The sequence below is a fragment of the Solanum verrucosum genome, unplaced genomic scaffold, assembly GCF_900185275.1.
Source record: "Solanum verrucosum unplaced genomic scaffold, falcon-dt-bn FXZP01000194.1, whole genome shotgun sequence".
NCBI classification, from domain to species: Eukaryota; Viridiplantae; Streptophyta; class Magnoliopsida; order Solanales; family Solanaceae; genus Solanum; species Solanum verrucosum.
In genome coordinates this window covers 2,711,352-2,783,440 of record NW_026020416.1, presented here as the reverse complement: position 1 = coordinate 2,783,440, position 72,089 = coordinate 2,711,352, and the positions used below count along the sequence as shown (strand labels likewise).

The window sequence follows — 72,089 nt, the reverse complement described above, 5'->3', positions numbered from 1 at the left end:
CACTAAGCTAATACCTACGGGGGCACGTAGTTATGGAACAAGGAGATTGCTACTAGAAAACCTTGACTTACCAAGCGTGGAGGTTTCTATCTCATGAGTCAACATCTATGTTGGGAACCCGGACTTGCTAAACGTGAAGGTTCTCTTGTGGGAAGCCGAACTTGCTAAACGTGAAGCCCCCACTCTCATTTTTCATATTCACTCGGTGCTACGCTCCAACTCCCTTTTTAAACATCTTTAGGCCTTTATTTAACATTAGTTCATAAAGTAGGCTTTAGGGACTTAATCCCTCATATCATATAGCTCAAAGGTTTCTAAGATGAGAATGACCTTTCATCATAGAACCTACATTATGTGAGAATGACCTTTCACATAATCATACCATATTATAACATAGTCTAGTTCAGAGTACAATTGAGGAAACCTTTCAAGAGACTCACTTTCACTAGATTATCATAAACCTTATTCATTCATTAATGTGTGTGTACATATATGAGAAAGCCTTTCATATAAAAACCTTTATACAACACATATTCGTACTTTGCTAATCATACATTTTGCATGCATAATAAGATGTAAGGGTGCATATAAGAGTTCACCTTTCAATAGACACCATAACACATCATATTCATAGCTATACATGTAGAGTGTATGTGTGCGCATATTGGTCCTCATAGTGACATATTAGCAACAACATTGATAATGAGTGTTCTTCCCTTAAAGCGATCACAACACATTCACAATGTCCTCAATTCATGAGCAATTCACATATAAAGCCCTTAGGGATTCTAGACCACACACCCACACTTCATCATAGGAGACAAGGACACATTCAACATTGAATAGGTACTCCTAACATGTATATGATCAAACATTCATATAAAGGTCAAATAAGTAGGGGTCATTCCACAATAGTACCTAACATAATCAATAATGTAGACCACACTTATCCCTAACATTATCATTCACATTATACTCCTCATCATCAACACACTTTAAACATCATGCTAGCATTGAGGATTTCATACATAACCTTCATAGCACAACTTCATAAACATATGCATCATAATCATCAATTCACTTCACATCTATTGCCTTACAGGCCATGATCTCAACATGTATAGATAGACAAGAAGTGAACACCTCCACCATAAGTGGATCAAACCACACAACATAAATTCTCATACTATAGACTCGAAGTTAGGTCAACTTACCAATTCTCCAAGCCATGATCACCATGGATCAATCCTCAACAATTCATAATCAATTGACATAGGTAGCAATAGGAATCAACAATGTAATTCAATATCATAAACATAGTCTATGTACAATTCCATAAACAAAGGGATCAACCCATAACTTTGCCCATAAGGCCATAATCCTCAACTCATCAATATACCAACAATTCAACATGAATAAGTATAGATAATCATAAGAAACATCAATACAACCTAATCTAAACATAATTTCACCAATAAAGATCATATTCACAAAGACCCACATCATAGGCCAATTTTTGAGAATTTGGGGATCATGGGTTCTTCAAAAATTCCTTTGAAAATTGTCTTAAAGACATTAATTCCACATTAATTCATCAATAGAATGATTTAGAATATCGTTTGACAAGAAACCCATGTTTAGATTGAAAATTGGGAATTTTGGTGTTTGAATCACTTTTGAAAATCTTTGATAGAATCCTTGAATGAGAGGTTATTCAAGAATCAAGAGTCACCATACCTTAATTATTGAAGACCCGTGAAATTGAAGAAGAAATCAGTTGAAAATCCATCTTCTAGCTTGAGCTTCATCAAGGTCTTCAATGGGGTTTTTGAGAGAATCTATTTTGAGAGGGAAGGGTCAATTTGAAAAATGGGGTCTAATTTTAGGTTTTGGGGTTTTAACCAACTTAAAATACCCTAAAATAGGTAGAATAACCGTTTATAATAATTCCCCTAAGTACCCAAACTACCCCTCACTTAGTTGAACCTTTTAAATAAGTCAAACTTGAGTTTTATTTTAGCAGATTTCGTCGGGAAACAAGTTCGCGACGCGGAGGTGTTTCCACAAGTTTTCTGGAAATTGAATTCTAGACAGAAGAGTCCGCGACGTGGACCAAACTTTTGGCCCTTGGTGGAGCTAGTCCGCGATGCGGACATGCTCCCTCCAAGCACAACTTCAAGCTGCCTTGGCAGCTGCTTGGCCTAGGTTGGGGTCCTCCTCAGAGACCCTTAGGGTGGCCCCCGGGGAGTCGTATCCAAATGTTTTGACCTTAAAAACATTTATTAATACACTGGGGTCACCTCCACTGATTTTAGACTCCAAAGAACACATAAAAACATGGACAACATACTAGAACACACCAACACATAAAAGACTAGTTTGCGAACGTCTTGGTCGTCCCTTGACGTTTGACTTCCAAACTCTTTAAAACTGACTAAAAAGGCTATTCTTCATTATTTTAACAAGTTATTAATGCATAAAACACATGTGAGGCTCTACTTTATCCTACTTTATTTTGAGGGTAGTTACAATAGCCCCCACTTAGGAACATTCATCCTCGATTGACACTTAAAACACTTCTGAGGAGTCAATGACCCAACTAACAGCTCACAATACACAACATACAACATCAACATAAGAACACACATCAAGGAGGAACATCAACTCCACATAAAAGGCTCAAAACAACTTTGTGCAATTCAAGAAAGTAGCAACACCTCTACCAACTCCTTATGCATCAACTTTATTATTTCCCAATTCATTGGAGGAACTTCCTTCTCCAAATCATCACTATGCTTAAAACTCTTTACTTCTCATAAGTATAGGAGGAACTACCTTCTCCATATTCAATGAGCATCAACATATATATTAAGCAATCAACAAGACATTTCTTTAACAAGACAACATCAAGCATGCTCATTAAAACTCTCATGAAGTCAACATCACACAACATCTATGGGTGCAATTTCAACCATGAGAAATAAAATTTGTGAAAACTCAAAATACAACTTAAGCATGAATTTTCACAAAAATATGCACATACAAGGAAATCATGTCATAATCATCATTCTCATTTCAAACACCAAAGAAACACGACATGCAACTATGTCATTAAATCACATTATGCAACTTTATCATAAGAAATCATTTAAGCATGCACTTCAAATCAACTCATGCAACACAAGCAAGTAGAAACTTTATTCACCGACTCATAATGCATCAACCACATAGGCCTTTCTCATGTTCATAGGAGGAACTACCTTCTCCTAAGCATGACATGATATTTACCCTTTTATATCATCATAGGGTCCATTATGCAATGGCTTTAAAGTGCACACTTAGACATGATCAACATTTCCACTCATGAGGCAATTAAGCAATTCATACTAGTTGCACCCTAACATGAGGATTATAGATCATCTACTAGTCTTATCATTTAATCATCATACTATCAAGAACATACATGTCATTACCATGTTTAGTTATGTTCAAGGAGGGACTACCTTCTCCTAGTCACAACATACACACATGGCATCATAAAACTCATAAGCAAGCATTACACAAAGGTGAATTCTTTTAAGGAGAATTCCAACTACTAACCTAAGCATGCTCATACTCTCTTCCTCATGAAGTCAAGAGTGCATTCACCATATAAAGATGCATATTGACATGAGAAACATGAATTTTTATTACTAAGATTCCATTTGTATGTAATAAGAATCCTTCAAAACATGCATAACATAGTGTCTTCTAAGACATGCATAATATATGGAGATCATGCAACTCATAATCATATGCAAGACTCCAAAACATGAACAAGCTACAAGGAACTCTTTGGTCTCAAGCTTGACTAAGAATAGAAGGAAAAGATAAGGATATCAATAACCTTACTACTCACTCATCATCCCCCACTTAGGGTAAACCCATCTAAGAGCACATTAAAGTAACCAAGAGAACTATCGCTTACCAATTAAGGATAATGTCCCTCTCTTGGGATCAAGTTATGCAAACTCCTTTAATCATTACCTCCTTCATCTCTAAGGTAGGAACCATTCTCCACTAAATATTCACTATACTCCCTTAGGTGATGATTTCAAGAATCCAAACAAAATGAGTATCTATACCACTCCGCTTCATATCTGTCACCCAAAGTGGTTCTCAACATCGAGAACTCAAGAAGATCAATCTAGAAATATTAAGGGCACCCAAAACCTTACCATCTAGGCACATTATCCCCCACTTGGGGTGAGCTTAATCAACTCTTTATCACACCATACCCTTATCATCACCTTTGGTGTAACTTTCCGCTCAACCATGCCTAGGTATTATCTAAACACCCTCTTTGAATGACCATACTTAAGATCACCCTTACAAGACAACTATCCTCTTTAGAGTTGGTCAACATCTATTCTCTTGTCCTCCTATGAACTAAGGGGTACATGCAACTCTCCAAGTTAACCTTAGAGCAAAACACTATCCCAACTCATGGAACAAAGCCCCTTTTTCCACTCTTAGGGAAAGCGTACACAAGAACTCTGATTCAGACAAGGACAACCATGAAGCATCACTCACAAGAAAAAGGCAACTTTCAACTCACACTAGTTACCACATTCCTTCAAAACTCCTCAAATCTTCACCATGACTTTCTACTATCATTAACCATCACCATAAAGCAACTCATCATGCTAAAAAGGATTTCATTCTTACCATAACGACTCTTACCATACGAGAAGTACACCACTATATAACATTTTCAATGTAATGCTCTTAACCTCATAGGTCACACATAGCCATGATTGGCATCAAAATACGATTTTCAAATCTACCTTCATATATATACTCATATAGTCACCACATCATAATAAGCATTAAAACTCACATTTTCTTCCCTCAATCCTTGCAACATCACCCCTTCCAAGTAATCACATCTAGAAGACCACCGGACAAGGGAAAATAAAAGAGAGAGATCATAGGAAGTTAAGCTCTACGGCACGACACAAGAGTAATGAAGAAAGTGAAACTTCTACCGTCCTATAACCTCTCGCTCACAGATGTGTCGCAACTCACACCGATGAACAAGACTCGACTAGACGTGGCTCATGAGATGTTGAATCCTAAGACCATTTTCATAACCTTATGCTCTGATACCAAATTTGTAACGACCCGAGAGCACCCCTTGTCGTTACCGACGTATTCGACCTCTCGGAGATCTGATACAAGCCCTTAGCATTCGTCATAACATTGATCATAGAAAAATAGCGGAAAATTTAAAAAAAATTCATAATATGACACAAGACATAAAAGTCACCTCATTAAACCTTTAATACAAAAATTGGAGTACTACATCTAAAGGTAGCCATCTTAAAACATGACTACAACACAAGAGGGACACAGCCCTTACAATACAAAAGAAACTACTATCTAGTACATAGAACTTAAGGAAACTCTTTAACATAAAGGTCCTTGAATCTTTAAGGACACACCCAAACTTGGGAATAGTAAGTCAAGCTCATCACTTCTAGGAAAGACCCTTTAGTCACCATCACCTACACTTGGTGTAAAAAGATGAAGAAGAATGGTGTTAGTACAAGAATGCACTAAGTATGATAACCATGCAAAACATGCTTTTAAAAGGACATTTAGTTAGAAACTATGCATCATGCCTTTTTAGTGAAACTTCAAAAACATTTAGTACATAGGCACAATATAAACCACATACATCATCATACACACGGAAACCATTCATAATAGCACATAGAGCCACTTATAACAATTTAGGCAAATTCAATGCATACAATACATTACCTTCCTCTTTATCTTAACTCCTTTCCTCAAGTAACCCTTAGGGAATACTTGGTGTAATGCATTTCCTTAAGGTTACCAAGGGTGAACTTACATATAGCCTTCATCAATCCAGCCACATATATTCATAGAGTCATAAGCACACCATAAGACATAGTCTTCACATAGGAACCATCACCTAAGGCAACCCCCAAGTCACATTAGTGCAATGTGCAAGTAGCATCCCATAATACTACTCACACCAAATGTTCATAGGAAGCCACCATAGACTAGGCACATCATATTCAACAAGTCATAACTTTTTCATTTAACATTAGACATAAGATCAACATACTTCATAACATCATATAAGGACTCATTCCTTTACTACATCATTAGTCATAACCCATTTAGTTCATATCATAGGTAAACCACCCTCACAACCCCTTCACAAGCTCACTTCTGCAATGTACACAAGGAGTCCCATACCCCCACATATACTAAGCAAACCCATTAAGAAGTCATAAGTTTAATTCACATGCATAAACATACTTCATGTCTTGACATAAGTAAACTAAACCTTAACATGCTTTCATATTAATATACATAGACCATAGTCTTCATTACATAAAGAGCCTAATCATAACCTCCCTTAGAGTCCACTTGTAATATGCATAAGTAAGGTCCATAGTCCTACCTACACTAAGTAACTCTTCCAGAAATCATGACTAGAGTTCATATTCTTATCTTAGTTCATTTCTTAACTTTCGGGAGACATTGCCATAACCAACATAGACCATGTGAGCTACATGGAATTCAGTGTTTTACTCCCACACCGAAAAGAGAGGGTACCATTTGCCAAAGTAGGACCTACATACATAATAGCTATCTAGTGGATCCACTAAGCTAATAACTACGGGGGCACATAGTTATGGAACAAGGAGATTGCTACTAGAAAACCTTGACCTATTAAGCGTGGAGGTTTCTATCTCATGAGACAACATCTATGCTGGGAACCAGGACTTATTAAACATAAAGGTTCTTTTGTGGGAAGCCGGACTTGCTAAACGTGAAGCCACCACTCTCATTTTTCATGTTCACTCGATGCTAAGCTCCAACTCCCTTTTTAAACATCTTTAAGCCTTTACTTAACATTAGTTCATAAAGTAGGCTTTAGGGACTTAATCTCTCATATCATATAGCTCAAAGGTTTCAAAGATGAGAATGACCTTTAATCATAGAACCTACATTATGTGAGAATGACCTTTCACATAATCATACCATATTCATAACATAGTCTAGTTTAGAGAACAATTGAGGAAACCTTTCAAGAGACTCATTTTCACTAGATTATCATAAGCCTTATTCATTCATTAATGTGTGTGAACATATGTGAGTAAGCCTTTCATATAAACACTTTTATACAACACATATTCGTACCTTGTTAATCATACATTTTGCATGCATAATAAGATGTAAGGGTGCATATAAGAGTTCACCTTTCAATAGACACCATAACACATCATATTCATAGCTATACATGTAGAATGTATGTGCGCGCATATTGGTCCTCATAGTGACATATTAGCAACAACGTTGATATTGAGTGTTCTTCCCTTAAAGCGATCACAACACATTCACAATGTCCACAATTCATGAGCAATTCACATATAAAGCCCTTAGGGATTCTAGATCACACACCCATGCTTCATGATAGGAGACAAGGACACATTCAACATTGAATAGGTACTCCTAACATGTATATGATCAAACATTCATATAAGGGTCATATAGGTAGGGGTCATTCCACAATAGTACCTAACATAATCAATCATGTAGACCACACCTTATCCCTAACATTATCATTCACATTATACTCCTCATCATCAACAAACTTTAAACATCTTGCTTGCATTGAGGATTTCATACATAACCTTCATAGCACAACTTCATAAACATATGCATCATAATCATCAATTCACTTCACATCTATTGCCTTACAGGCCATGATCTCAACATGTATAGATAGACAAGAAGTGAACACCTCCCCCATAAGTGGATCAAACCACACAACATAAATTCTCATACTATAGACTCGAAGTTAGGTCAACTTACCAATTCTCCAAGCCATGATCACCATGGATCAATCCTCAACAATTCATAATCAATTGACATAGGTAGCAATAGGAATCAACAATGTAATCCAATATCATAAACATAGTCTAAGTACAATTCCATAAACAAAGGGATCAACCCATAACTTTGCTCATAAGGCCATAATCCTCAACTCATCAATATACCAACAATTCAACATGAATAAGTAAATATAATCATAATAAACATCAATACAATCTAATCTAAACCTAATTTCACCAATAGAGATCATATTCACAAAGACCCACATCATAGACCAATTTTCGAGAATTTGGGGATCATGGGTTCTTCAAGAATTCCTTTGAAAATTGTCTTAAAAACGTTAATTCCACATTAATTCATCAATAGAATGATTTAGAATATCGTTTGACTAGGAACCCATCTTTAGATTGAAAATTGGGAATTTTGGTCTTTGAATCACTTTTGAAAATCTTTGATAGAATTCCTTGAATGAGAGGTTATTCAAGAATCCAGAGTCACCATACCTATATTTTTGAAGACCCATGAAATTGAAGAAGAAATCAGTTGAAAACCCATCTTCTAGCTTGAGCTTCATCAAGGTCTTCAATGGGGTTTTTGAGAGAATCTATTTTGAGATGGAAGGGTCAATTTGAAGAATGGGGTCTAATTTTAGGTTTTTGGGTTTTAACCAACTTCCTAAAATAGGTAGAATAACCATTTATAATAATTCCCCAAAGTACCCAAACTACCCCTCACTTAGTTGGACTTTTTTAAACAAGTCAAACTTGAGTTTTATTTTTGCAAATTTCGTCTGGAAACAAGTTCGCGACGCGGAGGTGTTCCAACAAGTTTTCTGGGTATTAAATTCGAGACAGTAGAGTCAGCGACATGTCCGCGACGCGGACCAAACTTTTGGCCCTTGCTTGCTTGGCTAAGGTTGGGGTCCTCCTCGGGGACCCTTAGGGTGGCCCCCGGGGAGTCGTATCCGAACGTTTTGATCCTAAAAACATTTATTAAGACACTAGGGTCACCTCCACTGATTTTAGACTCCAAACATCACATAAAAACATGAACAACATACTAGAACACAGCAACACATAAAAGACTAGTTTACGAACGTCTTGGTCGTCCCTTGACGTTTGACTTCCAAACTCTTTAAAATTGACTAAAAAGGTTATTCTTCATTATTTTAAAAAGTTATTAATGCATAAAACCCTTGTGAGGCTCTACTTCATCCTACTTTATTTTGAGGGTCGTTACACCGGTTATGCCAAACTAAACAACAGGCAAGCACAATCACACAAAAATTAATCATTTCGACTCAAAAGCATACAGGATTTAAAAAAAAAAACAAGACAAATGGGTAAGATTCTTGAATTAAGATAGGCGTTTGGATAATCTAATCCTATCAGAGAGGCCCAGCACACGACAATACGATAATATCATTTGCATAAGGGAACAAATTACTGACAATAAGTTCGGGGTTCTGAAGACCAATCTTTGATGCCGATTAAATTACTTTGAAATGCTAGGCGGCAATGAAATCCAACTCCGAGCATAGATCAACACTAATAATACTCTAAAAATGCAAGAAATAAAGACACTAGAGTGCGGGTGTGAGTTTGGGCAAATAGAAAGTGAGGAAAAGTGAAAGGTTTTAACTCATTGGTTGTCTTTAAGACCGTCCAGTTTTCGCCCACTCGGCGATATTATTCGTGTTCGCCGAGCTACTCGGTGACACGTCGAGTGATCATTTATATCGTTGAGTTTTACAGGACCTCCAATTAATTGTAGGGATCCAAACGGCGGGCTTTGTCGAGCTCGCCGACCAGGTTGGCGACTCGCCAAGTTGCTCCTGAGCTCACCGAGTTTTATAGGCTCCAAGTAAAAATTGCTTTTGAGTCAAACGGTGTACCAAGTTGAGCACACCAACCTCATTGGTGATTCGCTATTGGATTATTTGTTCGCCAATTCTGCATTTTTCAAATATTTTTTCTACTTTAACCTGCACAATCAATACACCATTATTTCTAAAATAACAATTTAAAGCATTAAAAAGTTTTGGGTTGCCTCCCAAACAGTGCCTTAGTTAAAGTCGTGGCATGACGCAAGTCACCACTCAAACCTCATTATTGGGATTGAACCTAGTGCAACTAGGTGACCCCAATTGTTCATTTGGGCGGAGCTGAGGCGATACATGACCCAAGAGAGTTTCAATTAGCTGGATAGATTTAGAGTGAGAACCGCTCATCTGATTTAGCACTTTTACATTTTCCTTCATCTCCTCTAACATTCTATCCTGCTCATTGAGCTTTTGGAGAATGATTAATAGTGTATCATTGATACGCCTACTCTCATTTTCCGTAGACTTTCTTTTCTCTTGAGGGGGTATGTATATGACCTCTTTTTTTACAGCACTTGTAGTTCCTCGACTTTTTGGGACAAGGTATCCATCTGACTCAGCAAAGTGACCAAGTGTTGATTCTTCTCAGCCTCCTTGATGGTGTTGGCCACAAGATCAAAGAGTTTGGTTGCAGTCTCATAAGAGTATCTTCTGAAATCACTAGGGACAAATTGATTGATTAATCCTTTGTTTCTGGAATTAAGGCTCCTATAGAAGCATTCCAGTAGAACTATATCGGGGATCTCATGAGTTGGGCATTGTATCAATAGTGTTTTAAACCTTAGCCACGACTCATGAAAAAGTTCTCCTTCTATATGCTTGAAGGTCAGGATGCTATCCCTGAACCTCATCGCCTCTATCGGGAGGTGCTCCATTGGTTCACCATCTCTACCATTTATACTCATTATTCTGTCTCAACACATGAAATCAACCGAAACAAAACTGAAAATTAAGTAAGTAGAACTGCAACTAACAAGAACAAAATTTTACTAAACTAAAAATTCTCAAATAACACTACTCCCTGGCAGCGGTGCCATTTTGACTTCACGTATCAGGACACTACTTCGGTTCAAGTGCCAACGATCACGTGTAGTGATATAACCCAACCAAGAGTTAGGATCGTTCCCACAAGGAATGGTTTCAAGAATTAATAGAAAAGTAAAAGCAAGTTCTAATCAGTCATAGCTATAAATATTAACGAATAAAAATATATTAAGTCTAAGGGGTGACGCAAGCGCCAATTCTCAATGGGGGTTTGTATTAATTAACAACTAAAAAGAGCAAAAATATACGGAAACGAGATAGGGAGATGGGATTCTTGGGATGTGATAGGAATACAGGTTAAACTAGACTATTGAGTGCATGCTTTTGATAGTAAATTGTTGAGTATTTGTGACTAGGCTAGATTAAGTGGGGGTAAGCTTTCTCTCGAGCAACTTACCCCGAATCAAATCGGTTTCTCTCGAACACCGATTTGCCGCATTAAGCACAGCCTCCGCCTTAGCCCATTCACTCTCTCGAGCTGAATGTGTGGGAGTGGGACTAAGGTTCACTCTCTCGAGTTGAACCCATGTCAACCCACTACCACTGGCCATCAATTTAGTAGTCTTAGTTTTATGGCCTCTCTCTCGAGCAAACCAAAAACACTAAGATGAAATCGTATTTGCAACTATAATTCCATTAAGTTCATACACAACTACTAAACGAAATCACACTCAAACAACAAATAAACCATCAACAAGCAAGATCCAACAGTTAATTTAACCCATATTCACATAATCACATCCCAAGAATTGGGGTTTTAGCTAGGCATGTAAAAGAGATAAAAATTTATACCAATATGAGTTTCCATCAAATGGGTATGAAGAATTAAGTCTTAAAACACGTCAAGAGTGAAGAATCTTCAAGACCCATGTCTAATTTCTTGGAGTTGAAACCCTTTGAATCTTCAAGGTCTTAGAACAAAGTCTCCAAAGTCCTCTAAAACTTAAACTCTGTCAAAAACTGTAAAAAGTTCGAATAATAGAAGTGATACTAAGCTAGAAATTTAAACAAGTATTTATAGTGTTTGAAAATTTGTGTTGAGGAGGACCATTCAACATAGTTATTCGGGATCGGCGATCCGCCTTTTGCTCGATTTCATCGCCTTCCTGCTTTAGCCTTCAGCCTCTTCACGTTTTGAGTCGTTGGGTGATATGGTATTGCTTCGCAGAACTGCTCGGCGATGCACCGACTGCTCCTTTTCATCACAAACTTGACCTTGTCCTTCAGGGCTCAACACACTAGAACATTCTGTGGGATTTAGGACCTTTCGGTACTCGCCAATGGATTAGGCGATCCTCATGAAGTATTTTCTCTGTTCTTTCAGTCGCTTTGTTCCTTTTTGCTTGATAGCGTCCAGCTGTCTCTAAATCCAAATACCTGAAACTTAAGGGTTTACATCAGTTATTGAGATAAAATATGCATTTGAGGACACTAATTCTATTAAAATATTGCCCTCAATGAGTCCAAATTGTGGACTCATCAGTAACCCTATTCAATTGCCGGTAATCTATACACATTCTCATACTACCATTCTTTTTCTCAACAAAAAAAACTGGAGCACCCCCACGGGAAAGCACTAGGACAAATAAATCATTTATCAAGGAGTTCTTAGATTTGAGCCTTAAGCTCTCTTAATTCTACCGGAGCCATGCGATATGGAGGGATAGAAATGGGATGAGTACTAGGCTCTAAATTGATGCAGAAGTTTATATCTCTATCAGAAGGCATACCAGGCAAATCATTAGGAAACATTTCTCTAAATTCTGACACCACAGGGATAGACTCAATAGATGGGGACTCAACCTCAACATCCCGAATATGAGACAAATAAGCCAAACAACCTTTCCCTACCAGTTTCATTGCCCGAATGGAGGATATGATCTTAGCTTGCTTAGTCTTGTACACCCCTTCCAACTCTAATTTTTCCCTTCCCGGAATTTTCAGAGTTACAGACTTAGTATTACAATTAAGCACGGCATAATAGGGGGACAACCAAGTTATGCCTAAGATTATATCAAAGTCAGTCATATCCAATATCACCAAATCAGCCCAAGTCTGAAAACCCATAAATAAAATAGGACAAGCACGATAGACATGGGTGACTATGACCGACTTTCCAACTGGGGTAGAAACATGGATGGGGGCATTAAGTATATCACAAATGATAGCAAATGTTGCGGCAAATCGCACGGACACATAAGAATAAGTAGAACCCGGATCAAATAACACATTAGCCATCCAGTCACAGACAAGAATAGTACATGTGATCACTCCGTCAGACACCTCTGCTTCATTTTTGTCCGGAAAGGTGTAACAATGAGCCCTATCATCATGATGGGCAACTTCCCTGCCTGGTTGCACTGTACCTCTACCTGCATTACCATTTCCCCTATCTTTGCGGCCTCACTGATTTCCTCCTCGCCCACCTTGTGGACGCCCTCGACCATTATTACCATTTCCCACGAGTACCACTACTCTAGTCTACTATTGCACGGAATCCATCATACGTAAGTGGGGAAAATCTCTCCTCATATGCCCAAGCTCTCCATAATTATAGCAAGTACGTTCAAAAGATGGCCCGCTGCCCGTCGAAGGTGCGACTCCCTAGATATACTGACTCAAATTATGAGGTGGAGTTCCCGAGTAATTGCCTGTAGAGGAGAGCATAGCGGACTGAATTGTCCTGGCTGCAAGTGTTGGCCTCCCTAAACCTCTAGAATAAGATCCCTGAACGTTACCTGAATTTTTGGCTTTCTTAGCCAATGCCTTGGCCTGACCGTCTCGCCTCACTCCCTCCACTTTCTTAACTAAGTTTGTTACCTCATTACAGCTCCTCCCTGCAGAGGTCATATGAACAGATAATACCTGTAACTCAGAATTTAGTCCCTTAATAAATAAACGGATCCTCTTTTCCTCAGTAGTCACCAATTGAGTAGCATATCTACACAAGGCATGGAACTTGGCCTCATAAGCAACCACATACATACCACCTGGTTCCAAAGCCATGAACTCATCCTTTTTGCGATCCCTCAAAGTCCTAGGCACATATTTCTCTAAAAGCAAGACATGAAATTGGGTCCAAGTAAGTGGAGGTAAAACTGAAGATCTGCATTCCACATTAGCTCTCCACCACTGCTTAGCATCACCTTGAAGTCGAAACGTCACAAACTCAACCCCATGTTGATGGACAATTCCCAACTTATCCAGCCTCTCATACCAATCTAGGATTAACTCATACGCATCCTCACTCTCGGAACCATGGAACACAGGCGGTTTCAACTTCAAAAACTTGGTCAACATCTAATGTTCATTACTAGTCAAAATAGGACCCAATAAAGGACGGAAGAAAGCATCATTACCTACATTCCCTCCCACCTTGGGGACAGTGATAGCAATATGAGGATTGGCGGGAGCTTGAGTTGCTTGAACAGAGGGAAGCACTCCAGGACCAACCAACCCTTTTAAGAATGACATGATATGTTGTGCTAACACTGGGTCTATGGGAGGAATACATGTTGTCTCAGCCTGCACCTCTTCCTCTTGTCCAACATTCTCTTCATTCTCAACCTCTATGTTCTCTTCTACCTCTTCATGATGCGAAAGAGGGGCCTCATTTCTGAGAGCATTATCAATGGGTGTTTCATCCCTAGTAGGCGCCACTCTTCCTCAGCCTCTACTCATAGCTCTTCTTCTACCCCTGCCTCGACCGCGACCTCTCGCTGCAAATTAATCAGTTGGAGCATTAACGGGAGCTACGGGCCTGACGCCGTTGAATCTAGTGTTAACCATCTGCGGACAGAAGAGTGGAGGAGGTTAGATACCAATTCGAATCGTCATATACCAATTGTAATCAAGTTATAGCACGAAAGGAGACAAGAGAAAAATAGAGAGATTTCCTAAAGTCCTATAGCCTCTCGAAGAAAAATACAGACGTCTCTGTACCATTCCGCAAAACTCTACTAGACTCGTTTTGGTACATCGAGATCAACGAACCTAGTCTCTGATACCAACTTTGTCATGAACCAAACCATCGTGATTAGCACCCACACTAACCCTCCGGTGGGAGAACCATTAATACTAACTAGTTAATACTAAACCAGGCATTTAAAGATACGGAAGCAAGTTTAAATGACTAAAGACTGAAGTTCCCATAAACTTCCAAAAGATCTAACAACGAATTGCGGAATTAAATACCTAGAACCTGAAAGTCAATGTACCAAAACATCTAAAGTTCAACCATAAGTCTAAACAAGAAGGGGTACAACCCCAAACTAATGTACTAACATTAGAAAATCTAAGTCCGAAATATGGACATAAACAAAAAGAGAATCATGGCAGCCCGGAAAAACTGGCGCACCCTTGAATTCGAAGCGATCACTGATCTTCTAAGCGAGGTCTATCAAAAGTCGCCTGAAGATTCCCTGTACTCAACAAAGAAAGAGCAAGTGCAGTATCAGTACACAACCACAATATACTGGTAGGATCACGCGGCTATCCCACTAAGTGCAACATATATAAGTCGTACAACATAATAATAACATGCATACACCGAACATATACAATATCATCATTATTTTCTAACAACATACAATTTCACATTTCTCAAGATACACAATTATGTCAACTCATTGGTCCTCTCATGGAGCCCAAACCCAAACAGTTAGCATACCGAAACGTGGTACCCAATCCAATGTTTATGCCGGAACGTGGCAACCGATCCCATATTTATGCCGGAACGTGGAAACCGACCCAAGTTAGTGTGTCGAAACGCAACACCTGATCCATTCAACAAGCCAAAATCACAATCACAATCACAAGTACATTCTCATAAACATACAATCAAGTCATGATTCATGGCATTCATCATTCATCTATCTCATTTACAACTAGTGTGATCAATAATGCAACATTCACATACATACGCGTATTATAATGAAGCAAGAACAAACACATATCACACAATCATGAAATCACAACCATCACCTACCTCAAAACAAGCTTGAATCCCCTAAGAAATTTGATTCTTCCCTTTCCAGATTTGTTCCGCTTGTTCTTGGTCTATAAACAATTAATTTCACACGGGAATCAATAAACAATAACTAATTACCCAAATTACTAACAATTCTATCAACCCTAGATCATACCCATGATCCCCATACCCAAATTAGGGCTTTCTCCACCATAATTTCTGGATCAAAACCCTTCCCTATCAATAATTACACATTAGATTACGTTCTACGGATTGAAAAATGGATTTGAGGAGTTAAAATCATACCTTTAGACTCAAGAATAGGGGAAAACTGTCAAGAAAACCCCTGGGTTCGTTCCTTAGCTCTCAAGTTCAAAAAATGCATAATAAAACATTTTTTTAGTTTATTTTCGACTTTTAGTCGCGTCTGCCCCGCCATGGTGGCACCCACCCCGCTACAGCAGCCCCGCCCTAGCAGCAGAAATCCCGCCTCAGCGGCTTGCATGGAAACAATAAGCAAAATTAATAATTCCAAGACCCCATTTCATAACACACCTTCAACCAACAACACTCAAAAACTACCCGTTCACGCTAAGATCAATTTCGGGAGTTCTACTGGCCCAAATTCAATTCCGTAAAGTAGTACGGGTTCCTTAACGTCTTATCTACTACTCATGTGATAAAATTCATGATTAGATCACCCAATTGCTACCAGATTTCCCTAGACCTCACAGACTCTGATTTCCTCCAAATCTGGACTAGGTTGGAAAATCTCAAGTTACTACGAAAAAGTTTTTCGGCCTAAAAAATTTTCCCATTGGCTTTTCTATAACGACGGGAACAGGTCGTAACATTTGCACTTCCTTATATTAATTCCTAATTAAAATATCTAATTTAATAATATTTATCATCTATATGCTATATGTATATTTAATTTAATCATCATCATAATATCATATTACCCCTACACTAAATTATTATTTTTTATAAAAAAAAAACTAATTCATTAAATATGAAATGTTTCTAAGAAAATTTAATGACTATTTTTCATTCACTAAATTAACGTTGTTTCTCTAATAACTTATGCTTGTAAACTAAATTATTACACAATCATTAATGTTTCAATGGAAAAAAAAATAACAACAGCTCTTTTTTTAGGAATTTTAAAGGTTATTTTGAAATTTACAAGCAATTTAATATAATTCATGTATTAGCAAAAAGTCACATTATCCAAGAAAAATGTTAACACTCTCATGCATTTATATCATGATTAATTTGCACTTATCTAATTCTTGACTATACACATTCTCTTATAATTTTTGGATTATCCCTACATTTTTCATCTATAAATATAAAAAATATTGGAGTAACAACATCATGTGGTATACGAGTAATGGGCAAGCTAAGATTTGGGGATCAACTTCTTTAGGGATGAACAAAGCATTTTTGTTTTTACTCTTTTTTTAGAAGAACAAAGGTGAATGATCTTTAGGAAGGATATGTTTTTTTTTAGTTCATAATTTCCTTCTTTGAATGTAAAATAAAGGGTCATGCATCAAAATATAAGATCATGACTCTTTACTAAAATACTTGTGTGATGTAATTTGTAAAAAAAAATTAGTTATAATTTACTTGATCTTTTTAACGATTAAATTATTGTACTATATTAATTGATTATAAAAGTTATTTATTTTTTTCTTAAGATTTAATTAGGAAAAGGGTCTGAAAAATATACTTCAACTTTTGCCGAAATTGTTGTTACGATACCAAACTTTATGGAGGACCTTTTACCCCCTGCACTATTTAATAGTGTATTTTAAAGGTATATATGTGCCCACGTGGACACATTACTATTTATAATTAATGATGAAATATTTATGATGTCCACGTGGGCATATATATACCTTTAAAATACACTATTAAAAAGTACTGGGGGTAAAAGGTCCTTTCCAAAGTTCGGTATTGTTACAGCAATTTCAGTCAAAGTTCGGATATATTTCAAACCTTTTTCCCATTTTATTAATTACTTATATATGTTTATTTTTTGTAAGGAGTACATAAGATAGAATATATAAAACTACATTCTTTATCATTTTTTTTCTGAAGGAGTTTACAAGATTGAAACACGATGAATAATTTGAAATGGAGAATTCACAGAAGAAATAATGATATAAATGTTTATCCTTATTAATTTATTTATCATTTTGTCTCATTTTGAGAAAGGCAAATTCAACGTTTTAACTTTTGATACCGTTTCATATTTTAAGTTGTCATTTTGTGGATGCTATATTTTTGTATTCTAAGCTCATTTTTGAAAAAATTAATTTGGTAGGATTCAATACGTGATATGATCCCTTAATAATAATAATAATTAATATTGATTATTAATTGTAGCCTTCATTTTATTTTAATTAACTCTAAGAAGTGGCTATCAAATTCTTTTCGTTTTTCATCTTTTTTCTTTTCCCTGAATTTGTCTTGCATGTAATTAACATATGAGATAAGAATACACATATATTAATTTGTTTTTACAATTATAGTATTTTAAAGTACTAAATATTATTATCTTTTATTTCATTTGGAGAAGCGATACTTTGCTGTCATATTTTAATTTGTTATTGGTATCCAAGAGTAGATTCTAAATATTTGAACTATTTTTTGTTTGAAAATGAATGATATTTATGTAATTTAATTATAAAACTATTTTTAATATAATGATAATTTGAAACAGTTTATGTCAATTTAGATGGATACACATGCAACGCACGTGTCCAAAAACTAGTTAATATATAAGTATATTCATATAACTTAAAAAAAATAGATTGTAGCTATATACATTAAATATAAATTGATGTTTGCTATATTCTGTCTTTTTCCATGTATTCATTGTAGTACCACCTTGTTGTCGATTACCTTCTAATTCTTGTGGGACTTCATCCCATCTCGTGGGGGGTCTTTGATGCGGGGCATTACCGGTGTCGGATAGGAAAAAAGGAGGTACAAACTCTTTGTCAAAATTGATAATATGCAAACTAATCGTAACCTTGAAATTTAGATTGTTTTTCTTTTTTAATCTATGGAGCTAAATGTATTTCTTTCAATTAATATGGATACAAAATAGTAACAGTTCATCTTGATTAATAATTAAACAATTCAGTTAACCAATTTTTCTATTATTGTTGTAGAAGTTCAGCACATTATAAACTACAAGTTCAAATTTCTTAAACTATTAGTCTACAGGGTGCCTAATGGATGTTACATTTGACATAAGGTTATTGTGTTATATTTAATTTGTTAATCATATTTATGTAATTAAAATAATATTATTTTCTCTAAATGTACAGACAAAAGGATCATGTGCACACAATTATGATATCAATAAAACTCTTTGATGTCACGAACTATATTATCTTTATCACAATTACTACTTATTTGTAGCTATACACCATGAAATTGACAATAGATGATACACTACTCATCCTAAAAAAGATATGTTAATCGAATTTATGTACAACTTTTACAAAAATGTTCATCTCATTGACAACAACCTAATATATATATATATATATATATATATATATAAAGACAATGCACAAACTTCTAGAAGTGAAGTATTCAGAGTCATAGCAAATATTACTCATATACACATGTAAACTATATGCCGTTGAAATAAATTAAATAAGCAATAAACCTGTCAATTTGAATATTTGATATGACAGTTGTATTGACATTATTAGATTTAATCGTTCAAAAAAATATCTATTTTTCTTAAATTCAACAATTAAGTCGATAGAATTCTCTCATCCTTCACCATTTTAAGACATACTATAATATAATGCAACACACGTTTCAAAACTAGTAGTAATAAAAAGATACTCAACATTTCCTTCATTGACGATCTCAACATGGTAGCTGTTTTGACAAATAGATTTGAAACTCATCAAGTTTCTTTGAGACATACTATAATATAATGCATATTAACAAACGATTTTGCTCCTCCATTTATTAATAAGGTTGCTATGTCCTAATAAACTAATTTTGTACTACCATTTATTGTATTAACACAAGCCTCTTTCCTAACCAAATAAGAGAAATATTTTTTTCTTAATTAAGTGTAAGTTGTAGCACTCTATAAAAGGCATATATCGTCTCCATTAGTCATTTCGGTTCCAACTGATGATTGAGGACATTTATTTATCTGAAGAAGGTGAAACTTGATATTTGTTCATAAAATTGGAGTTTTGACGTTGATAACATGTTAAGAAAATAAGGTTAAAATAACAATATTAAAGATGAAAACAAGATAGACAAAATACGTTGATGTATGTATCACCTCTCATGATCGTAGTTATATTATTACTTAAGAGGGTGGTTACAAAATTGTCTTAAACATGATATTAACCATTGAGATCCTGGAGAAGGTTACGTGTTTCATGGATAATGTTATGGAGGTGCGGGAGTTACTCTACAATTAATGTCCAGATCGATGTGGAACTCTAAAAGTTCAATTCCCTTGTTAAAAGCTAACACAGAATGTTGGATGAGCATAAATATTCCACTATATCTATTTGAATCAAAAACTACTTATTTGTTGAGTCAAGCCAGCCAGAGAAGAAACCTACAAAACTTGACTCTCTTGGTTGTGAACTCTCTTGCTCTCTTCTTTGCAGCACTCTTAGGAACTCATCTGAACTTAAAGTCCCATCACAATCTAAATCAAACATGAAAAATATCAAATCCACCACGTTATCACTAAGTGATATGCTGCAAACCTGGTAGGAGACATCATTAGCAAATTCATAGTGAGGAAGGGAAGAGAAGAGGTTGTATAGACAGCAGCTTCAACATACTTGATTAGCAGCTCTTTTCAACTCTTGTTTCGACAAAAGTCCATTTTTTGCATAGCTTAAGATGGACTGTGAAAATGATGGTAGTTCTTTGCGTAGCTCAGCAAGGTTCATGAATTCCTTGAATGTAATGCGTACGTCTCTAAGCTGCTTTTCATCATCCAGATCTTCTACTCGGTCAAGAAACTTGTCGATGTGACTTATATCAGCAGATGCAACCATTGATAAAGCAAAATCTTTGGCAGAAATGCTTCCTTGTGACTTGTAGTCATAATGGGCAAATTCCAATCGCGATATCTGAAATCCATAAAGGGAATTTGAATCAAATCGAACATTTTTAGAAGAAACTATATTGTATTTCTTGGAGATTGAAAACACATACTTCATTATGTAAATCTCTTAAAAACTGAACAAATTTTTCTTGCTCAAGTCTCCCTTTGCCATCTTTACCAAAGAAGTACTCCAATAGACCTCCTTCATCTACTGAACCTGTGACTTTTAATCCAAATCGCATTCCATTTCTATGTCGTGCACCTTGTCTATTAGCAGTTCGCATCAGTTCCATCATTCTCTTAAATTCTTCCTTGTCAACTCCCCTGTTAATGAAACTAATCAGAACACCTACAATACGAGTGAAGCTTGTTTTTTCTATAAAAAGATCGTTATCAAGTCTTGCAGCATACCCATCATTGTCAATGTCAAACATTTGAAATGCTTGTGAAAAGCTAGGTTCCGGGATGCTCAATAGTGTAACGAAAAATATGTACCTGATGCAAATGGAATTTGACTGCTTATTGATACGGAAGAGCATGATAGTAACTAAGAAAATAAATTTCAAAAATACTCACTCTGGAAATGATATAAGTCCATCATTATCGGTATCGAAGAGCATGAAAAATTGTGAAGGATCACAATGTAGCTCGCTTGAAGCGGATTCTCCTTTCAGATTACCTCCTCTAATACCAGTTGTTTGAGATGGTGGAAACACTGGAACAATTGCTCGCATTAAGTCCCCTGGAGTCATATACACTTCCCCACCTGGTGTTCGGTAAGATGCAAAGTACTCAAACACCTAGAATCAACATAAAAACAAATTATTAAAGTAATTTAACAATGCATTCATTATAATACATGTACAATTTTTATATCTTGCTTCATGGACAAGTTTCGAATCAGATTCCAAACTTGAAGATGTGGCTAATAATATTCCTTACCTTTTCAGGAGGACTTTGCAATCTCAACCGTTTCTCATACTTGAAGAAAACTTTTTTCCGGTACGAATCTGAAAATCGAGAAAAAAACAAATTAAGACCGTAAATGTTGAAGAAATATTTTAGGAAAATGAAAAAAAAAAATAGATATTACCTCCAAATAAAAAGGTGGACTTCTTGCCGAGGTCTTGTCCAGAATCGGCATATGAAATATGATGAGAAGAAGATGAAATATAATAGAGAGCTATGGTTGAGGCTGCAATGATGAGGCCAGAACCAAAAAGTGATGGATTTTCATTAGAAGCATTTGATTTGGTGCAGATGGAACGAAGAAATAATGGATTTTGAGGGGCGGCAAGGACACGAATTGCTGGCTTAAATGTTCTGAAAAATGCCGAAGAATGCATAGTAGTAATGTAATTTACAAGGAAGAAAGTTTTGAGAGAGTAAGTAAGAAAAAAGGGTGATCCGATCCTTGGAAAGGGGGAAATGAGAATAGTATGGGGGAATTGACCAAGAAAGAGAGAGTTATGTTTTTGGTTCTGCTTTTTTCATAACGGTCTCCAAGGTAGTTGCTCATCGGTTATGTGCATATCAAAATTATAACACAATCTCCAATTTTAACCATATGCTAATTAATCTTTGAGTTATAAAACAATTACGTACCAATACACACTAATATATATATATATATATATATACTAGATATATACTAGATATGGGACCCCGTGCCAGCACGGGGCCCAATATATGTTACTGTTTCTGTTTTAATTTATGTGGTACATATGAAATTTGAAGTTAATCAATTTTTTAGTATGTTTTTATATATTTTAAGTTGCTAATTATTTTTATTTAGAGTATGTTTACGTAAATATATTATAAATCACAATAATTAACAAGTTAATATAAAAAAAATTATAAAAAATTCATTGACTTTTGAAATTTCATTTGTATCACATAAATCAGGACAAAGCGAGTAATATATATGAAAATTACATAAAACGTACTATAACTCACAATAATTAGCAACTTAAAATATCTATTTATCTATATTTCTCTCAATTTATGCAGTATAGATGAAATTTTGAAAGTTAACAAAAACTTTTTATATGTTTTCAAATATTTTAAGCTATTAATTATTATGATTTATAATACTTTTTACATAAAAAATTTATTTATATAAAGTATAAAAGAAAAAATTTTAAAAAAGGAAACATAAATGTCAGCAGGAGTCCAATCTATGTTAATTTCTATGTTTTAATTATTGTAATACCGATTGAATTTGGAGAGCCAACTAAATTTTTTTAAAGGATTTTTTTTATAAATTTTAAGTTGTTAATTATTATAATTTATAATATTTTTATTAATTCTAAACCAATATATGTTTTTCTCTGTCTCAATTACATGAGAAATATGGAATTTGGAGAGTCAACTAAAATTTTAAAATATGTTAAGTTGTTAATTATTATACCTTATATTACTATTACGTGATTTTCAAATAAAATATGTAATTTTTTTATTTCAATTTATATGTCATTGATATAATTACATATATTAAGTAATGAAGAATTAATGTGTAAATTATGTGACACCTATGAATTTTGGAGTGTAAATCAAATTAGTTATATGATTTAAAAAAAATAAAGCGGTTAATTATTACAATTTATAATACTTTTTATATATTTTTTAAATGATATATATATATATATATATATATATATATTAGTATTATAATAAATTAAATTTTATTATTTTTAAATTTATGATCTCAATTGTCAGCCTAGGCCACATTATAAAATGTTCCAAAGTAGATATCAAATTTACAAAAATGTCGATGCCAGCTAAAGTAATAAAATAACATCTAAGGGCATGAACGTATATATGTATATATAAAGCTGAATATAGACAATTTGATGTGGCATCTCTCTATGACCAGTATTTCTATTCATCTTTTTTCTCCTTTTTTTGGCATTTTATCTTTGTTTTGTATTTTTTATTTGTATTTTTTTTAAAAAGTATTTATGTCATACCCGATTAATTAGCCCTTTATAACATCCATTACACTAATATAGATTTAAGAAAATGAAAATGGAAGATGAAAAGATAAAAACTATTCATTTTTTATAACTGTTTATAATTATTTAGCCTATAAAATAAAAAAATAGTTGAGCATTTGTAACAAATAAGAACAAATTTCTTCACTTTGGCTCTTCTTCTTCTGACGATGGTGATCAATATATGGTATCAACTTCTGTCGCTAAGATGTCCATCAAATTTCTAGGTCATGTGACTTTTTTAACAAATTTTTAACAAAAAAGAAAGAGAGAATATCTCATGATTCTTGTGAAGACATTGATGTAAAGAAAGAGATTATGTAACAAAAAATTCTTTTCAAAATAAAAGACTTTTTGAAAAAATGTTTATTCCTCCTACAAAGAGAGAAAATTCATTGTGGTTGAGAAATTTATAAGAAGGCTGATTAGTGTTTCAAAGGGTAAGAAAAATTATTTGGAGAAAAAATCATTCTATTTATGGAATTCGTATCAAATTAGGAGGAGAACAAGCAAAAATTTATTTTGTGATTTGAAAAGAGAGAAAATTAGATATTATTTCTTTCAACCTCATCATTCTTCTAATTTCTTTCTTCTTTTGTTTTGTCTTGATTTTTTGTATCTTTAATTAAAGTTTTTTTTTTATTTATCTTTAGTTAAAGTTTATATATATTTTCTTAAAAAAGAATTTGAAAAGATGATCATATTTAGTTCCTTTCCTCATCAATGCTATTAATCTCATAATTAGTGTTATTTATATTATTTTCTTAATTACTTTTTTTTCTTTCATTTAATTATTTATTTGAAGAAATTAGTTATTATAACTTATAAGAATTACACATGTATTTTTACATAATTGATTTGTTATTTTTAAAATTTTTGGATCATTCTTCATCTTAAAGTTTCTATCTATATGTAATAATAAAGCTAAAATAGAAAATGTGGGGTGATACCTTCTTAGCAATAGATACTTATTTATTCTTATCAATGTTTCTGACATTTTTTGTTATTATTTTCTTAAAATAATTGTTGATTCGATTTTTAGTTTTAGTTTTATTTTTTTTAGCATTTTCTAATTTTAAAAGACTGAAAAATTTATATTGAAAATTTACAAAATATAAAAAATGATTTATTTAACTCCTATCATCATCAATATTATTATTAATTTGTTTTACTTCTTTTCTTAATCTTCATTTCATCATTAATGTAATTTATATCATTTTCTTAGATATATATATATATATATATATATATATATATATATATATATTTGTGACATTTCTTAGAAGTTAGGATTACTATTTATTTAATTTTTTAAAATTTTGAATTCTTTTGTCATACTAAATACAACATGTTTTATTATAATTACATTTAATATATTAATTAATATGTTGTACGAATGAAAAGAAAATTATCATTTGACAAAAACAAAGGTTAAATTATAATTTATTATGATTAAGGAAAGATAAAATTATTATTCCAATATCCATAACCATATATAATTCATTAAAAATTAATTGAAAAGCTGTAAATGGGAAAGGAATCACCATTTAAGGAGTCATTATTTTTAAATTTTTGGATCATTTCTTCTTCTAAAAGTTTCTATCCATATGTAACAATAAAGTTAAAATAGAAAATGTAGTGACATCATTCTTAGTAATAAATACTTATTTATTTTTATCAATTTTTTCTAACAATTTTGGTTATATTTTTCTTTAAAATAATTATTGCCTCAATTTTTTTTTAACATTTATTTTTAATTTTAAAATATTGGAAATTTTATGTTAAAAATTTAAATAATAGAAAAAATAATTTATTTAACTTTTATCATCATCAATACTACTAATTTATTTGATGTTTTTTCTTAATCTTCATCTCATCATTAATGTTATTTATATAATTTTCTTAAATCACTTATTTATTTATTTTTAACTCTTTTATATATATAAAGTTGGATATGTAAATGATGATGTGACATTTCTTAGAAGCTAAGATTACTATTTATCTAATTTCTCCATTTTTTGAGTTTTTTTGTCATACTAAATACAATATGTTTTATTATAATTACATTCAATATAGTAAACAATATGTTCTAGGAATTAAAACAAAATTATCATTTCAGAAAAATAAATGTTAAATTATAATTTTAGTATGATTAAGGAAAAATAAAGATATTATTTCAATATCTCATAACCACATTCAATACATTAGAAATTAATTGGATATAACTGTAAATGGAAAATGAATCACCATTTAAGGAAAATAAATGTTTGCAATACCATAATAATTAAGGAGAGAGTAAGATATTATTTTAATATCCTAATTCGGAACTTTTAATCTACTACTCAATTAAAATGAAAATGCATTTAATAACATTAAAAAGTTATTAGTTTAATATTTTTTTCTCATTGTACTAATTCAATTCAATCAAACTTAATTTTAAAGATAAAATAACAGCTTCATTTTAATTGTTATCAATATATTTCAAAAAATTATCATGAAAAGGCTTTTCTTGCACCTTATTTTAATTTTCATATACTATTATTATTTTTTCTGTCATTTTTCAATGATTTTTTATTTTGATTTAAAATTTAATGTTTATTCTTAAAAACTCTGATGGTACAAATTAAGGTGGAGTAGAATATAATAAATGATGATTCTTCTACTAAATAAGAAGATATAACGAAAATGAAAGGGTGAAGGTTTTTTTTTTAAATGGATAGGAAATTCTATTAAGGTATCATTACGTCATTATTCAATATATTTTTAATATAAATTTCATTTGCTGATGCATTTGTTTAGCACTCCCTCTGTCCCTAATTACTTGTTCATTTTTCGTTTTATAGTTGTCTCTAATTACTTGTCCATTTTGACAAATCAAGAAAGAAATTATTTTTTTACCTACTATACCCTCAATTAAATGACTAATTACTTTGAAAATTGCAGAATTTTTCATCTACTTCATAATTAATAGGGGTAAAATGATAAACTCACTATGTCATAATTGATTTCTTAATAAATGTATCAATTTAAAAGTGGACAAGTAATTAGGGACAGAGGGAGTATTACAGTTTTATTTGACATTATGAGATATTTCTTAGACATTTAAGGAGAATGATACACCGGAATATATATTATATATTAAAGGATCAACTTCATGCAATGGAAGAATTTGTTATTAGCAAATATATTTTAACTTATTTGATAAAAAATATATTCTTCCTCATTTAATAGATGTAAAATTTGTGAAGGTTTATTTTTTTCACAATCTTCATATTATTAAAACAAATAATAATATTACGATTAAACAACAGAGTAAATATAAAATTAATCAAAAATATTTAATTTAAATGATCGCGCGAAGTGCGGCGGCCAAGTTCTCTAATTTAAAACAAAAAAGTAAAATTTAAATGGGTCTACTATAGAATTCCTAGAAATCCAACTTGAAAAATTATGTTAAAAATGGAAAATAAAAAGTGAAATAAATTTAATTGAGAGTTATCCTTCGTCTGTCCCATTTTATGTGACACTTTTTATTTCTCGAGAATTAAATAGTTTAAGTTTGACCATAAATTTGCGTATGATATCTTCAATTTTAAAAAAAAATTTGGAGAAATTAGATAAATAGTAATCTTAGCTTCTAAGAAATGTCACATCATCATTTACATATCTAACTTTTATATATATAAAAGACTTAAAAAAGAAAAAATAGGTGATTTAAGAAAATTATATAAATAACATTAATGATGAGATGAAGATTAAGAAAAAACGTCAAATAAATTAGTAGTATTGATGATGATAAAGTTAAATAAATTATTTTTTCTATTATTTAAATTTTTAACATAAAATTTCTAATCTTTTAAAATTAAAAATAAATGTTAAAAATAAAAATAAAAATCGAGGCAATAATTATTTTAAAGAAAAATATAACCAAAATTGTCAGAAAAACACGTGTACAGAAAGCAGTACACATTCCAATGTGTAGAAAAAGTGGAAGTAGATGAAGTTACTTTAGTTCATCTTTTTGGTGGGCCTCAATGTACAATTTCTATAGCTTTTAGTCCAACTCTTTAGTGCAATGTTGGTCCTCCCAAACTCCCATTTCTAAATAGAACTCAATTTTTAATATGTTTTTTTAAATATTTTAAATTATTAATTATTGCGATTTATAATATTAAAAAAAATTAAATAGAAAATGTACAAAACTTGTATCAGCCTAAAAAATGACCACGATAATTCGAAGCCTACAGAAAGCAATAAGGTTGTACGTAATTTTAAATACTTAATATATATTACTCCGTTTGTCTCAATGTATGTAGCATAGATAAAATTTCAAGAGTCAGTCAAATGTTGTTAATTGTTAAGATTTACAATACATTTTACGTAGTTTTCAATAATTTCACATTAAATAATACATATTACTACTTTTGTCTCATTTTATGTGACATTGATAGATTAATTTTAAGAATCAGTCAATTTCTTTTTTTGTGTTTTTTAATAAATATTTTAAGTTGTCAATTATCACGATTTATTATATTTTATACATAATTTATAACGGTAGATTAATTTCAAGAATCAATAGAATTCTTTTATATGTATTTATTTATGAAATATTTTATGTTGTCAATTATCATGATTTATAGTATTTATACGCAATTTTTAAATATAAAAAATACAAAAAAAAGACAAATAAATTAAAATGGACCGAATATATGTTATTTTTGTTGTCTCAATTTATGTGACACAAATAAAATTTGGAGAGTCATCCAAATTTTCATATTTTTTTAAAAAATGTTTTAAGTTATTAATTATTGTGATTAATGGTGTTAAATTGTCCAATAATATAAATTTTAAAGGTACAATCATAAAAGAAGAATGTACAACACTATCTAAGCACATGTAACACTTGTCATGTGCTAAGTAGTGGATATTCCCACTTATTATATATAGTAAAAATAATACATATTACTACTTTTGTCTCATTTTATGTGACATTGATAGATTAATTTTAAGAATTAGTCAATTTCATTTTTTGTGTTTTTTAAATAAATATTTTAAGTTGTCAATTATCACGATTTATTATATTTTATATATAATTTGTAACGATAGATTAATTTCAAGAATCAATGGAATTTTTTTATATGTATTTATTTTTGAAATATTTTATGTTGTCAATTATCATGATTTATAGTATTTTTACGATAGATTAACTTGAAGAATCAATGGAATTTTTTGTATTTTTTTCAAAACATATTTTATGTTGTCAATTATCATGATTTATAGTATTTATACGCAATTTTTAAATATAAAAAACACAAAAAAAGACAAATAAATTAAAATGGACCCAATATATGTTATTTTTGTTGTCTCAATTTATGTGACACAAATAAAATTTGGAGAGTCATCCAAATTTTCATAATTTTTTAAAAATGTTTTAACTTATTAATTATTGTGATTAATGGTGTTAAATTGTCCAATAATATAAATTTTAAAGGTACAATCATAAAAGAAGAATGTACAACACTATCTAAGCACATGTAACACTTGTCATGTGCTAAGTAGTAGATATTCCCACTTATTATATATAGTAATAGAAAAATATATATAGAAATGACATATTTATTATTTAACTAAAATACTAAAAATTGTGGAGTCCTAAATGATCGATTTAATCTTGAACACCAGCCTTCTTCTTCATTTTTATCAGAGCTGTGGAAGTCGAAACATTAGTGCCTCTTCCATTATTTAGCATTGGAAGAAAGAAGAAATGAAAGCTAGTGGAAATCAATGAAGTAAAGAAGGTGGAATCCATGTGTCACAAAAGGAGGAAAGGGTTTGGTAAAGAGTAGTGTTGCACTACACATGTAACAATAAATCCAATTAATAAATAAAAGTAAAATACACATTTCTTAGCTTGTTGTATAAATTGTATTGTTTGGTTAGTCCTATTAACTCCCACTTCTATATAGGACTTTATCAGAGCTGTGGAAGTCGAAACATTAGTGCCTCTTCCATTATTTAGCATTGGAAGAAAGAAGAAATGAAAGCTAGTGAAAATCAATGAAGTAAAGAAGGTGGAATTCATGTGTTACAAAAGGAGGAAAGGGTTTGGTAAAGAGTAGTGTTGCACTACACATGTAACAATAAATCCAATTAATAAATAAAAGTAAAGTACACATTTCTTAGCTTGTTGTATAAATTGTATTGCTTTGTTAGTCCTATTAACTCCCACTTCTATATAGGACTAAAGTAATATATATCTTCTATCCACAAAAGTTCAGTCTTTTTCAAGTGAAATCCATGTCAAACATTATTTTATAACTTCTAATTGTCATTAACATTTTTGTAAGAGCAGAATCAATTTTTTATTCTAGTGTATTCTTTCTTTGAATTTTCTTAAATTAATCATGGGTTCAAGTTTATCTTTTGAAGCCAAAGAAAGACAGAGAGCTAGGCAGTATTAAAATTTTCTTAGCAATAAATCTAGATTTACCAAACAAAACTAAATAAATAATAAGTGTAATTTCTATTTGTCATCAACATTTTTGTAAGAGCAGAATCAAAAGAAACGGAAATGAACCGTCTTTTATTCTAGTGTATTCTTTCTTTGAATTTTCTTAAATTAATCATGGGTTCAAGTTAATTGTCATAATTATGTTCCAGTTTAATTTGAGAAACAAGGTGAGATTTGAATATACTTTTATGAAGAATAAATTAAGAGGTGAAAATACTAAAAAGGAATTGTGATTGTACACAACTTAGTAGAATATGTATTTTTTTTATAGATAATGGAAGACATTTATATCATGATTTCATAACGCTTGTTTCCAAACTACAACAAGAGGGGAAACCACATGTTGTTTCCCGTTTGACCAACTTAACTTTCCTACTTCAATCACTGAGTTTAAGCTTGTAACTGCCTTTTTCTCTGCCTTAATTCGAACCACATAGCTTTGTTTCTCACCCTTTTCTCTAAAATTCATACTCGTCGGAGTTACTGTTACATTCACACCTTTTGGATTTGTCACTGATACTGTGTAGGTCGATGGTGTCTCACCAACATGTGTCACAGTCCTTGTCACTTGTACTATTGCTGGTTCCTGCAATTGCGTCGTATAAATAGCTACTGAGATTGCTGGATAATTCAAATTCCAAGGCTTACGATCATGCTTCCCTCTGCACTTCCCTGATCTCTTAGTAATCTGTTTAATATCCCTACCACTATAATTAGAAGCACATAAAAAGTTCAAGTAATCATCGGCTGTTATGTCGTACACCAATCCAGGATCAACAGCCTTCTCCGGATCAACGTGCCCTGCACCCATGTCCATTGTGGTTGAAATGTTGTAGGATGTTTCATCTAGTAATGGATTGCCTTGTTGATCTTGGGTGTATGCAGTTGTCATGAGAGCTGAACGAATCATTGCTGGTGACCAGTATGGGTGAGCTCCTTTGAGTAAAGCTGCTAAACCGGATACATGTGGACACGACATAGATGTTCCTGAAGCAATATTGAATTGGGTGCGGCGTTGGTCAGATGATAGCTCAGTAGGTGCCACACCATCAGGCCAAGCAGCTAAGATATTAACTCCAGGTGCAATCACATCCGGCTTGAGAACAAAAATAGACTCCGCACTAGGTCCTCTTGAAGAGAAAGATGCAACTACAGGTGCTGGTTTTACCCCAACTTGAGTTTCGGAGAAAGTCATAGTGGCTGTTGGATTGGCGTTGGAGTTAATGTAATCACGAATGAGGTTACCCGCTGACTCAGTCACCCCTAGACCAGGGATCAAGTGTGCATCTGCAACTAGTCCTTCTCCCATGGGGAATATGTTTGCTACAACTACTCCAACACCACCGGCATCTTTAACGATCTCTCCTTTTGACACTCTTGGAGTGCCACCGCGATCACAGACAACAATCTTCCCACGTACACGTTCTTTATCTAGAGAATCAGGCATACATGTTGCTGAAGAAAAGCTACTAGAATGCCTAGCACCATTTCGTAAACCCACTGAAGCGTTACCACCATAAATTAAGGGTAAATGTTGAAAATTATTAATGTCATGTAAACGATCACCTCTGTATATTGATGAACCAGTGATTCTCTTTCCATTTCCTAGAACAAGATCAGCAGGAAATTTTCTATCAATTGTGCTAGCTCCCACTGTTGTAATCCATGGAGCTACATTCGTTACGCTCATTGATCTAGGACCTTCATTGCCTGCTGAAGCAGAGATAAAAACGCCCTTCTCCATTGCTCCAAAGGATCCTATTGCTATGGGATCGAGATTGTAAGGAACAGCACTACCACCTATAGAGATCGAAATAATATTGACACCATCCTCCACAGCTTTATCAAATCCAGCTAAGATGTCAGAATCCATACAACCCCTTTTCCAACAAACTTTATAGGCAGCAATCCGGGCCTTGGGTGCTATACCAACCGCAACCCCTTTTGCGAATCCCAAGAAAGAAGCATCCCCGACAGCTCTGCCAGCTGCCGTGGACGCTGTGTGCGTTCCATGCCCCTCTGTGTCTCTTGCAGATTTTATATCAGTAGAGGAATTCATACTCCCCATTTTTGCTAGATACCCAGATGTAAAGTACCTGGCTCCAATAATTTTTTTATTGCAATTAGCTTTTGTAAAATTTTCACCCACGGTACACTCTCCTTTCCAAAAAGATGGAATAGGTCCCATTCCTTGATCATGAAAACTCGGTCGTTCTGGCCATATACCAGTATCGAGCACACCGATAACAACATTAGAACCAGAATCAGATTCAGTTACTAAATTAGACATGGTAGAAGCTGAATCCAATCCCATAAAGTGAGGTGAACGAGTGGTATGAAGTTGTCGAAGACGGTCAGGTAAAACTGAAAGAACGCCATCGAAAGTAGCCAGTTGTTGGGCCTCTTGTGCAGTGAGTTTTGCAGAGAAGCCATGGAAAACAGTTTTATACACATGAAGGAACTCCTCATCCTGATCAGTACTTTTAAGAGGATTGTACCTTAGGCTACTAAGCGTAGAACTATACCAGTGCTCGACATCAGAAAAAACAGAAGGTTTCAAGTCATTTTGGACTCTAATAATGTAGGATTGTTTTTCACCAAGAGTAAGTGTTAATGTTAAGAAGAAAGAACAAGTGAGAAACAGAGGAAGTTGAAGAGTGTGAGATGGAGGAGCCATTTAGTGAGTTAGTAAAGTAAAGGAAAGAGGTCACAATTTCTATACTTGGGTATACATACATACATACATACAACTATACTTATACAAGTTGTAAACTATAAAAAGAGAAACGCCTAATGCCTGCAAGATTATCATGACGAAAGACAAGGACAAAATCATCAACTTTTATGCTACCTAAACGACTTCCCTTTCTCACTAAGGAAGTCGCGGAAAGAATCTTTTCTTTTTTTTGGGCTAGCAGGAGAAATCTTACTAGTTTAGTTGATTGACTACCTGGTGAGACTTGAGAGTTGTAACATAGATTTTATGCATTAAATTTGTATGTTTATGTTTGTAATTTATTTGTCTTATTTTAGTTTGATACGAAATTTTAGAAAATAAAAAAAGTTTTTGAAATCTTGTGATTTTAAATCAAATATCTATCAAATATATTAAAATGTCCTTTTAATTTGTGTCTTAAACATGTTATGTGAAAAAAATTAAAATAAAAAAGTTACTAAAAATAAAAAAGAAATAATTTCTTTAAATAAACTAAAAAAAATTAGGACAAATAAGTTGAAACAAATGAAGTATTTGATTTTTATCTAAGATTACATAATCAAAAATAAAATTTGTCTTGATAATAGCTCAACGAATACATTATAAAACTAAAAGTATTTGCTTATCATAGCTATATTTGTATATACAAATAATATTTTGATCTCATAACAAAAAATTTGTGTACTAATTATGATATTGATTTAATGTACTCAAATAAATAAGATAATAACTTATTATAATTAAGTTTTAAAAATATTGACAAATAAATAATAAACATTAGTTATTTAATTATCTTTTTTATAGAACTCCAGAATAAGGTAAATGCTTTAATTGAATACCTAAAGAAGTTGCTTATAAAGATATTAAACAAATATTATTATATTATTAAAAAAAATGTGACATATGTTATCCCATTACGAGAGATGAATATATTATGAAGAAAATAGAAATAGTAAGATAATATTATAATTCTAAAAAAATAAATGATAAAGCAAATTTCCAAATATGAATAACTATCTAATCAATTTACTCTAGTTTAGAGTTTAAAGGAATAACCATGTTATCAAGTAAGCTTATAAAAGACAATAATGTAGTGAAATAAATGAATGGAATAGTAGGATACAGATAAATATTTTAACTTGTTAATTCTTGTAATTTTATAATATTGTTTACATAATTTTTAAATACATAACTAACTAAAAAAAAAGGACGAATAAATTAATATGGAAAAAATACACAAAGTCCATAAATATCTTTATTAATTAGTTGTTCCTTCTATTTCAATTTATGTGACATATTTCGTTTTTCTAGAGATAAACAGTTTAAGTTTGACCGAGAATTTGCTCACGGAATCTTCAATTTTTTTATAATGAAATTTATATATTTGTAAACTACATAAAAAGTAGTATAAATCACAATAATTGACAATCCAAACTACTTGAAAGATATATGAATAATTTATGATAAAAAAATAGACTTGAATCTCAAAATTTAAAATATGTCATATAAATTGAGATAGAGAGAGTAATAATTTTAAATCGTGATTTTTATGTTCATGTTGAAACGCCTAGAAATTGTGGAAGAGAAAAAGAAACGGGTGGATGCTTTTTGCCGTGAAAAATGTCAAAAAATATTTTTGGCGTTACGTTTGTCTATTCTTCTTTTTTTCCTTAAAAGAGGGTTGGAATCATATGGAGAAAACATGTGTAAAGAGGTAACAAAACGTCAGAATTGGTTTGTATTTCAGGGAAAGTGTTTGGTGGCTAGTGTAACGTCAAAATTGGAAGTATTCAAATAGTATCACGTAACCATCTTTGAAATCTCAACCCTTACATATACAAGCCTAGTAACAAACAGGTCATTCCAACATGGATTACGGTGCAGTGGTGAGACTGTTTCACCCTTAATTAGAGGTTATGGAGAAAAATTTCTCCAAACAAGCCCTGTAATGTGCAATTTAAGTTTAGACGAGACTCTAATGTAGGTTCCAAACACGGGGAGGTAGGAAACCAAAAATAATAAATAAAAAATAAAAAATAGTTCACAATGTACTAGAAAATATCTCTATGTATTTGGCTATAGATTTTTAAATATCCTTATAAAATTAGATTTAAGTGAAGTTTCAAAATAGGTTTAATCATAAATTTTCAATATATATATTACTTTAAAAAAAAAAAACATGAAAGTGATGAAACATAACATGTATTTTAAATTCTAGAATTTATTTCTTTTAAAAAATACCCAACTACGCCAAAGTGCAAACATATTTGTTAATCCTAAATGATGTAGAACCTTCATATATGATTTGTTCGTCATTATTATTGCAAATCATAATCTTATATACATATGCATTTGACACAAAATTATTATTTTTATAACGAACTAAATAATATATTATTCTAGAATTATAATATGATATTTTAATAAAAATGGGTAGTAACTCTATTACTAACTATTATAATTTTCGAATTACAAGTACTCACTAGGAGCAATTAATCAATTAAAAGAGATAACAATAGGAGATGAGAGACCTTATATATAGACAAGGATTTACATAACTGGAAAAAATATTATACACTACAAACAAATATTATCCAATATAGAAGACGAGAGGCCTAATATATTGGCAAAGGTTTACGAATCTATTTGTTTACACAAGTCGAGCAAAATAAATTTGAAGTAAATTCATACAAGTCAAGCAAAACAAATATAAAGTAATCGATAATCGATATGGGATTTTTTATATATAAAATATAAAAATTTAGGACAAAATTATAATTTTAAAAGAAATCAATGATTATATCGTGGCCCAAAAATAAATTTGAAGCAAAATTTTAAATTTTAAATCAGTCTCTCAAAAACTGGAGAATTTCTATGGCCAAAGTGATATTTGGTCCAAAGAAAATTACTTTAAAAAATACTTTCAAAATCTCTGTCCAAATGAGTCCTATATACGCTTCCAAAATATTTTATTTATGAAATACAACTAAAATATATACCAAGCAATAATATCCGACAAATTAAAGAAGAAATGAATATGATTCTTATTTACTTATACTAATCAACATTAGCGTATAGCACCGAATACGCACTAGCTTGGAACGTTTTGAATCATGAAATAAGCTTATTTTAAAAACTATTTTTCAAAATAGTATTTTTGATAAGGAACAATTTGTTTTAAAAATACTTTCGAGAAACAACTAGTGTTTGGACATGTAGTGACCTACTAGGTCTATTTCTCCGTATGTGTTTTCTCAACGTTTAGAGTTTTTCTATAGCGACCCCAACTTGTTGAGACCAACAATTTGGTCATATGGTCATTCGTTTGAGTTTTGTGCAAGTTTATGTGTTTTAGAGCTTTTGAAGTTTAAATGATTGGCTTTGGCCAAAAATCCAAGTAAAGAACTTCAAAATGGAATTCTGATGATTTTGTTAGCTCTAGAACATCGAGTTTGGTCTAGAGGGACCCTTGGGTCGGTCCCCGAGGCTCCTAGACTCATTTCGAGCAACCTTGTGGCTTTTGACTGAAATACACGTAGATACAGCTGAAAAAACAACGAAGGGAATGGTGAATAGTTTGTACAACCTACGCAAATGGGTTGATGTGATAGGGGGAGGAATTAACACTCTTCAAACTGACATGAGACATCTGAAAGGGAAAACTCCTATGGGGGGAAGGCGATTTGTGTATGTTGGTTGAAGTAATGAGAGCTCCAAAAAATACCCCTGGACCAATAGATGTTTTGATAAGGATCATGGGCATCTCAGAGGAGGGAGCTGATGATCAGGAAGGGACATATGTTTAGCGCGCCATGATAGCATCCTTGAGGTCAACTTACCCACAAGGTGGTGGAGTAGAGTCTAAACGTCGTTATGATGATGTGGATGATAATGAGGATGTAAATGATGAGGAATAGTGATTCAGAGAGTGTTTTTCCGCTTCTTACCTTATTATTATTATTATTATTATTATTATTATTATTATATTATTATTATTATATATATATATATAGTATTGGGGACAATGCTAATTTTCAGTTGGGGTTGCTTATGTGGTTGTCACGACCCGATTTCTCGAGTCATGATGGCACTTACTATACCCTACCAGTAGGTAAGCCAACCCGTAACCCAGAACATCAAGCAATGAGTGAAAGGGAAGAAACTAGCGAAAACAATAATCTAAACAAGAATAACAAGGCGAAAGCAACCCAAAATAAATATATACAGAAATCCCTCCCAGAACCTGGAAGTCACTAGTACAGAGCTATTTAATAAAGAGTACAAGTCCCAAAAGTGGACCACAACAGAGCGTGTCTCAAAGGCAACAAGACTAGCTAAAACTAAAGAAGGAGACAGAACAAACCCCAAAACGCCAAGTGCTCGCCCTCGTCTCCGAATCACAACTGCAAAAGAAGGCTGGAACTAATCACCGCTGGTAACTGGTACTGGGACCTGCATCACAAAATGGATGCAGAGCGTAGCATGAGTACCAACACAACAGGTACTCAGTAGGCATCATAGACCGACTGAGCAAAAAGGGTAAAAACAATAAGAAAGGATAGAATCTAGACACAAAGAGGTCAAAGCGGATATGAAAAGAAAGCACACGAGCATACCAGAAACAAACTAAGTACACTAAACTAAACCTAACTGGACCCCATATGCCCAGAAGGTACACTCGTGCGCAAGCTCAAATGAAACCTAAACGGACCCCCATAAGCCCGACAGGTGCACAGAAAAGTTAAGTATACTGAGAAAGAAGGAAATCGGGCTTCCAGCCCAAAGTAACTAAGATAATCCATCAGACTCCACCCAGCCAGCAGTGCACTCCCAGCCCAGCTAGAAAGAGTGACCCTAGGGGGCACCCAACCAAACAGTCCACTCCCAGCCCAGCTAGAAAGAGGGACCCGTGAGTGAGGTAGATATCGCGAGTCGTCCTACCATGCAGTCAGCTCCCAGCCCAGCTAGAAAGAGCGACCCGGGGACACCCAGCCAGCAGCACACTCCCAGCCCAACTAGAAAGAGAGGCCCGGGGGCGATCACCGATATCACCGAGTCTACCCAACCAGCGATACGTTCCCAGCCCAGCTAGAAAGAACGACCCCGGGGGTGATGGTATCTCCAATAGGATCCAATCCCACAACAACCACCGTGGAACGCCGTCCACTCTAAGAAATCACAGAAAAGGCTCCAAGACTATACTATCTCAATCCCACGCCTCTAGTAATGCACCAAACCTTCGAGAATGCGCCGGAACCGCAGAATGCGAGAGAGAAGATACAGAAGTGCAGCAAGTAGCGATAACGCCTAATCTAAGGCTCAAACTATCAGACTCAAGTCTGCTATTTCAGTCTACAAGGAGCTAAGTCATCCGAACGACGTCGGCGGAAAGTCAAGGCTATCCAGCCCACACGGGTCATAAGTGTAAGGCAATGCTAGCCTAACCTAGACTAAGGACATCATGCTTACGGTTAAGGATGAACAAGTCATACAATACAAAGCATACAAGCATACAATAGCATTTAGCACATAGACATGCAACTCTACTAAACCGGTTAACATGATACTATACTCGAAATGTGGCCAATCGATCCTAACATAAGGTATCTAATCAAAGTAAGGTAGTAAACTAGTACCCACCCCCAATTCACTCCAATCGATATGTTTTTACACAATTAAGCTCAATCTAAAATAAAGGAAAGCCGTAGCCTACCTTAAGGCCGATCGTGCGCTCTCCAAATCACTTTACCGGAGCTTTCCCTTTCCGAACAGTCTCAAAACGCTGCCCCGCTATCAAAAATAGAGTCACAACGTTACTACGGTCATTTAGACACCAAAATCACAACAAACGGAGACGGGTCAATTTTGGAGTCAAAACGGGAATCGTGGGACCCGCACCGAACTGTCCGAATTTGACTCCGTCAAGAGACCCTAAACAGCACTCCAAACTTATGTCCCAAAATGGAACACAATTCGAGGCTCAAAACATAGCAAAAACCAACAAGCAAGAAACCACACTTTAATCTACTAAAAGAAACCCTACAGCAGCAGTCCAAAACTCGAAATAAACGAAAATCAAAAGGTGCCCAGCACTCTTTGAACACTCTACGATGAAGCCACGACAATTCTCAACACGTGGGACTGCGAATCACCCAAAACCGAGCTAAAATGAGTGAGATATGACCAAAACAAAAATACCAAAAAACAAGGACTCGAAAAAGGTACAGCAGTCAGGTTTCATCGCGAAATTACCTCGAACTACGCACACCCAACAACTTTCGAACACCCTACAGCGAAGCCACTGAAAATACGAAGCTCCCGCACTTCAAATCGCCTAAATTGGATGAGAGATGAGAGAGTTATGAGAGTTTGAAGTTTTGGGAATTGTTGCTGGTTTTCTGCATTTATTGCAGAAAATCTGCAATAATTTCCAAAACTTAAACTCCGACGGGGTGCTCCGATCTCGTTCGAAACCCCGTGCACGCAAACGAGATATGCAACCATACCAAATTCGATATTCTAGACTCAACGGCGCAGTCGAAATTTCCATCAGAGGTCATTTCGATAAAAAGTGGGTCCCACTTCCAAAAGTCATTTTAAGTCAAAACCCACAAAAGGGCTCGGAAAGATATCGAAAACCTCGGGACACAAAAGAAGGGTCAATCTAGACCAAACTCGACATTCTGGAGCTAACTGCACTGACGGAATTCTCATCCGAGCGCGTTTACTCAGAATGTTGACCAAAGTCAAACTTAAGCCAAAATTCAAAGGCTAAAACGCCTAATCACACCGACTCACACTGAAAACCTCGAGAGTCATGTCGACCATGCTACTAGCTTAAAATGACCCTTCCGAAGCTGATGGAATCGTTAGAATTGAATTCCGATGTCATCTTCTTGAACTTTTGATCGAAAATGATCGTTCAAGGTTCATAAGCTCCAAAACACAAAAACTCACACCAAGACCAAACGAATGACCAGGTGACCGAACTGTCAGTCCCAGCAAGTCATAAATGACTTGGGGTCGCTACAGGAACGCTCTAAACGACACACAGAAGGCAAGACACAGAAATGACCAAGAGGGTCATTACAGTGGTCATTCTAGTTGTGGGTTAATTTTATTGTGTGGCATTGATGCCGAAGTTGTGGATAATTATAATTATTATGTCCTACTGCATTGGTGACAATTGATTTAAAAGTCAATGATGAACCATGCATTTGATTTTGATTAATTTTAGCCAAGTTGGTCTTACATGATCCATTGTCTTACTAATTGTGCTTGGTAATCGCGCTTAGTGCCTTCAATAAGCCTCGTTATCTTAATAAATTTATGAGTGCATGATTCAAAATCGTCTTTGTGAATAGTAGATTAATTGCATAAACTCCAATGATTTTCTTTATGTCATGGTTCTTTCCCAAAGAACAAAAAAAATTAATTGTTCTTTTTTCTTTGAGTCTCTTTCTGTCGAATCGAGTTGGTGTTTCCTTATGATAGATTGGTAGATGACATTCTTAGGAGACAGTGTCAAGTGTTAGTTTTAAATTGAATCTTCTATCTCACCTCTTGCAAGAGGGACCACCAAAAGTTTTGTAGGTTGACAAAGAAAGGTTAAAAATGTTTTCAAAATGAGAAAAAGTGAATTGGAAGTAAGCTCTTTTCATGGCTCAATCATTCATTGTTTGGCTTTATGATTTACAAGTAGGAATAAAAAGTTGTTGGATTGTGATGCCTTGCGCGGTAAGGCTTTGATTCATTCTTGTATATGCGTGTTGTCTAGAACTTTTCCCAAAATGTATTTCAAGGAGAAGTTCTAGATATGGCTTGCCTTGAAAGATGAACCTAAGAATTTATTGATTAGCCACTCTACCCCAAATTTTCCCTCCATTGATTTAATTTTAGTCAGCCCCATTAAGCCTAACCAATTTTTTTTGCCACTACGTCTTATACCTTGACCCTCTATAATCCTATATCTTTGGCACTCTCATGTCTCCCTAGTTTCTAATAATTTGTAATGTACGCTAAAAATCCAAGTTTTAGAGAAAAAAATGAATGAGTCATGATATAGGTAAAATCTCAAGTTTGTGCACCAATAGAACAACGAGAAACAAGCTAAAAGCATAAAGCACCATAAGCTCCAAAATCTTCATAGATGAAAGAATTTTAAGAAGGAAAACAACAAAAATGTTGGTGCTAGCTCAATGTGTGCACATGCCTTAGGTTAAAAGAAAAATGGGTGTTTGAAATGAGTAAACATCATGAGAAGAGAGAAATTGGTGGAAGTGAATAAAAAATGTCAGGGATGTGCTAAACTGGGAAGTGAAAGCATTAGGGAGGCATCTTAATCACTTGACCAAATGATACCACGCATTTTGCCCAAGATTAAGTTAAACCCGCAAGTCCTTGGAAATTTTGACCCTTGTCAATCTACATCAGTGGCGATCTACATATAGGGCAAACATATGGTTTGATGTGTTTATATTTAAATTTATTTGTAAGAGTACATTTTTGCATGATCTATAATTCCTGGAATTGACATTCACATATGTGTGTGGGGTTCTCTTTGGTATGAGCGGCATTGCATCCTTCATGTTAATGGTGATGTCTTGGCTTCAATTAAACTGTATGAATTTGATAAATTCTTTTCAATCTTTAGGCAAACCTTGAAGGTTGATGTCATTGACTTGAGATGATTTGAAATTGTGTTTCAAGGAAATATTGTCCCAGTTTGTGCTTCAGTAAGTGCTTTGAATGAAAGGGATTTTGAAAGAAAAAAAAACATTTGCCTAGTGAATGGTAGTGGAACCAATTGTGAGTTGTTCTTGTATACAGAGTCTTTTGTTTTTGTTATTTTGAGTCTAAAGTGTAATTATGCAAATCTTATCTTAGGTTTGGCTTCACTTAATTTCTATGCTTAATTTCTATGCTTAGTGAGTGTTTTTCTTGAGGACAAGCAATAGTTCAAGTTTGGGGGTTTATGAGTTGGTATACTACCAACTCATTGAACTTAAATTCATGAACTATTGTTGTGTTTTAATGCTAATTTAGGGAAATCTAGGTCTTAGTTTTCTTGTATGCAAGCATTTCTTGAAAAAGTGGATTTGGAGCTTAAAATTACTAAAGCACACTGGTGAAGGAATCGATGTCCCGCATGAATCGCTTGGAATCTCGCGGACTAAACGAAAGCTTGACTGGAGCAAAACAACTTAAGCTCCAGTGATCCATTGGCATGATACAATTCTCTATCGATTCCAGGGCATGTGTTTCTGAGAGAACTGAAGGCTGGAGAGGCGGTGTGACTGACATTACATAGTTGTGTATTGGTGTTCCGTCGTTCCAGCGCAAGACAAGAGCAAAAGCTCAAGGGGCAAAAATGTACTCAAGAAATGAAGTGTTTCATTTAGAAGGTTCCAATGATAGAATAGAAATTTGTATGATTATTTACCTTTTTCTTCTTCCCTGTTGGGAATAATGAGGGGAGACAAACTTTGAATTTACACTTTTTGTAGTAAGAGAAATTAGCTAAGAATGCTTGTAGAGGAAGAGCCCTCATATTTGCATCACTATAAGTTTGAATTTTTGTAAATTAAATTAGCTTGAAATGGAGATTTTCCACATGAGTATTGTCTCAATTTCTTCTTTTATGAGCAACTAAATCTTTAGCTAGGGGAGTGTGTGCAAGGTTTGGTGTAAAACCTCAATGGGTGTTGATTAATTAATTCTAAAATTGATTGTATGGCATGGACCTATTGTTATCTTAAAGTTTTAATCTAAATATCAGTGATTGCAAACATTGATTGAGCTCTCATACACCATTTTGGCTTGAGGAATCAAAAGGGAGTTGGGTAAGGGTCAATAGTGAGGACTTGGTGAAATTATTTGGATAATCCGAGTAATTTCTCATTTAATGATATGAGTTAGGGATAGTCTGTCTACTCAAGCAATATTTGGTCTTTTATTGGTAAGTTTCTTGGAGTTTGAGAAAAGACATACGTTTGACAATTCAAGAGAATATTGAATGTAGCCTAGACCAAATGTTATTCATGTATCAATCGATTTGGTTGCAATTAATCTCTACCTATTGAGTTGAAATCCCATCGTAATACAAAAACCTCTAGTCTTTTCCAAACTTCGTAGATCATGTTTGCATTGATTCTAATCCTTGTGGTTTTGTGACATTGTTTTGTATATGATCGTCTATGCTCTGAAAGATGAGACATAGTTGAGCATTTATCAAGTAGTTTGTGCATCTTCACTTTGACATTCTTCCTAATTACCTCAGGAACTATGTTAGCCCGTCCTCGCAAGTCGTAAGTGACATAATGGGGATACAAGAACCATTTTTTAGAAAAAACAAATTTCTAATGCTTAAAATGATTGTGCGAATCGTTACATAAGTACTGAAAAAATAAATAATTTTAGTTGTCAAATACTTAAATCTATGAATGATATATTAATTAATAATTACCCCCTTTCATTCCCATTTTATCATCACAATAAGGTCTTTTACCTCCCTTAAAAAAATTAAGAATGTAATTAATAATTTTGCTAATATCTTCCTTATTTCTTTTTTAATCTTTGTATATTTAGGTGCTAGGTGCCTCTTATCTGGAATAGTAAATGTTAAAGGAAAAAATTGAAATAAATAAATAATTATTTCTGATTTTTTAAATTAATAAGCATTTAAGAATAAGGGGTCGTTTGGTGTGATGGATAAGGAGAGTTAATCTCGGGATATATTTTAAATAGCCTCTAATCCCTTGTTCGGTTGCAAAGCTTGGAATAACTTATCACAGGATTGATAATTAGTCCTGAGATAAGTTATCTCTCCTCTTTAGTGATATAGTAATCCCGGGATAAGCTATCCCGAAATAAATACATAAATGACAAATTTATCCCTTTAAACTCTATTTATACCTCATTTTTCACATTTATCTATGACTATTTTTGAAAGTATTTAACCTCCTTAATCTTAAATAATTCTTTTAAAAAAACTTATTTACAAAAATAAATAAATTATGTAAAACAAAGTAGTATTCCCTCCGTCCCATTTTATGTGGCACCATTTCCTTTTTGGTCAGTCCCAAAAAGAATGTCACATTTCCTTATATGGTAAGTATTTAAATATACAATTTCTCTTTTACCCTTGTTGGTCCCACTTAATCTTAAAATAATACTCCAATACATTTATGAGGAGAGAGAAAAGTGAGTCTACTTTTTAAAGGGCATTTTGGTAAACATTTCAAAGTCTTCATTTATTTCTTAAACTTCGTGCCCAGTCAAATGTTGCCACATAAAATGGGACGGAGGGAGTACTTATTTTATTATATATTTGTTTTTTCACTAAACAAAAATATTAGCACACGTGTCCTCCCAATTTCCTCCCCCTCCTCATACTATTTTTAGGGAAAAGGGATAAAAATACCCCTCAACTTTGATTTATTAGGTGAGTATGCCTTTATTGTTAAAACAAAGTTATTTATACCCTCACCGTCACTAATTTCACCATTTATACCCCTCAATTGATGGAAATTTCCAAATTGACTCATGTTAACCCAAATTGACTCAAATTATCCCAAATTTTTAAAAATAACCCACCAACCTAAAATAATTCAAACCCAAACCCGACCCAACTAGCTTAATTCAAACCTACTTCACCTTCATCTCTAAAACAAAAGTTCAGGAACTCAATCTTTCTCACCGTTGTCTCTCCGCCTCCGTCTCCTTTGGGTCAACAACGAAGAACCCAAAGCTAATTTGCATAAACAACGAAGAGTCCAATAACCTCCCAAATTAGCCACAAATCACAATTTCTGCAACCTCATCCTCAAGGGAACCTGTTTTTGGTTCTGACGTCTCGTTATTTTCAGAATAGCTAAGCTCTTTAACAAGAGATGATTTATGGTCTGTTTGGAAAGCCACCAGGTAATTGGAATTGGTGTAATTACTAGGATAGTAATTACCAGCCTAGTAATTACACAGTCTAGTAATTACACTGACATGTTTGGTTTAATTACACATGTCATGTTTGTATGTCATAGTGTAATTACACATGTTCTGTTTGGATGCACAATTGCAAACATAAAATTATAATAAATTTTTAAAATAAAATTAACCATTTAAAATTTATACTAGACAAATAAGAAATTTTATAAATGACATTAAATTAAATATTTAAGATATATATTCTTTTTTGAAAATATATTAATTAATAAACATATTTATTGTAACTAATATTATTAAAAAATAATTGATTTATATTTTTTCAAATTAATATATTTCAATTGAATTGATCGTAACAACTAAAAGTATGAAGTTTCTACGAACATTGTGAAATGCATGTTTGATAAAAAGAATAGTAATATATAAATAAAATATCATAAATTATTAAATGTTTGACAAAAATATAATCTATCAAGTCTAATTAAAAAAATGACATGCAATGTAAATTCAATATTACTAAAACAAATGAAACTGAAAATATAACATAAGTAATAAATTCAAAACAAAAAATTTAACATAATACTCTTATAACAAATTTCAACATAGCAATAAATATGATTTATTTTTATTTCTTCATAATAAAGAAAACATAAGTCTATAACCTTACTTGACAATAAATTCTATTTTAATTTAAAAATTAGAATACTAATAAAATTATGCTAATGAAAAAATAAACATGGCATAAAGAAATAGATAATACGAGAAAATTACATAGAATCACGTAAAGTAAGGTTGAGAACAAGAATTAAATGAAATAGAATAATATAAAATAAAAAATAGACTTTTACAATTTTTTAGAATAATAAAAATAAAAATAAAAAGAAATTAAAATAATAGAAGTAAAAAAAATTAAAACAAAAAAAATAAAAATAGAAATTAAAAAAAAAAAAAGTAATCAGGTGGTAATTACACCATGTAATTACCAGCAATTCACAGCCTCTGCCTGTGAATTGTAGAGTGTAATTACCCCTTGCCAATTACACCAATTACCTGCTGACCAAGTAATTACATGTCCTTCCAAACAGGACAAGACAATGTAATTACACCAATTACACCAAATTCAATTACCAGAGTGTCCTTCCAAACAGGCCCTTAATGAAATTGTTCAAGCAAAAACTAAAAATTCTTCTGATTACTGAACATGTGGTCTCCTAATCGGCTCTTGACAGTTGCATCATCTTTCCATATTCCTAATCCAAAAGAAGCATTTTTATTATGTTTAGACCAGGAATAAAAGCTGCTAGAATTGCTCCCTATTAACCAGAATTGGAAAAATAAAACACAACCTCACTCACCAGGAAAATCAGGAATTGAATAAATGAAAGGGCTTCACGGTTAGGTTGAAAAACATTATCTTAACATTGGCTAGTCGGAAATGCATTGAATCGGCGTAAAAACTCTCATTTTACTGAGTTCTATTACTATCTGTTCAGCTATTAGCTGAAGATGGGTGTGATGACGATGAAGAATAAACATCTTTGAGGCAGAGGACGAAACATGAATTTTTATGATTTTCTAGTGAATTAGCTGAGAAAATAAATGCCCCATGAATTGATTTAGAAACAGGGGTTCAAATCGATTTGCGCCGGTTCGTCGGAATTGAAGAAAGAATCGAATGAGGACAAAGAGAGTTATCCTTCAATTGCTTGACGACTTGTTTGAGGCAGACGATTTGGGTTATCATGTGAACTTTTTTGTGCAGTAAGAAAAAGTCATTGTTATCGGTCTAAGCTTTCTCTCGGATATGTGCACAAGTTGAAGAGAGAAGGAGAAGAGATCGATTTGTGTTATTAGTTGACGGGTTATACCATAGAGGGGTTGAGGCATTGGGTTTAATATGGGAATGGGTCTTTTTAAAAAGTTCAGGTTAATTTGAATCAATTTAGGGATTTCCGTCAATTGAGGGGTATAAATGGTGAAATTAGTGACGACGAAAGTATGAATAACTTTATTTTAACGGTAGGGGTATAGTCAACTCATAAAACAAAGTTAAGGGGTATTTTTTTTTATCCTTTTTCCTTATTTTTAATACCATGTATAATAATATTCACTACTCTTTACTTTTATGATAATTTTCTATTAAAAATTACACTATATAAATATAATTTTTATTTAATAAAGCCTACCTAAGTTTAAGTAGCTTACCTCTCCCCACCTGTAAACTCAGATTCACAAAATTTCCCATTTCTCTCTCTCTCTTGAACAATTATGATCCATTCACACTACCTACAAATACGGAGATCAATTTTGAAATGCTCTTTTCTGTGTCACCAACTCGTTTTCTTCTTCTTCTTCAGCAGAAGCAGCAGTGGTGTTGTAATTAATTACGTACGGAGATGTTATCATCGTGTGATTGTGCTACAGCTGCAAATTCGGTTTTATTCCTTCGCCGTATCGGTACGGTGGCCCTATTATTCATTCTCGCTTCACTCTCTTGGTTTGTCCTTTATAAAGCTGGTGAAACTATTGGATTCAAGATCCCGGACTCTCTCACCTCCCATGCACCTCGTGTTTTCTTCTTCATCCCTCCCACAGCTCCCTTTCCCCCTCCCTCGGTGAGAACTACTTTTCCTCATTTCTCATTATATATATATATACAATTATTTGTCTCTGGAATCGTTTTTTTTTTTTAACAACAATGGGGCACTCGAGGTTTTTCTTCTAGTTAGTTATAAATATGCTCGATTTACAAGTTGATAGACTTTCTAATACAAATATAATCCACAATTCTGTTATTGTAATTTTAATAATTGTCTTCTAAGTTTTTTTGCTTAAGATTTATTTTCCTATTCCCCCAAATTAATGGTGGCTCAGTAGTTATCAGTTTTTTCTTTTTAAGTTTTTTTAAGAAACACTCATGTATGATGCCTACACTAGGCAGTGGGGTTTAGGTTAGGAAGTACTAGTGAACTCTTTCTTGTTTTACAAAACAGATATATCTAAATATTGGTAACATCGCCAGTGGCGTAGCTACAGTATACTCAGCGGACACCCGTCGTCGGAAAATTATACTATATATAAAAGTAGCATTATATGTTAAATGGTTAAATAACATATTTTGGACACCCTTGAAATAATGATAGTGTTGTAGCCTAGTGGTTTCTGGCAAGCATGAAAACTTCAGGCTTTAGGTGGTCGCGAGTTTGAATCTCACTTGCTGCAGTGTTTAAGCTTTTTTGGACACATTTTTGGCTCCGCTTATCTCATGTAAAATCCTTTATGGGTTCAGGATACTCAGGAGAATAAGTTTGAAAAGGTTTTGAAAGATGCTGCTATGGAGGATAAAACCGTTATTTTAACAACCTTAAATGAAGCATGGGCTGCCCCTTCTTCTGTTATTGATCTCTTTCTTGAAAGCTTTAGAATTGGCAATCACACCCGTGAGCTTTTGAATCATTTAGTAATTATTGCTCTAGATGAGAAGGCATTCTCCCGGTGCTTGGTTGTACATACTCATTGCTATGCACTAGTAAGTGAAGGGGTTGATTTTTCAAAGGAAGCTTATTTCATGACTCATGACTACCTAAAGATGATGTGGACAAGGATCAACTTCTTAAAGGGTGTTCTTGAAATGGGATACAACTTTGTCTTCACGGTATACATTCTAATACTTGTATCATTATCATTTCAATTGTCCTTCTTATACTTTTTTTTGGATAATGGTAGATCTGAAGAAATCTTACAATAGATTAATGCATTGTAGTAAAAAATGTATTGCTTTATAGCATGATCTTTGTTGTCTCCTTACTAAAAGTACCAATGTATTCCACTTATATAGTAGCGACAAAACAAGAAGAGATTTCGATAGTAGTTTTATTTTTTAGATAAAAATAATGCAATTCAGAATTTAATTGGTAATAGTCTTCTAGTTTCTGATATTGAAATGATTTGGTTGCTTGATTTCCTTAGCATCGGTAGCACTGCTGTCAGATTACAATGGCATGTATAGTTTGTTTCTAATGGTTTGGTGAAATATACAACCTAGAGTCACTTCTTGACCACCAATTAGGTACTTGAATAGCTTTCATAAGATATATGAGAGTTATGTTTTCTTACTGGACAACTGCCAAGGACTGGAAAAGATTCAGTTTTTTTTTGGGGAATATGAGAATGCTACTTGTCTTCGAGATGTTTTCTTTGCTGGATTTTAATGAGCATTCTGCAGGGTCATTGAGAACTTGATTTGAAAGATGTTACATTTATCAATAATTATTATTGAAAATCTACCATTCTGTTTACTGTTTTTGAGATCCCTGGTGTATAAGTGTGTTAGATTGTTTTTATGATAAGAGCCTTTCTTTAGAGGTTTATCGGGATTCTAAGTGCCACACCTAGGAAGTTGGCATGTGGGAATTTTAGAAACTTCCAGGTAATCATGTTACAATTAATTTGCATGTGCCTCAAAGTAATAAAAGTTCTAAACATCTACTTTCAGTACAAAAAAAAAATTTCACTAACTATCAAGGAGTATATTTGGATGAAAAGATGCACATTTCAAACTAAAATATAAGCCAAACTTGGGAATAATGTTGAAAGACAAAGAGTATAGACATATAATGGGGGATACACCAAAAGTATGTTAGCCCACTCCTCAAGAGGAATGCCATTCATTATCTCATTGACAATGCTTGTTTCTTCCTTATTCATACTAAACAGCTGAAACAAAATGGGTTGTATTACCTCGACATTGTAGCAGATTGCATCAATGTTCTTTGATCTAGATCTCTGCTACTTCTTTTTCTTTCCTCGTTTGTTGCTCGGTAATTATAACAAAGCTGGCAAGAATCATTACTTTAGGAGGTCTTTTGTTGAAGTGCAGGGCCTTAAATCAGACTAACTGAAACCTTCTGCATTGACATCGCTTTGATGGCAATTCAAGTTTCTTTTCTATGATAGTCCATATGACCTGTAAGTGTAATTGAAAGAGATGTAGTAAAGTTCTGATTTACCTATAATATCATGTGCACTGTTTATGCTGCTCATCTTTGGCAGTATTTATGATTTGTCATTTAACGTGTAAATAGACCTAGGGCCTAACTCAACACAAAAAGCTAGTTCATGAGGGGGGGATTTGTCCAAAAACATGTAAAGGGAATTCTCATCTCTATGTGGGATGATGTGGCAGTCAACACCCCCACTCACCCAAGCCTGGACATCTAGAGCATGGACAATATAAGATGGGGGACCGAACATTGGGATTGGCCTGGTTTTGATGCCACGTTAATGGACCTTGCAGCCTAACTCAAACAAAAAATCTAGTTATGAGGAGAGGATTGTATAATACCATATAAGAGGCCTCCAACCCCTAAGTGAGCCGATATTGGACTCCACAGAAGGATCATCTTTAATCGATTGAATAATATGCATGTATTGTGCAATTTTGGATGCAGCATTGTTTGTAGTAGCTGCCATTGTCTTCACCTAGTTTAAAGTAGAAATTTCTTAGTCCTGTGCATGCGACACTTAAACACTTAATTGGTTCTTTTTTCCTAGGATGCTGATGTCATGTGGTTCAGAGATCCATTTCCTCACTTTTACAAGGATGCAGACTTTCAGATAGCATGTGATCATTTCTTAGGAAACCCTGAAGACGTAGAGAATAGACCTAATGGTGGTTTCTTGTTTGTGAGGTCAAATAACAGATCTATTGAGTTCTACAAGTTTTGGTACACCTCACGGGAAACATATCCGAATTTGCATGATCAAGATGTTCTTAACAATATAAAGTATGATTCATTCATTATTGATATTGATCTCAAAATGAGATTCTTGGATACAACATATTTTGGTGGATTTTGTGAACCGAGCAAAGATTTGAACGTAGTATGTACAATGCATGCTAATTGTTGTTTTGGGCTAGAAAGTAAACTTCATGATCTTAGAGTCGTGCTTCAAGATTGGAAAAACTTCTTGTCTTTGCCACCAATGTTGAAGAGATCATTACCACCATCATGGCGAGTTCCTCAAAACTGCAGGTTTGTCATAGTTTTAAAGAATTTTTTTTACTATTAATTTATGAACTCAAGTGATTGTACTTACACAAGACATAACACTAGAATTTATCAAAACAAATAGGCCTCTGGTACAATCCAACAGAACATGTTGTATTGCTCCATAAGGTCATACCGTAGTCATACACAACATTACATCAAAAACTAAACAAATCCTTAGAATTGTTATCGAAAGTTGCACATCCGACCTTTTATCTTTTGGTTTAATATTCTACTCTCCGACCTGACCATCCAGTCCTCTATTTCCCATTTGTTCTTCCTTCATGTTTGTTTTGGACCTGTGTCTCACTTTCACTTGATCCAAGTTCCACCTCTCTTTTACCTTTTCTAATGTTTGTTCCCACCCCTTACCGTCTTCTATCCTTGCGTCTTGATTCATAGCTTTGACCCCTTCGTTACGGTTTTATCTGATAATACACATGCACACTACCTTGCAACATGCTTTTTTTTCTTTTCTTCTGACATGCGTTTCTGATGATTTTGCAGTCTTGATTCTCTTCACTTGTATGCCCCACCACTGGAGAATGTAATACAGGAGAATGTAGAACAATAGAATAAGAGTAGATGACTGACTCACTATAAAATTGTAATTGTTTTAGAAATATTGAAGCTACTTGCTGTGCCAGGTAAGTGGTAACCACAAAGCCAACAATTAATATAGGTTAGTTTGAAACCTGACTTGTTCTCAGTCTTGTTTTCACATACTTTTGTAAATACTAATCAAAGAATATTAACAAATTTCCTCTTGTTACATTTTGTGTTGAACTGTTTCTGTGACAAATTATCTTTTTCTTATAATTGCATACTAACCCATACTCAGATTAAACTTGAATTTGAACCACTTGGTAAGGCTGTATTGAATAGAAGCCCTGAATTGAGGATCAAATTAACCAACATTGAGTAAAGTTTGACCTAAATATCTCAAGAATTCAAATATAGAAGTGGGCAATTATTAGCTCATATATTCTAAATACTATTACAATATTGAAGTGTATAATAATATATACTCCCTTTGTCCCAATTTATATGACTCACTTTTTTTTTTAGTCAATTCCAAAAAGAATGACACATTTCTATATAAAGTAACAATCTAACTATAAAATAAATATTTTACCCTTAATGAAATGATTTACAGCCACACAAAATTCTATCATTCATTTTGGACCACAAGTTTTAAAAGTCTTCCTTTCTTTCTTAAACTCCATGCCGAGTCAAAGTACCTCATATAAAATGGGACGGAGGGAGTAACAAATTACAGAAATACACACCTTTTGTTTCACTTATTTCCATTATCCCCTATTACTTTTTAAAATCTCCAAAATCTCTTATTTCTTTAATGTATCCGAACCACATATTATGTATCCGAGCTAGTTTTTAATGTATTCGACCATAAAAGTATACAGCACATTGTCAAATGACAGATATGATTTGTTAGAGCTACATTGAGTTGTAATTCTTGTTCAAAAGTAATCAAGGTTACTAGATGACTTCAATGGTAAGCCCCAAGTTATGTTGGAAATATTGGTTGATGAGGTCATTGAAGTGGAAGCCCTGGTTAACACATGAGGGCAGAAATGTCAATTGTTGCAGCCTAGATTAGCTTTTCAGCATCTCCATCTTAATTATTTTTTATGTGAACCTATTTTTCGTCGGTATCAAAAGAATAGATGGAAGTTTTTCTAAATAAATGTGAATTTCATCAAAAAATCAACTCAATGGGCACCACTAGACAATAAATATTATGCATCAACAAAAGTTGTATGAATATGTATGGAACAAGTATATAACACAAAGTTCATCATTAAGTTTCAATACCTCTATGTGAACATGATATAATCAATTTCTCAAGTCATCAATCAATAATATTATAGTAAAGGACCATCTAGTCATCATCAAAACGTCAAATCGATTCATCTATTGACTATTAACTAATTCGCAATCTGGATTTCACAGAAAGTCATTCCATGCAATGATAAAGTCACATTCATGATACACCAGAGCTCATAAACAAATGCATAACAAATAAAAGTATTATGTATCCAACACGAGAAAATGGTCAAAATGGTCCTTAATATATGAGGATTGTTTTACTTTGATCCTTAATATAGTTTACTTGATCCATATAGTCCTTAATGTACTATAAAAAGGTTTCACTTTAGTCCATTGTCCTAAAAATAACAGATCCATCAAAAAAGTCAAGTTAAATTTAATGTCGGAACCCACAACAAAATAAACCAAGTAAACTTTTCCATTCCTCTTATAAGTCATAGCGTGAAAAAGTGCCATAATTTTCTCCATTTTCATCTCTTTCAAGTTTCACTGTAGAATTATATATGAAGTAAAAATACACTTACTTTCTTCTTTATTACCAAGAATGTTTATTTATCAAAAGAAATGGTAGCAAAGAATCAACTCCATATTATGGTATGATTTATTTATTTTTTCTTACGGTTTGGGTGTATCTTACTATCCTTGATGGTGGATCAATTTTGTCACCTTCAAATAAGGTTGTGATTAGAGCTTCTGTATCTATCTTCAAATACTATCTTTTTTTTTTAATGACAATGAAAAACTTCAAGAATTGCTTCTATTAGAAATCACTTATCAACATTGAATTGGAGTAGGAATTAGGGATCCAGAGATGAACTAAGAAAGAGAAAAACTTCTTACATTTTGCAGTAAAAAACAAAAGCTTTGTATTTAAATGAGAAGAGAGAAGTTTCCCTCTGATGGTTGAAGAAAAAAAAAAAGATGCACAAGCTTAGGGAAAGGGAAAGCTTGAGTTGCACATGGGGCCGGGTTAAATTTAACAGAAATTTTTAATAAATTTGTTACAGTTAGGACAAAAGACCAAACTTATCACTTTTTATAATACATTAAAGACCATATGTACAAGTGAAATAGATTAAGGACCACAATAAAGCAACTCTCATACATTAAGGACCCTTTTGATCATTTTCTGTATCCAACACACTCAAACTTATATACGATAATCATCTCCTTTGAGGTGTGTAGAAGATAAACCATAACCTACCTCAAATGTCCTCATAAATGCACTTTTCATTTTTTAACAACATTGTAATAGTCTCAATCCATGAAGAATATACTCCTTTTCAGTATACGAGTATTTTTATTTTTTTTACCCTCCCTAGGAGCTCCCACCCCTTTTGCTCCCTTGGTGACTCGCAACCTTCGGGTTGGAAGTGAGGGGTGCTTACCATCCTAGCAACTCCCTCTCGTCGTATACGAGTATATTGATACCCATGTTGCTATACTTTTTTTTGCTCCTAAACACACATACTAGCACACATAGTCGCCAAGTACTACAATGACTACACAAGTTAGATATCAATCTCATATGAACTTAGTTTTACAATTTATCAAATTCAATTATTATCAGATATTAACGTAAGTGTTTCCACCACAAGTATTATTTTTGTTATATAAACTACTACAGAAAAATAAATTAATCAATTAATCAAACTTTTACTAGCTAATGTTGAGACATAACGATTTTAAAAAATAGGAGCTGATATTTTGGATTTATGAATTTATTGGCAATCGTGTTAAGTAATCACATGAATTGACACTCGATTTTCTATCGATTTGTTTGGTTAAAGGAAACTACTGTGACTAGGTTCTTACAAGATATGTAGCACTCTAATTAATGCCCTTACTTTACCTCTCTGTGTTTAGGAACGTGACAAAGAAACCTACAATTCTGTTAAGCATTAACCAAGCATGGTTTCTCGGTATGTATTTGTCCTACCCAAACCTCAATCCCCTACACGGGGTAGAGATCATGTTCTACTTAACCCTATTGATTACCCTAGCTAGGTTCTTCCTCTCGAATCACATCTATGTTTCTTATATATGTTTTACTGGTAGCTATGAAATAACATAGTTATGTGTAACACAGTAAACAACCACACAAGTTACGGAACAATGATAGATAGATACCCTAAAAAGTCTATTTCAAAATCATATAGCAACATTCATCAGACTACCATAACCCCCAAAAGGGTGTTGGCGCTCATTTAGCAAAAATCATAAGAGATCTAGTAACATATATAAAAATGTGTAAGAAAGATAAAAAGAAGTAAAAACTAAAAGATTTCATGGCTATAATGTTCTCTATGTACCAAATCCTCATAATAACGTCCCGCCCCTTCAAAAATTGATATAAGGGTCTATTTTTAGATGTGGAAAAACCTTCGGATGAAGTTAAAATTGGGCTATGCTAAACATAGACTTTGGTTAAACATGTGCCATCTTGTATTGTTTTATTCCTTAGCAAGTTGCCTGATTTTAATTTCCTCCACGGCAGGTTGGTCATCATACTGGATCAAACTACTCTAAGCATCGAATCTAATGTACATAACTCTTTGGTCTAGACTTAGAAAGATTCTTTAACATCTTCATATTACACAATGACACATTGCCCATCACAATGGATTTAACTGTGTTGGGCGAATTGCATCATAGTGAAATTCTTTACACTCTTTGACTTTGTATTTTTTTTAGATCTTTATTCAACCATGGCTATCATGATCCAGAAACTCAACATGTCACCAGTAGGTAAGTCGATACCATAGCCAGAATCAAAAGTAATGGGACGTGGAAGAGAAGGGATACTAGATGCACAGAACAAATATAGAGAGTAAAAGAGAGAGAGAAACAAGATATATATATATATATATATATATATATATATAAAAAAAACATCCCCAAGACCTGATATTAGTTGGTACTCAAGCTACTAACTATAACATAATTAGAAGATAAGTACAATATAAAGAACTGTCTGCGAATACAGAATAAAGACTAGCTTAGCCAAAAATAATAGGAGAAGGACGACTCGAAACGCCTGAGCTCACCCTTACACCTTGTTTGGATGGTTGTTACCCGTTGTATTGTATTGCATTGTTAGTTTAGATACAATGTTTGTTTTGATTGTTACTTAAATTCTATTATATCATATCGTTTAAATCCATCGTTAGGTAATGATGAAAAGACCCATTTTATGGAACGATCGATTTGGTGTGATCACGTCGTTACCTTAATATTTTCTTCTCATTTTATCTTTATTTATTATTTAATAATTGTATTTCATCTTTACTCTACCTTTTCATAGTATCTCTACCTTGTACCTTACTTTTCTTATAGGTTTATCATTCAAATCATGAATGTGTGACATTATGTAACGACAGAGAACGATATAACTTATCCAAACACTGTATTCATTAAAACAATACAGTACGATACAATACAATACGATACATTATGAAACAACACGTAAAAACCATCCAAACAAAGTGTTAGTCTTCGATCCATACCTATTCCATACGAGGAACACATCAACGGTGAGAACTTTTACTATAATCTGCAGGTGCAAAAGTATAGTATGAGTATCAAACACGTGTTACTTAGTAAGCATTGGCCGACTGATCTCCAAAGATAAAGCAAGCATAAAAAGTAGGTAGAGAGTAAATATACATTACAAGCAACTAAAGAAGAGGTGAAGTGAGAAAAGGATAACCAAAGACAAGAGGACATACAACATAATACACAAGTAACTGAGGCAAAAGAACCTATCGGAGGAACCATCGTGATAAACTAACCACAACAATCTTTGACACGAAAACTAACTACACAAAGGTATACTTAGAACATCTACCACGAAACATAATAGTTGCCAACAGACCCATCTGATCCAACCCAGTCGGGAAGTACAAATATAGGAGTAAATTGCAAGGAATACCCAAACCAATAAGGGAAACCAACAATTATCATGTCACTACTACACAATCATAATCAAACAATAAACTAAATGAACCTCCTTAATCTTGAAAGGTACACACCAACAAACATAACCCAACTAGCACCCTCCTAAAGACCAGAAGGTGCAAACAACAACCAATTATAAAGTGATAGGTGATGTGTATGAATGCAAGTATGGAATTAAAACCATTAATGTCATTAGTCAGGCAGCAAAGTAGGGCACATGAGGACACCCTTCCTTATATTCAATGTGACAAGGGACTCATAGGGGACTCGAGAAGTTTGTAAATAATGTCTGTACCAACCCAAGACTTCCATAACTGATCGACCTCGGATTTTCTCCATCATGTATCGAAGATACTTAATCACATCAATATAGAAAGGGTCGAAATCTTTATCGAGCGGTCTAGTAAATAGTGAGTGCATCATCGACGCCTTTTTATCTTAAAATAAATTTATCAAAGTGAGGACACCCTTCCTTATATTCATTGTGACAGGGGACTCGAGGATTTTGTAAATACTATCTGGTACCAACCCAAGACTTCCATAACTGATCCACCTCGGATTTTCTCCATCATGTATCGAAGTTACTTAATCACATCAATATAGAAAGGGTCGGAATCTTTATCGAGCGGTCTAGTAAATAGTGAGTGCATCCTCGACACCTTTTTATCTTAAAATAAATTTATCAAAGTGTTAAAGGTAGTACAATTTCCATTAAAAAAAGTTTAAGGGTGAAAATTGCCAAACCATACTTTCTCAATAATGGTAGTAAAAAATCAATGCATTTGATGGGATCGTACCATAAAATATGTGAAGAAAGAGTATTAATACAATGCATGTCATCACAACATCCAACCAATAACACCTAAACAACCTAATGTACATAACTAGAATCACCTTTCTCTCGAAGCATAAAAAACTAACTTGGAATCCAATTTGTCCTCGACCAAGGCTTCGGGCCCAACAATATACAAAATATCACAATAGTAAGATCATCATATCATATGCACATACAACTCAGGAAATGAAAGTAAATATGAGGAATACGTAATTGGAAGAGTAAATCAAGGATCTCAACATTTACCCTAAGGTAACACTACAAGTGAACATTAACTACAACTCAAGACAACCTATGTCTATAACAAGCAACTAAGGTTCCCAAGCCTAATCCGAGATAGGGATCAACGTCAAGGCTAAGGGTCTATTCAGGGTAAATTTCCACAATATCAAAGCAAACCAAAAGTCCACATATTAATAGAGGGTACCGATCCATAACAATTACTACGATGAGAAACTATGTTTACTAAAGGATCATAAAGAACCCATTCTAAGGTGAATGGATTACTAAAGTTTTCTAAAGCCTCGAACATTAACTCTGAAAAGGTTATTAACACCAATTAATCCATAAGGATGTGAACTTCCAGCATAAGCTAAGGACTCACAGTGTAATTCTAGTCTTAGGCTCCTACAAGATTCAAGAATAGAGGAAAAAGGAACATAACCCTAAACCCACCATATAAACTTTTGCTCCACATGCAATCTATACTAGACAGTATATCACGGATCACAATCTAATAAAAAATAGACCATAGCCTACCTAAAAGCCGAACAACAATCTTGAACTGACTAAGGACTATTTGTCTCCTCACACGTCTTTAGAATGCCAAAAAACTGTGAATATTGCAAACTATGCATCACCACGAGTAAAATAATACCTATATTTCTCTACTATAACTCAGGCCTAAACTCAGGTAAAAAAAAATAAACACATAGGACCTACGTGTGGAAACATGAAATTGACTCTGTCAATAGGTCCTAAACAGCTCAAGGAACTTGTGCCTCAAAGTTGGGTACAATCCGAGCTTAAACATAGCTCGCGACAACCCAAGAAATGAACTAACTAACAACACCCAATTCTAAGCTCAAAATGAAGAAATATATTGAGATTTATGGGTTTCTGAAGTGTGAATAAGGACCCCCAACAATGCTCCAAAACAAAACCCCCAAAATATCCTCTAATTGACTCTCAAATTATTCTTCTCACTTATAAAAAATAAAGAAGAATACAGAGATATAACTGCCAGCGGTGTCGCACCGGATCTGTGTAACACCCCGAAAAGATTTTAGGTTAAACTAGAGCTAAACGTAAAGGTTAACGTCAAGCAAGAAGGGTTAGATCCTAAGGAAATGGGCAAGGGCCAAGGCTGCCCTAGCTTGCCAGGGCACTGCACACCTCCACACCAGCCTAGACGGTTCGTGGTGGCTACCACGACCCGTGGTGGGTGAGGCAGTGAGCCCCTCAAGCTACCCAAAATGGCCTCCTCCACACAAGCCACTTCACGGCTCGTGAAGGCCTTGATGGCTCGTGGGAATGGTTGTGGACTTGTGTTCAAGTCTGGGGATTTAGGGGGTGAGCAGCATAACTACTGGTCAAGGGACCACGGTCACCACCATGGGCCATGGTTCCCTTGACAGCTCGTGAAGGGGGGCGTGACCCCTGGGAAGCCCACCTTAAATGAGGGTTATTTTGGGTAATTCCATTTTAAGTCCTATCAAAGAGGTCGTTTTGGGTAAATTTAGGGTCACTATATAAGTCATTTTTAAGTCAAATTCACCTAAGCTAAGTCATATTTTCACAACACCCAAATCAAATCCCAAAAAGTTCATCTTTTCTCAAAATTTCTCTCTTTAGAACTCAAGGAAGAAGAAGAGGAAAGTTGAAGCTAGGGCTTGAAGAAACAAGGATTTTTCACTCAATTTATTTGGAGAATCATCACTAAGGTATAGTAGTCCTTCATCCATGGATAGTTTTCATCCATGGAGTCCCTCCAAACTCAATTTCAAAGATAGTAATTTCCCCAAAAGTTAGGGTTTTACTCCAAGTCATGGATTCCTTTTCAAAAATGATTCTATTGATTTAATTACTTGATATTAAGATTGAATTGATGATTTATTATAGTTTTATGATGAAATCTCCCAAGAATCCATGAAACCCCATATATATTCCCAATTTGTGACCTTGTGATGTGGGTGAATTGTAGAAGGAAGAGTATTATGAGATTATGCTTATAGTAATTGTAGTGATTGAATCATGTTATCATCCATGTCTAATGTAGTAGTTATAGATATGTTGATTGAATGTGATATATGGTCCTTAAAGGGCAAAACATGAGAATTATGCATGTTTATGAGGTTTATGTATATGTCTTTTGAACACTTTGAGAGTAAAGTGAATATGATTATGATCTAGTTGTTGTGTTGTTGGATGATTATCCTCATGACACACTTATGGATGAATATGATATGATGTGAAAGGTTTGTCACATGTAGTGATTCTAAGGTTGGAAGACTAGTCTCACCTATTGAATCTATGAGATTTAGTATGAAGTATGTTGGATTGAGTATCAAGACACTCTTCCATGAATATGCATTTAAGTCAAGACTTAATATGTAATCTATGGGAATTAATGTTTCGCACCGAGTGGATATGAATATGAGATGGAAGCTTTTACACTATTTGAGTCCGGCTCCCAATAGGTTCCTTCTATGCTAGTTGAGTCCGAGTTCCCAAGGTATATCTCATGAGATGGAAACCTTCTACCTTAGTTGAGTGATGAGCACACAAATTGGACTCATTTAGGGCTATGTTTTGATAGAATTAGTGTCCTCAAATGCATATTTTGTCTCAATATCTGATGAAAACCCTTAAGTTTCAAGTATTTGGAGTTTGAGGGAAAGCATGGACACTACTTAGCAAAAAGGAACAAAGGCAGCCGAAAGAACGAAGAAATGAAATCTGATAATTGCCGAACGGGGTTCGGCGAGTCACCAAAAGGTCTTATCCTCACATTTTGTTTCAGTGTGCTGAGCCCTAAAGGAAAGGATCAAATCGGCGGTGAAATGGAGCAGTCGGCGTGCCGTCGAGCAGTTCTGCGAAGCAGTACTATACTGCCTAATGATCCAGGACGCGAAGATGTTGAAGGCAAGAGCTGAAAGGCGATGAAGCAAACCAAAGGGCGGATCGCCGAGTGCATCGGCGATCCCAACTAACTACGTTGAATGTCTCATTCGCAACACATTTGCTGAAAACTATAAATACTAGTTCAGTTTTTATTCTTAGCAGTCAGTTTTAGTTGTATTAAGTTTAGAATACAATTTTAAGAACAATATTCTCTCTAAGTTTGGAGAGGGTTTTTGAAGAACTTGAAGATTCAAAGGGTTTCAACTCCAAGATTTTCGACTTGGGTCTTGTGGATTCTTCACTCTTGACTTGCTTTAAGACTTAATCTTGCATAACCATTGATGGAAACTGAGATTGGTATAACTTTTTATATATTTTACATGTCTAGCTAAAACCCCAATTCTTGGGGTGTGATTTTGTGAATATGGGTTAGATTATCTGTTGGGTCTTGCTTGTTGATGGTTTATTTGTTGTGTAAATGTGATTTCGTTTAGTAGTTGTGGTTAATGAAATTGTAGTTGCAAATACGATTTCACCTTTGTATTTTCGGCTTGCTCGAGAGAAAGGTCGTATAACTAAGACTACTAAATTCATGGCCGGTGGGATTGGGTCGATATGAGGTTCAGCTCGAGAGAGTGAACCCTAGTCCTTCTCCCACACACTCAGCTCGAGAGAGTGAGTGGGCTAAGGCGGAGGCTGTGCTTAAAGCGACAACCTGGTGTTCGAGAGAAATCGGGTTGATTCGGGGTAAGTTGCTCGAGAGAGAATTTACCCCCACTATAGTCTAGCCTAGTCACAAATATTCAACGAATTTACTATTAAAAGCATGTACCCAATAGTCTAGTTTAGCTCGTATTCCTATCACATCCCAAGAATCCCGTCTTCATATTCGTATCTCTCTTTATTTTTGTTGATTTTGTTGTTTACCTGTTTACAAACCCCTCATTCATAATTGACACTCGTGTCAAACCTTTTAATTTGTCATGTCTTCATTCGATAAAGTCTTTAGCTACGGTTAGCATTAGCACTTTCGCGCTTAACCACTAATTTTCAGGAATCGCTCCATTGGGACTCGACCCCAACCCTTGGTTGGGTTACTTTACTATTGTACGATCATAGACACTTGCATTGGAAGTTCTGTCTTAATTACACAAACATCAAAATGGCGCCGCTGTCGGGGAGTGGTGTTACGTGAAATTTTTTGGTTAAGACGAATTTTGCTTTTAATAAGTCGTAGTTTACTAACTTTATTTTTAGTTTTGTTTTGCTTTGAAGTTTTTGATGTAGGCAGATACCCTGAGCATGGCTGAGGGAAATGGTAGCAACTCGGCTGAGACGAGTCAAGAAGTCGAGAGGGACTTCAAGTTAACCGTACTGGTAACTCAGTTGAACGAGTTGGCCACCAAAATATCAGAGGTGGAAAACCAGTGCACGAGCCAAGGGAGGTACATACCCCCTCATGAGAGGAAACAGTCTAGAGACAGGGAGAAAAATTGTGTCGAGGACACACTCCATATCATTCTCCAAAAGATCACCGAGAAATATCGAATGTTGGAAGAGATAAAGGAGAATATTGAAGTGTTGAATCAAATGATTGGCTCTCATTCTAGATCGATCCAGTTGATCAGGACACTCATGAGTTATGCAGTGCCTCATCTTCACTCAAATGAACTATTGGGGTTACCTAGTAACACTAGGACCAACCCCACAACTGGAGAGTGAGTAAGGACTAGCGTCGTGCCACGATGTTAACTAAGGCGCTTCTTGGAGGCAACCCAAGGTTTTAAATGCTTTTGTTTGCTTTTATAAATAATGGTGTGTTAGTGGTGCAGGTTTAAATGCTGAAGTGTTTGGAAAATGCATATTGCCAAGTAAAATGGCCAGTCGGCGAATCACCAGCATGTTCAGCGTTCCCAATTAAGACCGTCGTTTAGACCCTCACTTTGACTGAAGGTCCTGTAAAACTCAACAAGCCAAGTGACCACTCAGCGTGTCGCCGAGTGGATTGGCGAGTGCGACTAATGTCGCTGAATGGGTATGAATTGGACGGTTTATAATGGCCAAGAGTCTTTGAATTTGAAATCCTTCACTTTCCCTTGCTTTTAATCTTCACAAACTCACACCAAGGTAGTATTTTCAATATGTTTATATTCCATTAGTATTTTAGTTGTTGATTGGTGCTCGGAACTAGGATTTCTTTGCCGCCTAGCTTTTCAATCACGTTTTAATTGGCATATAAGGTTGGTTTTCGAATCCCAAGTTTACATTCGAAAATTTTGAACTCACTTGTAATGATCATACCGTGTTGTTGTGTGTTGGGCCTCTCTGATAGAGTTAGAATGCTTAAATGTCAATTTTAATTTGAAAATCTTGCCCGTATTGTTTTGATCGTCAAATGCTCATAATTTTTATGCTTTTAAATGAATGAAATTGTATTGGGTTGTGGTTGCATGTTGTTTAGATTGATTGGGTGAAGTCTGAGTAGCCCACGTTTGTGCTAAATGGCAAAAAATGCTCAATAATAAAGCGGGTAACACCACTTTTAAGAGCAAATATCGTCAAATGGCCAAATTTGGCAAAATTGGAAAAAATCTGAGTATCCCGGGGTGATGGATAGTACGGGTCTTGTTTGAATTCCATTAGTGCATGCTTTGATTTTGTTTTCGGGGGTTGCCGGGTTGAATTCGAGAAGGTGGATTGAAAATGGGCACGATGGACCGTTCGGCGAGCTGGGTCGAGCTCGCCAAATTACTCGGCGTTTTGCCTAATGTCCTTATCTTGCTTTTCATTTCGTGTTAAATTTGTGGTTTGAATCTGTAACTTTCGGTGAGAAGCCTGAGGTCGCCGAAAGCACTCGGCGACTCGCCGAAAGTACTCTTGATCGCTCTTTATTTGCACCCCTGAAACCTTTGTTGCACTGTAACTTTCAGCGGACAAACCTTAGCTCACCGAAAGTAGTCGGTGATTCACCCAAGGGCCTTCCTATTGCCGACTTGCCATAATTTTTAAGTCAATCCCTTCGAAGAGCCCGACTTAGCTCGCCAAAAAGGTTCCGCGACTCGCCGAATGGATCGGCGAGTCTGTCTGCAATAGATTTTCTGTGATTATGTTTGATTTTCTCCTAATTTGTTCCGATATTTTGCAGATATGGTACTTACAAATCTAACCACACAACCTCAGAATAAAGCAAATGGCATAACCATAAACGAGAAAGGGGGGTCAAATCCTCCAAAGAGGAAAGGAGAAGAACTCCCACCGGGGGTTAAAGGCAAAAGGAAGAAACACATAGCTAGGAAAGAAGTAGCTATCGAAACCCAGGTGGAATTTTCTAAACCAGAAGACGAGGAGCCTTTGACTCATCAGAGAAGTAGACGTCAGGCTAGATCTCAATCCTCGCCTACCAGAGTTCCTACAGCTGCCACCCCTCCTAAAATAGATTCAGTGCCAGCTCAGGCACTTCCAGTGGCCCCTGCACCCTCTATCATTCCTCCACTTAGACTGCTGAACATATTGAAAGGTGATGGGGTACGGACCATCCTAGAGGAGAAACTATTATCTACAGATGACCTAGAAGGCAAGTATCCCGATGTGATTGACACCCTCTGATACCATGAGTTTGAGCAGTTCACAAGGCCCCGAGGCCTTTACATTCCTTCTTGGGTTAGGGAATTTTACACAGCTTATGGAGAGTTGGTGCCCAAGAACAAAAAGAAGGCAAGCGAGTTTAGACCGGTAAAGTCAGTCATGGTTAGAGGCAAGGAAGTTGAGTGTTACAACGAGTATATTAACATTGTGTTGGGTAGACTGTTACACTCTGTACTTCCTTACGAAGGGTTGCTTATTGTTCAGTCCCTAGATGATTTGAAGGGTTGGTTGGCTCCTTTGATTTCTTACACCACCCCGAGGTGGATCGGGGTAGGAGCCCCTATTGAGAAGAGAGACTTGAACATTGCTGCCAGGTTCTAGTTTGGCTTCATCAGCAGCACCATAATGCCATCCCAAAACGAGTCCATTTTGTGCCATCCTAAGGCAGCTTGCCTTGGTTCTATCATGTCTAGGAGACGCATTGACCTGGGACTGCTGACTTCATAGGAGATGGCCATGAGAGACAAATAGAAGCTGACTTCTCTGCCATTTCCAGTCTTGATCACCGAGCTGTGCCAGCGTGTTGGAGTACCTCGGGACACTACGAGGGATATTGACATCACCCCGTCTTCCTCCACTGACATCCAGTGTATTGAGGTCGAGTACACAGGAGAGGAGGTTGACAGGAGGAGAGAAACTCCGACAGATACTTCCCCAGAGGTCGATGTTAACACATTACAAGTAAAGGCATCTTCGCCGACTCCGGCCTCTGAGCTTTCAGGTACACCTGCCTCTTCCTCTTCTTCACAGGTCCCAGGTGTTTCATCATCCTCCCAGCCCGCCAAGATTACTCAGGCGATGATCCTGAAAATGGGGAATCTGGCCTATTCAGCTGATGTGAGGGCGACTCGATTGGAGAGATCCATCCCAAGGATGATTGACAGTGATATCTTGGCTGCACTGACCCCCCTTAGGGCCTCTGTTGATGATCTGTCTACTAGAGTCACTACTTGTGAGAGCAGACAGGGGGAGACAACCGAGGTTTTGGCTTTGAAACCCGAAGTAGCAGATTTGAGAAAGGACGTAGACTATTTGAAGTTTACCGACTTCACTTCATTGGTTCAGGGTGCAGATGACAATGATGCTCTTAAAACCTCGAGGATTCATCTAGCTACCACCGAAAAAGTGCAGAGGGATGGCACAACATATGAAGAGTCAGATGTAGAGACCGACGAGGAGCTGATAGCAGCACACGATGAGGAGATGAGAGATAACCGAGATGAGAGCATATTCAGAGAGTTGCCAGATCTTATAGAGATGGTTGTACAGTCGGTGACCCGGACATCACCGACTGAGACATCCACAATATCTCCTAGTGGATCTGGCACTACTATTTCTTTTGAGGTTACTCCGGGCACTGAGGCACCAACAGATGGAGCGACTATATAGAAATAACCTTTATTTACCTCCCTCTCTGTCTTACTTACTTTTACTTTTGGATACTTTCATTCGCATTTGAGGACAAATGATTTTTGTTTGTGGTGGGGTGAGGCCCGCCTTTGTGCATATTTATTTTGATTATATATTTTGGGTTATGAGTTATTATTGTGTTATTACACTGCTTTTTTTCTATGGATATTTGAGCTTGTGGCTCCTTTTATTTTAAATTGCAAAATGATTTTGACCCGTCCGAAAATTTTTGCCACCTCTCGTGTGTTGAATGTAGTTGTTCTTTTGCAAAATTTAAGTCTCGGTTCCGATCAATATCGATGACTTGAATAGTGCTCTTAAGCGAACGAACATGAATGTGCGGCTACGATAAGGCAAAATGAAGTTGCATAGACAATATGTGAACTCTTTGCATCTCGTTATGATTAGCCATGTATCAAATTGACTCTCTTGTGATGACAGTTGCATACTAGCAAAAGTGTGGAGTCTTGTTTGACTGTAGTGTCGATGTCTTGTGTGATGAGCTTACTGTGAACCTTGCATAACAACACCTAGAATTTGCCCCGTTGGTCCAGTCGACTAAGTAAGGCTATCTCTTGATATGATCTTTGGCAACTTTAAAGAGTGTGAGCCAATTTGACAGATATCTCTTTGTGGCCTACCTTGTGAGCATGTGTGAACCTCTTTTGAACACCCTTTGAGCCTTACCTTACTTTGGAAGAAACTTGATGAAAACTAGACCTTTCTTTATCCATTACCCATAATCCTCATGAAGTTGTGGTTAGTTGAATAGCCAACTTAGGCCAAAAGCCTAAGTTGGGGGTGTGCTGAAAAGAGAAGGCAAATCAAGAAGTGCAAGAAAGTACCTCTTACCCGTGGTTTTGAGAAAAATGGAACCCCTCCTTATAAAAAAAGAGAAAAGAGAAAGAAAAAGAAAAAGAATGAAAAAGAAAGTTGTGTAATAAAATACAAAAAAAATGGGTTTCCAAGCAATCCATTGAAAGTGAATAATAGGGTGACGTATGAACACTAAAGAGAATGATGAAGGAATAGGAAAGGAAGTGTTGTGAGCACCACATTTCATGAGGATGAAAGTCACTGAGCCTAATACCTTTGCACTCAACCCCATTACAAGTCTTGAAAAAACCTTTTTGATCTTGAGTAAGCCGCAACAAATGTGATTGGAAAATACGGGCAAACCTATGGGTGAAAGCATGCATTGTGTTCTTCCTTCTGAGAGTGAGCGTTGCATTTGATTCCAAAACTTTAAATGATTAAACCTTTGTGTGTGATTATGGAATCATTCCTTGTGTGAGGGCATTTGAACACTTTGGTTGAGCTTGAACTTGCATTTGAAGCAAGTATTGTGAGCATGAGATTCTTTGATATTGGTGAGTCACAACTTGAATCTTTGAGTGCACATTTGATCTTTGCACAAGTAAATTGAGTCTTGTGTAGCACTGTTCAAGACACCCTTTTTGAACGGCTGAACTTGAGTTTGCTTGAGGACACGCAAAAGTTTAAGTTGGGGGTGTTGATGAGTCCACAAATTGGACTCATTTAGGGCTATATTTTGATAAAATTAGTTTCCTCAAATGCATATTTTGTCTCAATATCTTATGAAAACCCTTAAGTTTCAGGTATTTGGAGTTTGAGGGAAAGCATGGACACTACTTAGCAAAAAGGAACAAAGGCAGCTGAAAGAACGAAGAAATGAAGATCTGAGAATCGCCGAACCCGTTCAGCGAATCGCCAAAAGGTCTTATCCTTGCCTTTTGTTCCAGTGTGCTGAGCCCTGAAGGAAAAGATCAAATCGGCGGTGAAATGGAACAGTCGGCGTGTCGCCGAGCAGTTCCGTGAAGCAGTACTATACCGCTCAATAATCCAGGATGCGAAGATGTTGAAGGCAAGAGCTGAAAGGCGATGAAGCAGACCAAAGGGCGGATCGTCGAGTGTACCGATGATCCCGACTAACTGTGTCGAATGGCTCCTTCGCAACATATTTTCTGAAAACTATAAATACTAGTTGAGTTTTTATTCTTAGCAGTCAGTTTTAGTTGTATTAAGTTTAGAATACAATTTTGAGAGACAATATTCTCTCTAAGTTTGGAGAGGGTTTTTGAAGAACTTGAAGATTCAAAGGGTTTCAACTCCAAGATTTTGGACTTGGGTCTTGAGTATTCTTTACTCTTGACTTGTTTTAAGACTTAATCTTGCATACCCATTGATGGAAACTGAGATTGATATAACTTTTTATCTCTTTTACATGTCTAGCTAAAACCTCAATTCTTGGGGTGTGATTTTGTGAATATGGGTTAAATTATCTGTTGGGTCTTGCTTTTTGATGGCTTATTTGTTGTGTAAATGTGATTTTATTTAGTAGTTGTGGTGGAACTTAATGAAATTGTAGTTGCAAATATGATTTCACCTTTATGTTTTCGGCTTGCTCGAGAGAGAGTTCGTAAAACTAAGACTACTAAATTGATGGCCGATGGAATTGGGTCGACATGAGGTTCAGCTCGAGAGAGTGAACCCTAGTCCTTCTCCCACACATTCAGCTCGAGAGAGTCAGTGGGCTAAGGCGGAGGCTGTGCTTAAAGTGGCAACCCGGTGTTCGAGAGAAATCGGGTTGATTCGGGGTAAGTTGCTCGAGAGAGAATTTACCCCCACTATAGTCTAGCCTAGTCACAAATATTCAACGAATTTACTATCAAAAGCATGTACCCAATAGTCTAGTTTAGCCCGTATTCCTATCACATCCCAAGAATCTCGTCTCCATATTCGTATCTCTCTTTATTTTTGTTGATATTGTTCTTTACTTGTTTACAAATCCCCCATTGATAATTGACACTCGTGTCAAACCCTTTAATTTGTCATGTGTTCATTTGATAAAGTTTTTAGCTACGGTTAGCTTTAGCACTTCGCGCTTAACCGCTAATTTTCAGGAACCGCTCCCTTGGGACTCAATCCCAACCCTTGGTTGGGTTACTTTACTATTGTACGATCGTAGACACTTGCATTGGAAGTTGTGTCTTGATTACGCAAACATTATTGAGTCCGGGTTTTCTAGTAGAAATATCATTATCACATAACTATGTGCCCACATTGGTCTTTAGCTAATGGATCCACTTAAGCTAAGAGTATGGTTCTACCTTAGGCAAGTAGAACAACCCCTTTTCAGTGTAGGGTAGACATCGAATTTCATGTTAGCTCACATGGTATATGTCGGTTAAGGCTTATTCCCACTAGTACAATAATATGAACAAGAACATGAACTATGAATTATAGCTACTCAAGAAGCTTTACTTAGTATGGGTAGGATTATGAGATCTTATTCATGCATTGCACAAGTATGTTTTAAGGGTTTTATGGTATGTTCATTTTATGATATGATGATTTATGAGTTAATTATGCTTATGAATTATGTTTTCCCACTATCTTCAAAATGATGTTTTAACTTAGTAAATTGCAATGCATTCAACTAAAATTTCCCTTTTAGCATGTTTTTCAGGTTTTGTGCATGACTATCATACTTAGTGCATGTTTGTACTAACCCATATTTATGGTATTTTTCCGGTTCTTAAGGTGATCATCATTTGGTTCAAGCTTGGATTCAACTATTCTCCTAGCTTGTGGTGAGTCATCATGATTCGAGGACGGAGTTTCACTTTAAGTTTTATTTCTAGTATTTCATTTTCGAACTATGTTGTATAGGTTGTGTCCCTTTTTCATTGAAACTATTGTAATAGATGGCTAATTGAGATAAGTCTAGACTTCCGTTTTTCTTTATAAAGATTTTTGGACTTAAATGCGTTTTTACTCTTATTGTTTTAATGCTTTATGTTATGATATGCTAAGTGGCTTACATGGTGCCTTTCGGGGTTCTATGTGCCTTGTTACGTCTAGGGGGTACCCTTGGGCCGTGACACTCTGCTAGAGCGACATTGCTAAAATGACAGAAGCTCCATTTGGCACAATATCACAAAATGAGAGAAATCACTAACTTCATAAACAAACCCAAACACCAAACCCACCATAAAGGGACATATCAAAAAGACCTTAAGAGCAAAATCTCAACTTCCCTACCTTAGGAACTGAGAATAGGATTTAGGCATAGGAAAGAATCGACAAGCTAGAACTACAACAAAACTGTAGAAGACTTGACCTTCCTTTATACACTCTCAGTGACCATCCTCTCACCTACTAGCAGAAGGATGGCAAACAACGAAGGTAGGTGTCTAATCCACACAAATAAAAATAGCAGAAACAAAATACTAACCAGGTATACTAGTCTAGTCATCTACTAAGTAAGGATTGACAATAATCAAAATAAAAGCCAACTATAGCAAAAACGCACAATAAAGATGGCAAGAAACGAAATTCACCAGTCCAACTGCATGATCATAACAAAGCCACATGTCCCAATTATAAAGGGAGCCACTTAATCACAAATCCCAAAATAGAAGTGTTGAAGTTTTTCTATTTGAAATCGTGTTAGGCCTAATTCCTATTACTTTGGCTGGATTATTCCTAACTGCATATTTTACAATACAGGCGTGGTGATCAGTTGGACCTTTGATTAATTAACATCTCTTTTTTTTATTGACCTCCTCTCCTTACAGTCAAGTGGCTTTCAGCTCCTTTATTAAACCCTCCCCTTTTAATAATAAGAAGGTAAGCATCAAAGCCCAACATCAATCCGATACATTACTAAAATAAATCATCAACGGGGAAATAAACACACACAAACAGAACCCCAAATAAGGTTTTCACAATAATTAAAAGATAGATAGTATATATGTAAGAAGATAAAGTAAGCCGACAAGTATGAATATGAAGACCCTAAACCCATATAACATAAGAGATAAAGGATAACATAATAAGATCGCACCTATACAAGCTATGTATGGAGTCTCGACCCTTGGCCAACCAATAGATGCATGTCCCAAATTGAGCAAACTCTTCAAAAATGTCAAGAAGAAAGAGAAATAGTTATACACCGTTAATGAGAGTAGTTGCTTGATGTAGAAGAGAAGTTAATAGGTGTTTCAGTTTCAAAATCTATTTAAATTTGGACAAGTGTGGAAAAGAAATACCTAAAATTAAAGGGGAAAGGAGACCTATGGGCAAGCCAACTAAGGGGAAAAAGGGAAGGATTGAGCGGTTGAAACTATGTGGCACGCTAAGGGGGAAGGATATATATTGTCAGCAATTAGTTTGGGCGGTGCGGATAGCTCTATAATTAATTGGGAAAATTAAAAGGAATGACCATTCATTAAATTTACTATCCAAATTTGGCCATAGTTTACTACTCAAAATGACCACTCGGTCATTATAGTTGTCAAATTTAGCAAATTTATTAGTTCATTGAGTGATCTACGTTCGGCCATTGTTGGTGGGATTTTGATTTTTTAGGATGCCTATCCTCTTTGTAAATTTTAAATATGACTTCAATAATCCCAAAATTTAGTAGTTAATTCACAACATATGTGGTTTGTTTTCAGTAAGTTTGCAAATGAGTTATTCCATGGAATTCACCTATGGTTGTGTTGCACAAAGCATATAAAAACAATGATAGTTTTTGCTTATTTAGTGATAGCTAGCTTCTTGAGATTGTCTTTCAATGAAATGTACAGAAATTGATTATCATGGAAATCAGTTCTATAAAAGTTTGTTGATTCACGGAAGTTCTCATATCGTGCATAATTAACAAATAAATCACGAGTTAAATTTATTGCAAACGTGAATCGTTTTGAGTGAATAGTATATTAAAAGAATTGAAAAATCAAGAGGAGCTTATATCTAAATTTTGAGATTGTTTAAAGGAGATTTGAGTTGGGTGAGATTGAAAAAATCGATCTGCAGAGTATACTTTATTGTATCAACAATGTATATAAATGTATATACATCTCTAATATACAATTATACATTACCTATACACGAGTATACACTATTTATAGTTTTGTTGAAAATAATGTTTGTTGTTGTATTGCTAATTTTAGACTATTTTTTATATTAATAACTACTTATAGTTTTGTTGAAAATAATATTTGTTGTTGTATTACTAATTTTAGACTTTTTTTTTTTATATTAATAAAAATATGGCTATTAGTATATTTATGAAATTGTTTCTAAAAGTCCAATCAGA

General features: G+C 34.6%; 3 protein-coding genes across 3 annotated transcripts; 1 reads left to right on the top strand and 2 right to left on the bottom strand.

Moving 5' to 3' along the window:
* Positions 1-20,392: 20,392 nt before the first annotated feature.
* LOC125840912 (calcium uptake protein, mitochondrial-like) lies at positions 20,393-22,277 on the bottom strand. Its single transcript, XM_049519892.1, has 7 exons — positions 22,025-22,277; positions 21,874-21,941; positions 21,508-21,731; positions 21,343-21,426; positions 21,042-21,255; positions 20,663-20,956; positions 20,393-20,584 (listed from the first exon to the last, which is right to left on the bottom strand). The coding sequence occupies exons 1-7, from the start codon at positions 22,275-22,277 to the stop codon at positions 20,393-20,395; spliced, it is 1,329 nt and encodes a 442-aa protein (XP_049375849.1).
* Positions 22,278-30,733: 8,456 nt separating this feature from the next.
* Positions 30,734-33,135, bottom strand: LOC125840908 (subtilisin-like protease SBT1.5). The gene has a single exon (XM_049519886.1). It carries the CDS (start codon positions 33,110-33,112, stop codon positions 30,734-30,736), a length of 2,379 nt encoding a protein of 792 aa, XP_049375843.1. The 5' UTR covers positions 33,113-33,135.
* A 14,352-nt stretch (positions 33,136-47,487) lies between these two features.
* On the top strand, positions 47,488-51,913 carry LOC125840916 (uncharacterized protein At4g15970-like). The gene is made up of 4 exons (XM_049519896.1): positions 47,488-47,706; positions 48,381-48,746; positions 50,645-51,126; positions 51,649-51,913. The coding sequence occupies exons 1-4, from the start codon at positions 47,488-47,490 to the stop codon at positions 51,713-51,715; spliced, it is 1,134 nt and encodes a 377-aa protein (XP_049375853.1). The 3' UTR covers positions 51,716-51,913.
* The last annotated feature ends 20,176 nt before the right edge of the window (positions 51,914-72,089 follow it).

Bases quoted from the DNA above. Each gene is read 5' to 3' on its own strand.
- LOC125840912 (XM_049519892.1), bottom strand. From the start codon at position 22,277: ATGCATTCTTCGGCATTTTTCAGAACATTTAAGCCAGCAATTCGTGTC. The intron at 21,256-21,342 runs GTATGCTGCAAG...TTTCATTAACAG, and splicing joins TTTGACATTGACAATGATGG to GGGAGTTGACAAGGAAGAAT. The intron at 20,585-20,662 runs GTATGTTGAAGC...GTCTCCTACCAG, and splicing joins TGAAAAGAGCTGCTAATCAA to GTTTGCAGCATATCACTTAG.
- LOC125840908 (XM_049519886.1), bottom strand. From the start codon at position 33,112: ATGGCTCCTCCATCTCACACTCTTCAACTTCCTCTGTTTCTCACTTGT.
- LOC125840916 (XM_049519896.1), top strand. From the start codon at position 47,488: ATGTTATCATCGTGTGATTGTGCTACAGCTGCAAATTCGGTTTTATTC. The intron at 48,747-50,644 runs GTATACATTCTA...CTTTTTTCCTAG, and splicing joins GATACAACTTTGTCTTCACG to GATGCTGATGTCATGTGGTT. The intron at 51,127-51,648 runs GTTTGTCATAGT...ATGATTTTGCAG, and splicing joins CGAGTTCCTCAAAACTGCAG to TCTTGATTCTCTTCACTTGT.